Here is a 72,089-nt window from a genome sequence, read left to right as displayed (position 1 = left end):
CAGGAAAACAAGCCCAGTGCTCCCACTGATCCAGATAAACAAGCCCGATGCTCCCACTCATTCTAAACCTATGGTGAGTTGAGTCACATTCACATTATAAATGTTATAATTAAATGATAAGTATTATTATTTATTATAGCGCCATTTATTCCATGGCGCTTTACATGTGAGTATGCACTAAACTAAACTCCAACCCCCTCCATATTCCTGCCCCTATGACCAAAGCCCCGCCCTGTCCCACCCTGCCGGGCCATGGAAAAACAGGCATTAGACCTACCGGTAATTATGTTTCCAGGAGTCCATCCTGACAGCATCCTGGAGGACGTCCTCCTCCTTGCTGGGACAGGAAACACATGAGAGTTTAAAGGTCCGGTCACACCACCAATTCCTCAGTGTTGTAACAAGAACCATCTCATGGAAAATGCAAATAAAACTTTAATGAAAGGATCATATTACATCATATTACATATGACAAGGCGGGGGAGAACTACCAGTGCTGTCAGGATGGACTCCTGGAAACATAATTACCGGTAGGTCTAATGCCTATTTTCCAGGACGTCCCTCCTGACAGCACCCTGGATAGTACCAAAGCAACTCCTTAGGGTGGGATTACCGCTTGGAGGACCTTCCTCCCAAAAGCGGTCTGCTGACCGGACATGACATCAAGTTTGTAATGTTTACAGAAGGTGTCAGCACTAGCCCATGTTGCAGCCCTACAAATCTGTTCTAATGATGCTCCTGCCCGCTTAGCCCAGGAAGCAGAAACCCCGTGTGTAGAGTGGGCACGTAAACCTACTGGAAGGGAAATCCCCTCAGACTGGTAAGCATCTGAAATTACTGTCGTGATCCAACGTGCAATTGAGGCCCTTAGAGGCCTTTTTACCCTTGTTATTTCCCCAAAAAAGAATAAAGAGGTTTGGGTCTATACGCCAAGTACTTGTGGCCTCCAGATAATATATAACCACCTGTCTGACATCCAGCAAGTGGAGGGCTTTCTCCTTCGCGTTGGAAGGGTTGTTACAGAAGGAAGGAAGCACTATCTCCTTATTTCTATTTTTAGCAGAGCCTACCTTTGATATGAATGCGGGGTCTAGTTTCAGGATTAAGCTATCATCCCTGATCTGGAGATACGGTTCTCTGGTACATACGGCTTGGATTTCCCCAACCCTCTTGGCCGTGGTGATCGCCACTAGAAACGCAGTTTTTTGTGTGCGAATTGATATAGGCATATCATCACCCAGAGCGTAAGTACCCCCTACACAAGGACCTGAGGACTAAGTTAAGGTCCCAAGATAGAGACAACTGCCTAATGGTGGGACGCATTCTCTGGGTAGCCCGAATGAACCTTACTATCCATGGGTGAGATGCTAAAGGATAGTCTAAGAGAGAGCTTAATGCTGAAACCTGTACCTTTAAAGGTGCTGGGTCTAAGACCCTTGTTGAACCCTTTTTGAAGGAAGTTTAAGATACTAGGCATGTCCGGAGAGCCTGTCACAACGTCGGACCTGCCACCCTCCAGACAGAATCGTTTCCAAATTTTTAGGTAAATTGCTGATGTTACAAGTTTTCTACAAGCTTGGATTGTGGCTATGACTTTATCTGATAGGCCTGCCTTCAAGATGTCCCTTTCAGGATCCAAGCTGAAAGACGGAGCTTTCCTGGGTTCGAATGGTAAACCGGACCCTGGTGAATGACATCCCCCCGCAGAGGCAGCTCGATTGGGTTGTCGATCACTAAGGCCCCTAGTAGAGGGAACCAGCTTCTTCTTGGCCAGTACGGAACGATCAGAATGACCTTTGCTTGGTCCCCCTTGATCTTCCGCAGAACAGCTGGAATCAATGCCAGGGGTGGAAATGCATATGAGAGAGGATCCACCCACCTTTGGCTCAAGGCATCTATCTCATCTGGAAGATCCAAAAGGTTTAGAGAGAAGAATTTTGAGACCTTCGAGTTTCTTCTGATTGCAAATAAGTCTATATTGGGGGTTCCCCACTGATGACATAACTTCTGGAAGATATTCTGGTTCAGCTCCCACTCTGTTGGGCACATCCGCCGTCTGCTCAGGTAATCTGCTATCGCGTTCTAAGAACCTTCCAGGTGGATTGCCATTATGGATAGAATTGTATCTTCTGCCCAGCTGAAAATTGTTTCTGCTAGGTCCTGCAGTGGTCGATGCCTCGGGCCTCCCTGATGTTTCAAGAGTGAGACCGTTGTCACTTTGTCGGAAAATATTCTGACATGACAATTTGAGAGCGTGAGCTGATTTCATCTTAAGGCCTCCGGCACGGCATATAGTTCTTTGAACTTGGAGGGTCTGTCTCTGATGTTTGCTGGCCAACTGCCCTGGAGGACTCTGCCTTGTAGATGAGCTCCCCAGCCCCATGCGCTGGCGTCCGTAGTGACCACTACGTAGGGGGAGGTGGACCACAATACGCCCACCTTTAGGTTCTCTGTGTCCACCAGTGGAGAGACTGGTCCTGATAGCCTAAAGGAAGCGTCTAGTGAAGAGTGGCGGTGATCCCAAATAGACAGAATCTGTCTCTGCAGAGGTCTTGAGTATGACTGTGCCCATCTGACACATGGTATACATGTCGTCATTAGGCCTAGTACTTTCATAGCGATCCTTATGGAAATTTGATGTACCAGTAAGTACCTGACTCGGGGTCGAATTGTCTCCTGCTTGTCCTCTGGTAAGTGGGATATTCTGCGTCTGGAGTCTAGACCCACTCCCAGGAAGATTTTTCTGTGTTTGAGTAACAGGTCGGACTTCGGCCAGTTTATGACCCAGCCTAGGTGTTCCATTACTGATATTGTCCAGATTCTGTGATCTGTCAGGACTTCTACCGATTTTGCCACGAGAAGAAAGTCATCCAGGTATGGAATTATTATGATACCCTGGCTTCTCAGGAAGGCCAGCACCTCTGACATCAGCTTTGTGAATATACGGGGCGCCGAAGCCAGTCCGAAGGGGAGGCCCTGAAACTGGTAGTGGCAGGTCCGGGTTGGCAGCACTACTGCAAACCTTAGCAGATTCTGTGATGAAGGATGCACCGGGACCTGATAGTAGGCACTCTTCAGGTCGAGAGTGTACAGATTCCATTCGAAACCTTTGTATCTCACCCAGGCATTCAAAGGTTTTAGATTTATAATAATGCGGGTTTCGCCGGACAGCTTTGTGATGGTGAATAGGGATGAATAGTGCCCCCTTCCTATTTCTGACGGAGGAACCGGAATTATTACTGCCGCACTGAGCATGTCCTGTAAATCTATCAGTATGGCAGAATCTGCTGTGACTATGGTAGGAGCGATGTACCTATCTGGAGGAGGGGCGTAAAGCTCTATGCTGTATCCCTCTGACATGGTTCTGCGAACCCACTGATTCTGAGTGATTTGGGCCCAATTTCCTGCAAAGTGATGTAGCCTTCCCCAATGCAAGTGGAGTCATTGTGTCTTGGTTCTGAGGGTTGGGCTAAAGAAGAAACCTCTGCTCTTATTACCCTGGCTACGGGAGCCACTGTAGGACCCTCTGCTGGACCTACTCTGCCCACTGAAATCATACTGCTTTCTGGAGAAGAATCCTCTCCAAAAGGGCTGGGACCATTTAGGTTTGTCCTCAGGGAACCCCTTCTTTTTGTCAGAGGCTGACTCAAGAATACTATCTAACGCTGGTCCAAATACCCTCTGCCCTGAAAATGGGATGGAGCAGAGCTTGGTCTTAGAGGCATTATCTCCTGACCAGGACCTTAACCATACAGCCCCCCTAGCATCATTAGACAGGGAACTGTTTCTGGCTGAAAATCTAACCGACTCAGCCGTCGGTATATCAGATGAGAATGCCATGGCCGACTTCATAATAGGAAAGGAACTGACCCATCCATAGGTACATAGATCTGGCCTCCGAAGTGGCTGCTGTTTTTCCTAATTAGGGCCGCGGAAGCTTCCCAGGCCCTCCTTAGGAGAATGTCGGCTTTTCTGTCTATAGGGTCACGCAAGTTAGAAGAGTCCTCAAAAGGTATGGTAGTCTTTTTGGTGAGCTTTGCTACGGGAACGTCAATTTTAGGGATTTCCTCCCATAACTTGACTTCCTCAGGGTCAAATGGTAAGCGGCCATTAAAGTCATGAGATAGCACCAGCCGGCGCTCAGCATCCTTCCACTCCTCTAGAACCATAGCCTTAATATGTTCACTTATAGGGAAAACTGTCTGATTTTGCGACACAAGTCCCCCGAACATCAAGTCCTGTCTGGACTGTGGCTTGGAGGTCTCCTTGATCTGCATGGTACTCCTCACCACCTGGACAAGCTCGTCTGTCTCTTCTGACTGAAAAAGGTACTTTCTTGCTCGATCCTGGTTTTGTGCTGGGAGCTCACCCACTTCTTCTGAAAGAGAGATTGAAAACCTTCATCTGAAGTATACTCCGGCTCCCTTTGGTCTCTCTCCCGCCTGGCTCACTTCCAGCCTGAGATGGGGCTTGACGGACGTGGCTGTGAGAGGCTGGACATAGAGGCATGAACCTCCTCCTGAATTAGGGATCTCATCTCTGAAAGCAGCGATTCATGACCCTTGAAGTACAAGGTGCACAGAGTCTTGCAATGGGAGTCTGGAAGTTTTTCGTGGCATACAGGACATCTGTTGGACTTCACCGAGACCTTGCCGGGTCTTTTAGCGGTGGCAAGGGGAGCAGCGGGGGTTCCTTTATCCTAAACGACATAAGATAGGGAGTAATAGTTTAGAAGCCGTGCTGGAATTTTTATCTGAGGTGAGGGTGGACTGCGCAAAGCGGACTAACCCCTCCATTCTTGATCATGTCTCCTTCCATAATCTCAAAGAGAGGAAACAAACAATATCTCAGGGACCTGCAAGACTTTAAAGAGGGGAAAGTTTATCAGGTTACAGCGGATAGAATAGAGAGGGAGAGAGAAATTGATCTGTCTTCCACTGAAACAGACCTCTCAGACACTGAGGGTAGAGGGAACTATCCCAGAGGTGGTCAAAGGGGGAGAGGGGGCGGATACCATACAGGAAACAAATATCAACACTCAAACCCGAGAACTGTTTTTTTTAGATCGGCCATACCAACTTCGGAGTCAGACCGCCTTCAACAGGGAGGAGAGTCACAGGTTTTAAACCTATCCAGTAGACAGTTAACCACAGCCGAGATGGCAGTACTGTCGAAACGACTCTCATTTGTCCTCAGTACGGACCTCAAGGTCTTTGAAATGGTTAAGGACCCTAACCTCTTTGTGAGAAAATTGAGATGGCATAAATTCTTTAAATTAAAAGACAAGAGGATATACTATGATTTGAATATTTCGCAAGATATGTTACCTGAGGTACGCCTTTTGGCAGACCTAGATACTGTACCTGATAACAGTAATGGATGTGGCCCGTTCACTCAACTAAAAAATGCAAGCAAAAATATGGCCCCGGTAGGGGGTGACTTGTCTGCAATAGATGTGTTTCTTAATTTAAGTATTAGTGATATAAAAGAACATGCTAAAAATCAGTCGAGACACAACCTCACTAGAGAACAGATGACAGCACTCTATAACCTTGAAACAGATACTTCCCTGGTATTTAAACCCTCCGACAAGGGGGTGAACGTGGTTGTGATGGACGTAGATAAATACAGGGATATGTGTTTGTCAATACTGAATGACCATACTACATACACACGGGTAGCCTCAAATCCCACCAGTAACTGTCTCAAAACCCTAGGGGCAATTCTTGGAAAATCAAAGGCCGACAAGCTCATTAGTGAGGATGAGCTGTCTTTTTTGTTACCTCGTCATCCAATTATGGCCACATTTTATGCCCTGCCTAAGGTCCATAAAGGCCTGGACCCTCTGAGAGGTAGGCCTATAGTGTCGGGCATAGGGAGTATCAGACAAAACATCGGCATTTATTTGGACGATGTTCTGAGACCTTTTGTATTATCACTCCCGTCCTACATCAGAGACACGATGGACCTGGTGTGCAAATTGGAGGGTATTTTTCTCTAACCAGGCACTTTACTTGCCAGCATTGACGTTGAGGCCCTGTACTCCTCATTTCCACATGAATGTGGAATTCGGGGGGTATGACACTTTATCAGTGCTAGGGGCTGTCAATTCAATGCCCATAACGAGTTTATCGTGACTCTCCTTGAGTTTGTACTCACCAACAACTACTTCACATTTGATGGCAAGATCCTCCACCAGCTCAGGGGCACCGCTATGGGGAATCCCTGCGTGCCTACCTATGAAAAATTGTTCCTGGGCTTGTACTGTACACCAACTACCTGGCCCATATTGATTTATGGGTCAGGTATATTGATATTTTTGTAATATGGAAAGGGACAAAGGAGGAGTTTGGCCAATTCATGGTGTCCTTGAGCAAAAATCATGTCGGTCTCAAATTTACTTTTGATATCCAGGAATTCCAATTACCTTTTCGTGATGTATTAATTACCAAATCAAGGGATGGGGATCGCTTAGAGAGCACTATATATAGGAAACCCACTGCAACTAATTCTTTGTTGAGATGGGATAGTAGTCACCCCTACTCTCTAAAAAAAGGGATCCCAAAATGCCAGTATCTGAGACTAAAACGGAACTGCTCCAACCAAAGAGACTTCAAAGTCATGGCCGACGACCTTAGGTTGAGGTTTCTGGCCAGAGGCTACCCGGATCGGATTTTGCGAGAAGCATTCCGACATGCCAATAAACAAAAGAGGGAAAACCTCCTCACACCACGTAGGGAGGAGGGTCAATCCTCTACAGTAACGAGACTAATCTGTACCTATGACAATGGAGCATCATCTGTTAAAAACATCATACGAAAACACTGGGATGTGTTAAAGATGGACGAGGACTTGAGAGACACTCTGGGAAAGGAACCGGTCATTACCTACCGTAGGGCTAAGACATTAGGTGATAGACTTGTACATAGCCACTTCTCTGCACCTAGGGTAACAACATGGCTCCCACAAAGACCGGCAGGGTGCTTTAAGTGTGGTGGATGTATTGCATGTAAGCCAATATGTACCGGAAAGGAATTCTTTAACGATAACACACAAGAGACTTTTAAGTTAAAGAAATTTGTAAACTGTAAAAGTACAGGCGTTATCTACAGAGCCACTTGCCAATGTGGTATCACCTATGTCGGGAAGACAATAAGGGAGTTTAGGAGAAGGGTGGGGGAACACCTTGGCGATATATGACACCAAAGAGATACCCCAATCGCCAAACATGTTAACGGCATACATGGGGGAGACACCAGAGTTATACGGTTTATGGGGATTGACAATATTGATATGCCAAACAGAGGTGGTGACTGGGACAGATTGTTGCTGCAGAGAGAGGCTAGTTGGATTTTCACGCTGGACACTTGTCATCCTCGAGGGTTGAACGACCAGATTAACTTTGGGTGCTTCTTGTAAGAGCAACTTCCCTCTCTAGCCTCCCTCCACTTCCCTTATCTCTTTTTCCCCCCTTCCTCCCCTGTTGTGAATTCTGTAGCCAAGCTCCCTCCTGTGGTCGTGAGTGGTACTGCGGCTGGTTCTGTCTATAAGCTTCCTTTGGTGGATGAGAGTGGTACTGCGGCTTCTGAGTTTCCTTCCTCAGGTGATGAGGTTAAGTTGTTAGGTGCTGCTCTATTTAACTCCACCTGGTGTTTTGATCCTGGCCTCCAGTCAATGTTCTAGTATTGGTCTTGCTTCCTCCTGGATCGTTCCTGTGGCCTCTCTATCCTGCATAAGCTAAGTTCTGCTTGTGTTATTTTTTGTTTGCTATATTTTCTGTGCAGCTTGCTATATTGGTTTTTTCTTGCTTGATGGAAGCTCTGAGACGCAGAGGGAGCACCTCCGTACCGTTAGTCGGTGCGGAGGGTCTTTTTGCCCCTCTGCGTGGTTGTTTGTAGGTTTTTGTGTTGACTGCAAAGCTATCTTTCCTATCCTCGGTCTATTCAGTAAGTCGGGCCTCACTTTGCTAAATCTATTTCATCTCTGTGTTTGTATTTCATCTTTACTCACAGTCATTATATGTGGGGGGCTGCCTTTTCCTTTGGGGAATTTCTCTGAGGCAAGGTAAGCTTATTTTTCTATCTTCAGGGCTAGTTAGTTTCTCAGGCTGTGCCGAGTTGCATAGGGAGCGTTAGGCGCAATCCACGGCTACCTATAGTGTGGTGTGTTAGGATTAGGGATTGCGGTCAGCAGAGTTTCCACGTCTCAGAGCTTGTCCTATGTTTTTGGTAAATGTCAGATCACCTTGTGTGCTCTGAACTTCAAGGTCCACTGTGGTTCTGAATTACCTGTTCATAACAGTACTGGAGGCCCAAAGTACTAATGCTTCTCAATAGAGGGAAAAGAGAAGTTCTGAGACCTTTTTTTTTTTCTTTGCACTGTGTTCTGTCTTTCTTTTCCCCTTTACATCAGGGTGGTTCAGAACACAGGTGTGGACATGGACATTCAAGGTCTGTTCTCTTTGATGGATAATCTCGCTATAAATGTACAGAATATTCAAGATTTAGTGGTTCAGAATCCTATGTTAGAACCTAAGATTCCTATTCCTGAGTTATTTTCTGGCGATAGAGCAAAGTTTTTGAATTTTAAAAATAATTGTAAACTATTTCTGGCTCTGAAACCCCGCTCCTCTGGTGACCCATTTCAACAAGTTAAGATTATTATTTCATTATTACGTGGCGACCCTCAAGACTGGGCATTTTCCCTTGCGCCAGGGATCCTGCATTATGTAATATTGATGCGTTTTTTCTGGCGCTCGGATTGCTGTACGACGAACCTAATTCAGTGGATCAGGCAGAGAAAAATTTGCTGGCTCTGTGGCAGGGTCAGGATGAGATAGAGATTTATTGTCAGAAGTTTAGAAAGTGGTCCGTGCTCACTCAATGGAATGAATCTGCGCTGGCAGCTATTTTCAGAAAGGGTCTCTCTGAAGCCCTTAAGGATGTCATGGTGGGATTTCCTATGCCTGCTGGTCTGAATGAGTCTATGTCTTTGGCCATTCAAATCGGTCGACGCTTGCGCGAGCGTAAATCTGTGCACCATTTGGCGGTATTATCTGAGCATAAACCTGAGCCTATGCAGTGCGATAGGACTTTGACCAGAGCTGAAAGGCAAGAACACAGACGTCAGAATGAGCTGTGTTTCTACTGTGGTGATTCCACTCATGCTATCTCCGATTGTCCTAAGCGCACTAAGCGGTTCGCTAGGTCTGCCACCATTGGTACGGTACAGTCGAAATTTCTTTTGTCCGTTACTTTGATCTGCTCTTTGTCTTCCTATTCTGTCATGGCATTTGTGGATTCAGGCGCTGCCCTGAATTTGATGGACTTGGAGTATGCTAGGCACTGTGGGTTTGTCTTGGAGCCCTTGCAGTGTCCTATTCCATTAAGAGGAATTGATGCTACGCCTTTGGCCAAGAATAAGCCTCAGTATTGGACCCAGCTGACCATGTGCATGGCTCCTGTGCACCAGGAGGATATTCGCTTTCTGGTGTTGCAAAATCTGCATGATGTGGTCGTGTTGGGGTTGCCATGGCTACAAGTCCATAACCCAGTATTAGATTGGAAATCAATGTCTGTGTCCAGCTGGGGTTGTCAGGGGGTACATGGTGATGTTCCATTTCTGTCTATCTCATCATCCATCCCTTCTGAGGTCCCAGAGTTCTTGTCTGATTACCGGGATGTATTCGATGAGCCCAAGTCCAATGCCCTACCTCCGCATAGGGATTGTGATTGTGCTATCGATTTGATTCCTGGTAGTAAGTTTCCTAAGGGTCGACTGTTTAATTTATCTGTACCTGAGCACGCCGCTATGCGGAGTTACGTGAAGGAGTCTTTGGAGAAGGGTCATATTCGCCCGTCATCGTCGCCATTGGGAGCAGGGTTCTTTTTTGTGGCCAAGAAGGATGGTTCGCTGAGACCTTGTATTGATTACCGCCTTCTAAATAAAATTACGGTCAAATTTCAGTACCCTTGCCATTGCTGTCTGATTTGTTTGCTCGGATTAAGGGGGCTAGTTGGTTCACCAAGATAGATCTTCGTGGTGCGTATAATCTTGTGCGTATCAAACGGGGCGATGAATGGAAAACAGCATTTAATGCTCCCGAAGGCCATTTGAGTACCTGGTTATGCCATTCGGACTTTCTAATGCTCCATCAGTGTTTCAGTCCTTTATGCATGACATCTTCCGAGAATACCTGGATAAATTCCTGATTGTATACTTGGATGATATTTTGGTCTTCTCGGATGATTGGGAGTCTCATGTGAAGCAGGTCAGAATGGTGTTCCAGGTCCTGCGTGCTAATTCTTTGTTTGTGAAGGGGTCAAAGTGTCTCTTTGGTGTTCAGAAGATTTCATTTTTGGGGTTCATTTTTTCTCCTTCTACTATCGAGATGGACCCTGTTAAAGTTCAGGCCATTTATGATTGGACTCAGCCAACATCTCTGAAGAGTCTGCAGAAGTTCCTGGGCTTTGCTAATTTTTATCGTCGCTTCATCGCTAATTTTTCTAGCATTGCTAAACCGTTGACTGATTTGACCAAGAAGGGTGCTGATGTGGTCAATTGGTCTTCTGCTGCTGTGGAAGCTTTTCAGGAGTTGAAGCGTCGTTTTTCTTCTGCCCCTGTGTTGTGCCAACCAGATGTTTCGCTTCCGTTCCAGGTCGAGGTTGATGCTTCCGAAATTGGAGCAGGGGCTGTTTTGTCGCAGAGAAGTTCTGATTGTTCGGTGATGAAACCATGCGCCTTCTTTTCCAGGAAATTTTCGCCTGCTGAGCGAAATTATGATGTTGGCAATCGAGAGTTGCTAGCCATGAAGTGGGCATTCGAGAAGTGGCGTCATTGGCTTGAAGGAGCTAAGCATCGCGTGGTGGTTTTGACTGATCACAAGAACTTGACTTATCTCGAGTCTGCCAAACGGTTGAATCCTAGACAGGCTAGTTGGTCGCTGTTTTTCTCCCGTTTTGACTTTGTGGTTTCGTACCTTCCGGGCTCTAAAAATGTGAAGGCGGATGCCCTGTCTAGAAGTTTTGTGCCCGATTCTCCGGGTTTGTCTGAGCCGGCGGGTATTCTCAAAGAGGGGGTAATTTTGTCTGCCATCTCCCCTGATTTGCGGCGGGTGCTGCAAAAATTTAAGGCTAATAGACCTGACCGTTGCCCAGCGGAGAAACTGTTTGTCCCTGATAGGTGGATAATATCTCGCTGAGGATCTGTTTATACCAAGGAAGGTGACGGGCACAAGGGGGCATTCTTTGCGTCTGGAGGAGAGAAGGTTTTTCCACCAACATAGAAGAGGATTCTTTACTGTTAGGGCAGTGAGAATCTGGAATTGCTTGCCTGAGGAGGTGGTGATGGCGAACTCAGTCGAGGGGTTCAAGAGAGGCCTGGATGTCTTCCTGGAGCAGAACAATATTGTATCATACAATTAGGTTCTGTAGAAGGACGTAGATCTGGGGATTTATTATGATGGAAAATAGGCTGAACTGGATGGACAAATGTCTTTTTTCGGCCTTACTAACTATGTTACTATGTTACTATGAATAAAGTTATCTCTGAGGTTCATTGTTCGGTGTTGGCTGGTCATCCTGGAATCTTTGGTACCAGAGATTTGGTGGCTAGATCCTTTTGGTGGCCGTCTCTGTTGCGGGATGTGCGTTCTTTTGTGCAGTCCTGTGGGATTTGTGCTCGGGCTAAGCCCTGCTGTTCTCGTGCCAGTGGGTTGCTTTTGCCCTTGCCGGTCCCGAAGAGGCCTTGGACACATATCTCTATGGATTTTATTTCGGATCTCCCCGTCTCTCAAAGAATGTCGGTCATTTTGGTGGTTTGTGATCGCTTCTCTAAGATGGTCCATTTGGTGCCCTTGTCTAAACTGCCTTCCTCCTCTGACTTGGTGCCATTGTTTTTTCAGCATGTGGTTCGTTTGCATGGCATTCCAGAGAACATCGTTTCTGACAGAGGTTCTCAGTTTGTTTCGAGGTTTTGGCGAGCCTTTTGTGCTAGGATGGGCATTGATTTGTCTTTTTCCTCGGCTTTCCATCCTCAGACAAATGGCCAGACTGAACGAACCAATCAGACCTTGGAGACATATCTGAGATGTTTTGTTTCTGCTGATCAGGATGATTGGGTGTCCTTTTTGCCTTTGGCTGAGTTTGCCCTTAATAATCGGGCCAGCTCGGCTACTTTGGTTTCGCCGTTTTTCTGCAATTCCGGGTTCCACCCTCGTTTCTCTTCAGGGCAGGTTGAGTCTTCGGACTGTCCTGGTGTGGATACTGTGGTGGATAGGTTGCAGCAGATTTGGACTCATGTAGTGGACAATTTGACCTTGTCCCAGGAGAAGGCTCAACGTTTCGCTAACCGCAGGCGCTGTGTGGGTCCCCGACTTCGTGTTGGGGATTTGGTTTGGTTGTCATCTCGTTATATTCCTATGAAGGTTTCCTCTCCTAAATTTAAGCCTCGTTTCATTGGTCTATATAGGATTTCTGAGGTTCTTAATCCTGTGTCTTTTCGTTTGACTCTTCCGGCTTCTTTTTCCATCCATAACGTGTTCCATAGGTCATTGTTGCGGAGATACGTGGCACCTGTGGTTCCATCTATTGATCCTCCTGCTCCGGTTTTGGTTGAAGGGGAATTGGAGTATATTGTGGAGAAGATTTTGGATTCTCGTGTTTCGAGACGGAAACTCCAGTATCTGGTTAAGTGGAAAGGTTATGGTCAGGAGGATAATTCCTGGGTCTTTGCCTCTGATGTCCATGCTGCCGATCTGGTTCGTGCCTTTCATGTGGCTCATCCTGGTCGGCCTGGGGGCTCTGGTGAGGGTTCGGTGACCCCTCCTCAAGGGGGGGGTACTGTTGTGAATTCTGTGGCCAAGCTCCCTCCTGTGGTCGTGAGTGGTACTGCGGCTGGTTCTGTCTATAAGCTTCCTTTGGTGGATGAGAGTGGTACTGCGGCTTCTGAGTTTCCTTCCTCAGGTGATGAGGTTAAGTCGTTAGGTGCTGCTCTATTTAACTCCACCTGGTGCTTTGATCCTGGCCTCCAGTCAATGTTCTAGTATTGGTCTTGCTTCCTCCTGGATCGTTCCTGTGGCCTCTCTATCTTGCATAAGCTAAGTCCTGCTTGTGTTATTTTTTGTTTGCTATATTTTCTGTCCAGCTTGCTATATTGGTTTTTTCTTGCTTGCTGGAAGCTCTGAGACGCAGAGGGAGCACCTCCGTACCGTTAGTCGGTGCGGAGGGTCTTTTTGCCCCTCTGTGTGGTTGTTTGTAGGTTTTTGTGTTGACCGCAAAGCTATCTTTCCTATCCTCGGTCTATTCAGTAAGTCGGGCCTCACTTTGCTAAATCTATTTCATCTCTGTGTTTGTATTTCATCTTTACTCACAGTCATTATATGTGGGGGGCTGCCTTTTCCTTTGGGGAATTTCTCTGAGGCAAGGTAGGCTTATTTTTCTATCTTCAGGGCTAGTTAGTTTCTCAGGCTGTGCCGAGTTGCATAGGGAGCGTTAGGCGCAATCCACGGCTACCTCTAGTGTGGTGTGTTAGGATTAGGGATTGCGGTCAGCAGAGTTTCCACGTCTCAGAGCTTGTCCTATGTTTTTGGTAAATGTCAGGTCACCTTGTGTGCTCTGAACTTCAAGGTCCACTGTGGTTCTGAATTACCTGTTCATAACACTCCCCCTCCTTCCTTTTTCCAGGGTGGCCTTCCTTATCATTTATAGATCGACTATGAAGGCATCCTTGTATTTACTTTTATAGGTATGTTCCATCCAGTAACTCAGGCTTTGTTAAGGGTGTCCTAAGCCATAGAGTCGGCCAAAGAAAACAAAACAAGTCTTATCGTTTTCTATCATGTAGTATAGGAGCCACTGTTCCCTACTATAGTCACCTTCAGTGGCGATATCTAGTGGGGACCCCATTATGGGTTTCAAAACCCATTTTTTTAGCCCTGAAAGGAGTCTCTACTTTTCTTTTTTCGGACCTAACTTTTATGTCACTTAGCTTGTCCCCTAGGCTGACTCCCTCCTGACTAAGCTGAAGCTCTACAATGACATGATATGGTTTGAATACTATGTATATACTGACGTTAGTCTATGATCCTCTTTGGCCACCATTAGGTCTATGGTGATCGGTTCATCCATTTCTCATGTCCTTTTCTATATATGACATAGGTTTCCACAGGGTATTACTATATCACATAGTCTGGTTGTTTACCGGTACCTATGTACATATAGGGCACTATTTTCCATCTCCCCCTTTCCTTCCCCCTTCCCCCCGCCTGTCATTTCCGTTTATTGCTGAGCCTTATAGGTTTCCGCACTTTTTATTGTTTTGATATGTGCACTGTGTTCAGTTAAGAATAGGCTATTTTGGCGCCGGTAACATGGTGCCCAGGAATTTACTATCTGCACTTCCGAAACATGGCATCCGTTAACTACCATACATATGACACATACTATATGATGCGGATGTTTTTCCACTTGGACTCCTCAAATATGGCGTTCATAACTGGCGGCAGACACGGCACATACAAAATGGTGCTGACACCTTGTTACACCTTAAGTATGGTGTCCATGGCAAATTGCAAATATGGCACACATATTACAACCCGGACTCCTCTAATATGGCGTCCGCCATCATTGACGTTAAGAGCACACACAAAATGGGGTGACTGCCCTATACAATCCATATTGGCGTTAGATCGGGCGGGCGGTCATGGTGCATCCGAGGTGGCATATTAGGGTCGGCGCCTGTGCTTTCTCTTTGGAGTGGCTGTGGCGGTTGGGGGGCTATACGCAGCGCCTATGTTCACTCTGGTTTGCGGAGGCACCGGGCTCCGGTAACATCGTGGGCGGAAGTGATGTGCCCAAGATGGCGGCGGGACTTCCGGTATCGCACGTCCTCCGTCCCGGAACGCAATTGCGGGAGATATAGCCGGGATTTGGTATGTAGCTATTTTTTTCAACTAATTAGGGGGCGATTCACTTCAGCTGCATAGTGAGAACCTTTATAAGGGGGGCCTTTCGGTCAGTAGGTCAGGACTTACCTAAGCTGCAGACACAGCCAGCATCCTTGATATTCTTGGGATCTCCCAGCCACTGCGGGACCCATTTGATATGGACTAATACGGACCTGTATGGACTTTTTTGGATTGTCCTGTTTAGGACTATTAAGGTGACCCATAGGTACCTTTCTGATCATACAACTCCCCTGATGATGCTCCCCCATCGGAGTTGAAACGCATAGGGAGAAAAGAGACATTTAGGGCTACATTTTGGTTGGTGGATCCCCATAGCAGGGCTCACTCGGGGCCTGTCCTTGTCAGGACAGGAGATCTTCTAAGTGTTTACAGGGAAGACAGTGGCAGTGTACCTTTCCCTACTCTTGGCCCTTAGCACCTGGAACCACCACCCTCATGGATTTTGAGGGATCTTTTCCATATGTCCGTCCAAATTGGTAAGACTGATCCAATTTTTTATCTCGAGCACTGGGTCACTTGAGCACGTTTGTATTGTTCATGTATGTGTTTTGTTAGGATTCGAGCTTTTATTTATACTGATTAAAGGTTATGCTTTAATTTAGTGGATATCCTCCAGAGCTATTCCTATATTTTTCCTGAGGGTACAGACAGGGATGGTTCTTGTATAGGCCTTAGCTATTCTTATATGTTGAAGCGTTCCAGAGTCATTGCCACAAAGTGACGCTTGTCCAAATTTAAAAAATTTGGCCTGTTCAAGAAGGTGAAAACAGGCTAATGGCCGAAGGGGTTAAACTGCCAAATTGCAAGTCGATGATCGGTGGTCATTTAGTGCCGCATTTTGTGTATTGTAAATGAACATTATGAGTCCCTGTAAGGCGGCCAGGGTGGTAGTCGTGGCAACTAGCTGTAGTGTTCCCACACCCTGGCGCCCCACAGATGAAATGTTCCTTCTGCAACATGTATAATGAGCATAACAGGACACTCACATTAGTTGCTGGAGCTCCCTCGTCGTCTGTCACTCCGGCTCCCGATCCTCGGACCTCACAAATCACTTCAAATTCGTAATCAACAGGGTTTCCATCACAGATGCGGCACAATGTGTACCGAGTGACATTTCTAAGACTTTCCTTGCCTTCCCGGAAACCTCTATTTTTCCTGGCAGTATCTGCCTCACTTCCGGCAATTCCTGCTCTTCCCAGACAATCCCCATCTCTCTCCAGCAATCACTGCTCTTCCCGGACAATCTCTGTCCTATCCTAGCAATCTCTGCTCTTCCCGGACAATCTGTCCCATCCCTGCTTTTAGGCCCACCAACTTCCTGCCATTCACCTGGTCCGGCTTCGAATTATAGGGTAACAGGGTCGCTGTCTCAGCTTCACCTAATCCCTGCTGCAAGCTTCGAATTCTCTTTAGAAAGGTCCTGATTAAACTGGTGACCTCCTGCACGAAAGTCAGCCTGGGGCCCCTTCGTATTGAAGCAACCTTATCCCCATGGCTGTCAGACTGTCTCAGTCCCCTGCTGCTACTCAACTGCTTCTTGCCCTGGGTAAAGGCCCCTTCACATTAAGCGACGCTGCAGCGATACCGACAGCGATCCGGATCGCTGCAGCGTCGCTGTTTGGTCGCTGGAGAGCTGTCACACAGACAGCTCTCCAGCGACCAACGATCCCGAGGTCCCCGGTAACCAGGGTAAACATCGGGTAACTAAGCGCAGGGCCGCGCTTAGTAACCCGATGTTTACCCTGGTTACCAGCGTAAAAGTAAAAAAAAACAAACAGTACATACCTACCTACCGCTGTCTGTCCCCGGCGCTCAGCTTCTCTGCACTCCTCCTGTACTGGCTGTGAGCACAGCGGCCGGAAAGCAGAGCGGTGACGTCACAGCTCTGCTTTCCCGCTGACCGACGCTCACAGCCAGTACAGGAGGAGTGCAGAGCACAGCGCCGGGGACAGACAGCGGTAGGTAAGTATGTACTGTTTTTTTTTTTTTTTTTTAACGTTTACGCTGGTAACCAGGGTAAACATCGGGTTACTAAGCGCGGCCCTGCGCTTAGTTACCCTATGTTTACCCTGGTTACCAGTGAAGACATCGCTGGATCGGTGTCACACACGCCGATCCAGCGATGTCCACGGGAGATCCAGCGACGAAATAAAGTTCTGGACTTTTTTCAGCGACCAACGATCTCCCAGCAGGGGCCTGATCGTTGGTCGCTGTCACACATAACGATTTCCTTAACGATATCGTTGCTACGTCACAAAAAGCAACGATATCGTTAACGATATCGTTATGTGTGAAGGTACCTTAAGGCTGCCTGGGCTATGCTGTCTAACCAGGAAGTGTCTTCTCTATATCCTCACTGTTCTGCACTACATTACTCTAACTCCTCCCAGTCTGGAAAACCCCTATGCTGACTATACCTAAGCTTATACTCTTATTCCCCCAGATCTCTAGTATGCCCCCTCCATTCTAACCCCACTATTGTACTATACCACCTTAGTTCTATCACTAATTCTGTGCATAACACATCAAATACATTCATATTGCAGGAAATAAACATTATGGAATCGCATGTAATGAATGTGAACAATGTCCAGAAAGGGGGGAAGCACATGACGGTCTCCGTCACCTCCTTATATCCCAGACAGACTCCTGTAGAGGCTAAAGGTACCGTCACACTAGACGATATCGCTAGCGATCCGTGACGTTGCAGCGTCCTCGCTAGCGATATCGTCCAGTGTGACAGGCAGCAGCGATCAGGCCCCTGCTGTGCTGTCGCTGGTCGGGGAAGAAAGTCCAGAACTTTATTTCGTCGCTGGACTCCCCGCAGACATCGCTGAATCGGTGTGTGTGACACCGATTCAGCGACGTCTTCACTGGTAACCAGGGTAAACATCGGGTAACTAAGCGCAGGGCCGCGCTTAGTAACCCGATGTTTACCCTGGTTACCATCGTAAAAAAACAAACAGTACATACATACATTCAGCTGTCTGTCCCTTGCCGTCTATTTCCTGCACTGACTGCTGGCCGCAAAGTGAAAGTGAAAGCACAGCACAGCGGTGAGTCACACAGCGGTGACTCACCGCTGTGGCTGTGCTCTGCTTTCACTTTGCGGCCAGCAGTCAGTGCAGCAAACAGATGGCAAGGGACAGACAGCTGAATGTAAGTATGTACTGTTTGTTTTTTTACGATGGTAACCAGGGTAAACATCAGGTTACTAAGCGCGGCCCTGCGCTTAGTTACCCGATGTTTACCCTGGTTACCGGGGACCTCGGGATCGTTGGTCGCTGGAGAGCGGTCTGTGTGACAGCTCTCCAGCGACCAAACAGCGACGCTGCAACGATCCGGATCGTTGTCGGTATCGCTGCAGCGTCGCTAAGTGTGACGGTACCTTTACCTTCAGTAAAACAGTTGGAAACAGAACAGGCCAGATCTTTCCCTCCCCCTTGACATCTGTTGGAGAATTGGGTACTCCTGAATACACGACAGTAAGTTCACAAAACCGAACTACTGATCTTTGGCAGATTCAGACAACTTTAGTTTAATGGAGGCCTTCAGCTGCAAAATCTTTCACGCCACCATAGTTCTATATTCACTATACTGTGTGTAGGATTAAAAATAAAAAAGCAGATAGAATGCCAAAAAATGTTTAATCAGTCTATAATTAATGAAAGTCAGTAAGAGGCCGGTTTCACATGTCTGCTACTCAGACCGAGTACAGACCGCCATGTGAGGTTCAGCGATGAATCTCTTAACACAACTCCACAGCCTCATATATGCATCTTAAGCTGTTGAGTTTGGATCAGAAGACCCATGGCCGGTCTGTACATTGAGGTTCACACAAGCTGTGAATGTCAGATGTGAAACCATTCTAACTATTCTGCGTCTATATCTTAGCCAAATGTGTGAGGTGAGAGAGGAAAGGCAAACTTAGGCCCCTTTCACACATCAGTTTTTTGCTATCAGTCGCAATCCGTCGAATGTTGAAAAAACTAATCCGGTGACTGATGCCGCCGAATCGTTTTTTTCTCATAGACTTGTATTAGTGACGGATGGCCTCACGTTTCATCCGTCTTTCGCCGAATCCATCAAAAATTGTTTTTCTGATGGCTGGAGACCACGGACAAAGTAACGTTTTTGGTGTACATTGAAAAATCGGACAGTAACAGATCCGTCGCTTGCTCGAATGAAAGCCTTTGGGTGCCGGTACCATCAAATGACGGAATACGGTGACGGATTCTGTTTTTTGTTGTTTTTTTTTTTTTTTTTAACTGGGCATGCTCCAATTTATTTAGGACCCAATGAGCCAGATCCGCTTGACGGATCCATCGAAAAAAACAAATCAGTCGCATCAGTTTTTCACAATCAGCGACGGATCGAGCCAACAGATTGTGACTGATGGCAAAAAATTGATGTGTGAAAGGGGCCTTAACAAGAATGCACCACACAGACAAGTACTCACGACTGCACAAGAGCCATCAGTGAAAAATGTTGAACTATGAGAAACTACTAATGATGTTTTTTGCCCATTTTTTTCACTTTGATGTTTCTAAAGAAGCCCTCTAACTAGACATCGCAAACGGAATAATATTGGTAGGCTCAATTAGCACATGCAGCAAGAAAAAAAAAATAAAACAAACAAAACGTAAATCTCTACAGTTATTGCACCAAAATAAAAGTACCTCAAGAATTTCTAAAGATACAATTTAAGATGGCTGTCTTGGTCTAAAAAAATGTATGCCTAATTTGTTTAACTGATTCCTACCAAAAATGTTCTTCATGTACTGATATTGCATTCAAATATTTTATTAACAGCTATTATATGAAACAAATATAATGCTTTTCCTTATCCTTATTGTCTGCTTTACAAAGTATCCTTCTTTCCCTTTTTCATATATTTGTCCCTTGTTTCCCTAATTTCCCCTTTTTTTTGTACCCCTATTCCCCCATAAAATTTGAAATAACTTTCAATAAAAACATTTTGAACAAAATAAAGTGCATAATGAAATAGTAGCATTTTACCGTAAAACAAAGCAGTTTCAAATAAAGTTAAGAATTTTAAAATTATTTGGATGCCAATTAATTTAATATTTACTTTTATAAATTAACAATTTTCAGAACAGAAAAAAAACAAAATCATTCAACGAGAGAGCAATTATTGAAAACAACTTGAACATAAATATTATAAAACAATTTCAGTTTTCAAGCATTTACAAAGTCTACATTAAAACATCTGCAGGTTTTTGTGGAGAGCTATATCCAGCTCAAAGACCACAAGATAGACAGCACCATTTATAGACAATTGTGTTTGGGAACTCATGGCTTTTCTCCACGTGAAAATTATACCCAGTGTTCAGTGTATACATCATTGATTTTTTGTTTACTTCTCATAAAAAAAAAAAGATGTGTCATTTGAGCCTTCTCCATGTTAAATATATAAATCCAAGGCAAAAAGCAAGCCTTCATTCATTACAGACGTTATCGTACCTAGGAGAGGGCTCGTAACGCTTTAAACAAGAGGGTCACAATGTCCTATTGCCAACAGATAAATGAACTAAGAAAATAAATCTTTTGACATGTGTTTTCTCCCGAAACCGGCCAGGAAAACAGTTATTATAAAAATAAAGTCATATTTTTTTCAGGATTTCTCTCCTAACTTATTCCAGCCACTAAAGGATGTTGACCTTCCGAGAACAGGTTAAGTTACTATGCACAAGTTCCCACATTTGTAATAGGTCAGCAGGCAGCAGTTTGTGCACGACAATCATACTGCGATAAAAACATGGCTCCTTGTTCATTTTGCTGCTTTTATTCTTTACGATGCCAAATGTTTTAAACCCTCCATGCATGATAGGGTTGACTTTAATAACTTCTAAGCACATCCCAAGAAAGACGTCATCAATAGGATATAGATCCAAGGTTTCTGAAGCTTTGAACAGTCTCTTCACCAAAGAATCTGCCATGATAAATCCACCACCACCAGCATATGGAGGATAGAAGCTTTTATTATAGAGGGAGTTTGGGATGTAGTATTTATTTTCTTTTTTCCGGATGGGTTTTGCTTTGTAGAGTACATCTCCAACAAAAAGGTCTGGTGAGGTTTTGCCATCCAGATAGTCCAAAACATTATTTGGACTGACAAATACATCATCATCTCCTTTAAAAATGTAGGTGACATTCTGACAGTAAATAGTCATCCACTTTAGAAAGTGCACCTCCTTTAGAGTCAAGTTAAAAAAGGAATCTAAAAAATCCCATTGCAAAATATCTCTATATATCTGATTCTCAAAATCCAACAGTTTTTGGTAATTAGCTCGTTCCTCTTCCTTCATAGCAGTCCCTAGAAGAAATATGGTTTTTATTTTCTTGCCATTAATCTTTTTCTCTTTTCCCCACGTTTTGCGAATAACGTCCCGGCGGTCATGTTGAGTTATTATTGACTTGACCACAATTAAAAGATCAATGTTTCCAAAACACTTCTGAGGGTTATTAATAATCATGGGGAAATAACGGCAGTGCCGATACAAAAGAAACTGCTGGAAGTGAGGTTCCAGCATATTGAACCAGTCCAACGTGGTAAGGTTCCAATTAGCAGTGCAGTTGATGGAATTTACATCCCATTCAGGAGGATATGCATCAGTAACAGAAGCTGTGGTCACTTGTTTCTCGGTTTTGGCTGCCCAAAACCCGTCTGGGACAAGATGGGTGTCCCTTTTCATAGTACTCAAAAGCTCCTCTGAATCCATACTACTTTCAGTGAAAAGAAATCCAGGTGATGTCCCCCTCTGGAAGATGGTCAACATGATTACCAAGCAGAATGAGATGCACACACTTTTGTAGACTCTCCTTCTCCTGCAAACAGACCAGATGCCATTATTAGATTTTTTATTAGACGGTATGTGAAGAAAAATAATGACTTAATAATAACTATGCAAAATCTATATACAACAGATCTTTTTTGGCCCTAGACAGGACTGTCTTGATCTGTTTCTATTTCTAGCATTACTACTTTTAGGTTACTGTATTTGTTTGGTGTCAATATTTTCTAAAATGTAAAAATGTTTCATTATTCCTAGCGCAAATTACAGTGTCAAACAGAACTATGTAAAGGATATCATACCCAATGGCACCAGGCTACTGCATGCACAGTTTGTGATTTTTTTTTTCCAACAAAAGCTTCAATTAACACTTACATGTCGGATTTTGAGAAAAATTTTGACTTAGAACTATTTGGATATTTAATGTACAAACTGCTGATGAGTAAGACAAGATTGCATAGAAGCATGTGGTAACATAAGCACCCCTAAAAGAACACACCTAAAAACAGATTCAGGCTACTTTTAGCATTCTAAAAGTTTCACTGCACCCCATTTATTATTACAGGATGTGTACTACTGCTTCTAATGTTTACCTTGTACTTTTTTCTTCTTGAGACGATTTAGGAGTAGCTGGGGGGGGGGGGGGGGAAGTGAATTTGTAGGTTTGCATTTTCAGTCAATAGCACAATTATCAACAGGCTCTCCTGATCTTATGTGGATAGAGGCTTTAGAGGTTAACGTGATTCGGATCACCATCAGAACGCCTCTTACACACCCTACCTGGCACGTTTACATTACAGAGAAGCCTCTTCAGTTTCGTAGCAATTAAATGGGGCTTTGCAATGAAAGACGTCTTTCTACTCCATGAGCAGTAACATGCCGGTTAACGGGAAGGGAATAGAACATGGAAATCAAACTGAGCTTTGTAAGCAATCTGGCAGAGGAACACTTGTATTTGTATAAAACAGGAATACCTACGTAGAGATGTGTAAAATATATGACCAGGGTAAGGAGGGGGAATTTATTAAGAAGAAGGCGCAGCAGATACAAGACCGAATACTTTAGGACAGGTTGCCCTACTGTCTGGGTGACATTCATAGCATGGTCTCCTAACCTGAACACTTGCTCTGAAAAGCTCTAGTATCCTCATTTCTAGACTTGAGCTTGACACTTATAGCACTTATGGAAACTTATTTAAAGAGAAGTTTCACCAGTACCTTCTAATTTATTCATATAGATTAATTCCACGTAGTTTGACGTAGTTTATTCGAGCTCCTATAATATATATTATACACACACACGTACATACACACACTCAGCTGCTTCTCAAAATTAGATTATCAAAAAGTTAATTTATTTCAGTTCTTCAATATAAGGAGTTTCACTTTTTGCAGAGTCATTACAAACAGTGATCTATTTCAAGTGTTTATTTCTGTTAATGTTGATGATTATGGCTTACAGCCAATGAAAACCCAAAAGTCATTATCTCAGTAAATTAGAATAATTAATAAAAATCACCTGCAAAGGCTTCCTAAGCGTATAAAAAGGTCCCTTAGTCTGTTTAAGTAGGCTCCACAATCATGGGGAAGACTGCTGACTTGACAGATGTCCAGAAGGCAGTCATTGACACACTCCACAAGGAGGGTAAGCCACAAAAGGTCATTGCTAAAGAAGCTGGCTGTTCACAGAGTGCTGTATCTAAGCATATTAATGGAAAGTTGAGTGGAAGGAAAAAGTGTGGTAGAAAAAGGTGCACAAGCAACCGGGATAACCGCAGCCTTGAAAGGATTGTTAAGAAAAGGCCATTTAAAAATGTGGGGGAGATTCACATAGAGTGGACTGTTGCTGGAGTCATTGCTTCAAGAGCCACCACACACAGACGTATCCAGGACATGGGCTACAAGTGTTGAATTCCTTGTGTCAAGACACTTATGACCTGGGCCAAGGAGAAAAAGAACTGGCCTGTTGCTCAGTGGTCTACAGTGTGGTTTTCAGATTAAAGTAAATTTTTAATTTCATTTGGAAATCAAGGTCCCAGAGTCTGGAGGAAGAGTGGAGAGGCACACAATCCAAGCTGCTTGAGGTCTAGTGTGAAGTTTCCACAATCAGTGATTGTTTGGGGAGCCATTTCATCTGCTGGTGTAGGTCCACTGTGTTTTATCAAGACCAAAGTCAGCCCAGCCGTCTACCAGGAAATTTTAGAGCATTTCATGGTTCCCTCTGCCGACAAGCTTTTTGGAGGTGGAAATGTCATTCTCCAGCAGGACATGGCACCTATCCACACTGCCAAAAGTACCAATACCTGGTTTAAAAACAACAGTATCACTGTGCTTGACTGGCCAACAAACTCGCCTGACCTTAACCCCCATAGAGAATCTATTGTGTATTGTCAAGAGGAAGATGAGACACCAGACCTAACAATACAGACGAGCTGAAGGCTGCTTTCAAAGCAACCTGGGCTTCCATAACACCTCAGCAGTGCCACAGGCTGATCGCCTCCATGCCACACCACAATGATGCAGTAATTGATGCAAAAGGAGCCCCGAACAAGTATTGAGTGCATTTACTAAACAAACATTTCAGTAGGCCAACATTTCATATTTTAAAGTCATTTTTCAAGCTGGTGCTATAAAGTATTCTAATTTACTGAGATAATGATTTTTGGGTTTTCATTGGCTGTAAGCCATAATCCTCAACATAAACAAAAATAAACACTTGAAAAACATCACTGTTTGTAATGACTATTTATGAGTTTCACTTTTTACATTGAAGAACTGAAATAAATTAACTTTGAGGATATTCTAATTTTGTGAGAAGCACATGTACATGTATACACACACATATACATTATTCTAAGTCAGACTGCAGAATAGCTGAGCATTGAATGATGATTATTATGATGATTAGCCACAGATCCACCACAACAAAAGTAATCAGATGGAATGTTCTTTGGCATTTAGACGTTTGGTGAAGTCTCTCAAGTTCAGCATACCTTAGTAAAAGTGTGACAGCATCCAAGGGGTTCTTCAGCAATGAATCATAACTTATTAAGGCTACTTTCACACTAGCGTCGGACTTGGCCCGTCGCAGTGCGTCGGGCCAAGGTTCCGACGCTAGCAGTGAATGCGTCGCACAATGGAGGCAGCGGATGCATTTTTCCTGCGCATCCGCTGCCCCATTGTAAGGTGCGGGGAGGTGGGGGCGGAGTTCCAGCTGCGCATGCGCGGTCAGAAAAAGCGGTCCGTCGGCAGCAAAAAAACATTACATGTAACATTTTTTGCTCCCGGCGATCCGCCACAACACGGCGCAACCGTCGCACGATGGTTGTGACGTGTGTCAATGCGTCGCTAATGTTAATCTATGGGGCAAAAACGAATCCTGCAAACAACTTTGCAGGATGCGTTTTTTCCCATAAACGACGCATTGCAAAAAACGCTAGTGTGAAAGTAGACAAAACACCTAAACAACAAGGATCCCTAAAAAATAACTTTTATTAATCAATAATTAAAAATCTCTAATCATGCCGCAAATAATAATGATAAATTAAGTAAACAAAATTGTGTACCTATTTGATCCTAGGGCGTCTCTACACTGGAATCTGCCTGTCAGTGGAGGTTGGCACCCTAATTTTCTGCGGTAGGCGCCCCCACTCCGCGTCGACTCGACCCTCACAAATCCCTAGAATTCCCTAAATAAGGAACCCTAGAAAAAAACTGACAATATCCCTATGGGAAAGAGACCTGCCTAACAGTGGGGGTAGGCACCCTAATGTGAAACGGTAGGCGCCCCCACTCCACGTCGACTGACCCTAGAAACCCTACAAAATCCCTAAATCAGGATAGAAATAAAGAAGTGTACCAAAAATACTCCCAAACACCCAAAGAAAAAATAGAAAAAAATACAAAAAACAAAATCTCAAAAAAATATATATTAAAAGCAAAAGAGATACGCCCATATACTCAAAATATAGGGCGTCCCTATAGTGAAACATAAATATGTCTTCACTAAAAAAAATATATATATACACATGTGCAAATGCAGTAATCTCAGTATGAGTGAATGAGATAAAGTAGTATCATTAAATCTTGTCCATAACAAAAAAGTACAAAAATAGAGCGCTCCTGTAATATGATAACGCAGGTGCTCAGAGCATGTAGATCAAATGAAAAAACATGCTCCTCACTGCATCATGGTGTGCACTTAAGAAAAACCTCCACAGATAGCAAGCATAAATACATACTGCGTCATCTTAAATAGACTAATATGCAGAAAGCTGGAAAAAAAATGACATTTCAAAAGTCTGTCGTAATTACCATATGTTATGCTTAAGCTATTTAAAGTGCACAGTGCTATAACAGGTTATCTACAGAGCATGCAGCAGATAAATAACAGTGTAGACCCACGAGCCTGGGGCCCTCAGAGATGTAATATACTTTCTGTATGAAAGGACACAATCATCCTCATACCAAAGAGAGAGATATCAAAACATCAATACTCATCTGCAGGCTTGTGGGAACCTTTAGCACCGCTAGGACGCCAATCGCATCAAGCGCTAGATAGCCGTCTCCCCAAAACAATGCCCGACGCGTTTCTCCCCCATTCGTATACAGTGGGGGTTCCTCAGGGGTATACAGAACTCATAGATGGCTGTACAAAAATAGGAGCTGTGGACTCACCGTACATCTCTGTATAAATAGTAATGTGGAGACACGTGCAGCACGCCGGCAACAAAGCCGTCCCCAGAGATGACATCATCAGTATTTGCCATGTGAGTAAATGGAACGCATAATGCGTGTCACACAAGATGCCATATCCACGCCTGCGTAGTAGCCAATCCAAAGGTGGCTCGAGATAGAGGCGGTCCTACGATATCACATGATACCAGGCATCAGAAAAGGCCGTGTACGAAGAATACAAGTAAGTGACGTACCATCACGGCCAGCGCATGCGCAGGGCATTGTGGCATCATAATAGATGATGCTGCCACAAAGTCAGAGAAGGCCGTGTACGAAGAATACAAGTAAGTAGCGTACCGTCACGGCCAGCGCATGTGCAGGATATTGTGGCGTCATAATAGATGATGCTGCCACCTAGTGGCCAGCGCTGATAAGGTCCGTGAGACGCAAAATGCGTGCCACAGCAAGGTTAGCGCTTGCGCATAAGAACAGGACCAGAAGCCAGCGCATACAGATGTGAACCCACAATAAGCAGGTACGCTGGAGGCGGCCATAGGCGATTCATGTGCCGCAAAGGTACAGGGCACTTCTGATTAAAGTAGGCACCATAAATATACAGACCCAATGACACAATACTGTCAGAAATATCGAACTAAGTTTATGAATTATACTGTGTATAACAGGTATACAAGTGCACAGAAAAAGCTCTGTATATGATGAAAAAGATAAAAAGAGGAAATGCACACCTGTTAAATATCCCTAAGTACCTCACTGATACAGACGAAGCCTCCCAACTAGTAACTAATGAGTATCCACAGCAAAATGAACGAACGGACAACTAAACATAAAAAGAGAAATAACACAATCATATGCCAAAAAGATAAGACAAAAATTAGTTTGATACCGTATAAATATACTTAGCCAAGGTTCAAAATTATACAAGACCTTAAAGGGAACCTGTCACCTGAATTTGGCGGGACTGGTTTTGGGTCATATGGGCGGAGTTTTCAGGTATTTGATTCACCCTTTCCTTACCCGCTGGCTGCATGCTGGCTGCAATATTGGATTGAAGTTCATTCTCTGTCCTCCATAGTACACGCCTGCACAAGGCAAGATTGCTTTGCGCAGGCGTGTACTATGGAGGACAGGAATGAACTTCAATCCAATATTGCAGCCGGCATGCAGCCAGCGGGTAAGGAAAGGGTGAATCAAACACCCGAAAACTCCGCCCATATGACCCAAAACCAGTCCCGCCAAATTCAGGTGACAGAGTCCCTTTAACAGGTGGCTAAATAAAGCTAGTGAAGGTCAGCTGTTCATTGAGGCCCGAGGGTTTCGTGGATCTCAATATGTAGATCCATCTGGTTTCACGCTGTATAATCCTTCTGTCCCAATCACCATGTCTGACAGAAGGGGGAATAACCTCAATAGCACTAAATTTTAGGGAGCCAGGGTCACCATTATGCACTTGGGTCACGTGACGGGCAATTGGTGTATCCCTGCAGTGCCGAATGTCACCAAGGTGTTCACTAATGCGAACACGAAGTTCGCGCTTGGTCTTACCCACGTAGTCCTTCGGGCAAGTACACGTGCAGAGATACACCACACCCATGGTCCTACAACTGGCAAAATGTCTCATGGAGAATATCCTATTAGTAACCGAGCTTTTAAACGTATTAGAAACCCTAATGTATTTACAAAAAGAGCAACGTCCACACCTAAATGTGCCCATGGACCTCTTGTCTAACCATGTACCCTGTGCTGTTGGGGGTACAAAATGGCTTTGAACGACATTATCCCTAATTGACCTTCCCCTTCTGTATGTAATAGATGGATGTGGAGCCACAAAATCACCTATATCAGGATCAGATGTCAGAATAAGCCAATGTCTCCTGAAGACATCAAAAACCCTTTTAGACTGGTCATCAAAAGTGCCAATCAGGCGTGTGATGGAGGTCGATTCAATCTCAGTCTTGGGTAACAAGAGTGATGTCCTATTTGAATCCAGGGCAATTTCATAAGCGGAGGTAACCACATCATCCGGGTATCCCCTAGCTCTAAAGCGATGTTTTAGTTCAGTGGACCTCATTTTAAAGTCGCCCAGGGAAGAACAGTTCCTCCGTAACCGGAGGAACTGTCCTTTGGGGATACCACGTTTTAACGGGAAAGGGTGATGGCTCTCCCATCTCAAAAGACTATTCGTAGCCGATGGTTTGCGATAGATAGTTGTACCCAGAGAGCCATCACTCAGTATCTTAATGGAAACGTCAAGGAAGGCGATACTGTCACCTCCTATTTCATAGGTATAAAACAAACCTTCCACTGTGGTATTCAGATACTGTAGGAAGCTAGAGAATGAAGCAGCATCACCCTTCCAAAGGACGAGGATGTCGTCGATGTATCTGCCCCAGAAGATAATCCTGGGGCACTATGACTCATCCTCGTCCCTAAAGACAAAAATGTCCTCCCAACAGCTGGTGGAAGGGTGATGCTGCTTCATTCTCTAGCTTCCTACAGTATCTGAATACCACAGTGGAAGGTTTGTTTTTTACCTATGAAATAGGAGGTGACAGTATCACCTTCCTTGACGTTTCCATTAAGATACTGAGTGATGGCTCTCTGGGTACAACTATCTATCGCAAACCATCGGCTACGAATAGTCTTTTGAGATGGGAGAGCCATCACCCTTTCCCGTTAAAACGTGGTATCCCCAAAGGACAGTTCCTCCGGTTACGGAGGAACTGTTCTTCCCTGGGCGACTTTAAAATGAGGTCCACTGAACTAAAACATCGCTTTAGAGCTAGGGGATACCCGGATGATGTGGTTACCTCCGCTTATGAAATTGCCCTGGATTCAAATAGGACATCACTCTTGTTACCCAAGACTGAGCTTGAATCGACCTCCATCACACGCCTGATTGGCACTTTTGATGACCAGTCTAAAAGGGTTTTTGATGTCTTCAGGAGACATTGGCGTATTCTGACATCTGATCCTGATATAGGTGATTTAGTGGCTCCACATCCATCTATTACATACAGAAGGGGAAGGTCAATTAGGGATAATGTCGTTCAAAGCCATTTTGTACCCCCAACAGCACAGGGTACATGGTTAGACAAGAGGTCCATGGGCACATTTAGGTGTGGACGTTGCTCTTTTTGTAAATACATTAGGGTTTCTAATACGTTTAAAAGCTCGGTTACTAATAGGATATTCTCCATGAGACATTTTGCCAGTTGTAGGACCATGGGTGTGGTGTATCTCTGCACGTGTACTTGCCCGAAGGACTACGTGGGTAAGACCAAGCGCGAACTTCGTGTTCGCATTAGTGAACACCTTGGTGACATTCGGCACTGCAGGGATACACCAATTGCCCGTCACGTGACCCAAGTGCATAATGGTGACCCTGGCTCCCTAAAATTTAGTGCTATTGAGGTTATTCCCCCTTCTGTCAGACGTGGTGATTGGGACAGAAGGATTATACAGCGTGAAACCAGATGGATCTACATATTGAGATCCACGAATCCCTCGGGCCTCAATGAACAGCTGACCTTCACTAGCTTTATTTAGCCACCTGTTAAGGTCTTGTATAATTTTGAACCTTGGCTAAGTATATTTATACGGTATCAAACTAATTTTTGTCTTATCTTTTTGGCATATGATTGTGTTATTTCTCTTTTTATGTTTAGTTTTGTTGTCCGTTCGTTCATTTTGCTGTGGATACTCATTAGTTACTAGTTGGGAGGCTTCGTCTGTATCTGTGAGGTACTTAGGGATATTTAACAGGTGTGCATTTCCTCTTTTTATCTTTTTCATCATATACAGAGCTTTTTCTGTGCACTTGTATACCTGTTATACACAGTATAATTCATAAACTTAGTTTGATATTTCTGACAGTATTGTGTCATTGGGTCTGTATATTTATGGTGCCTACTTTAATCAGAAGTGCCCTGTACCTTTGCGGCACATGAATCGCCTATGGCCGCCTCCAGCGTACCTGCTTATTGTGGGTTCACATCTGTATGCGCTGGCTTCTGGTCCTGTTCTTATGCGCAAGCGCTAACCTTGCTGTGGCACGCATTTTGCGTCTCACGGACCTTATCAGCGCTGGCCACTAGGTGGCAGCATCATCTATTATGACGCCACAATCTCCTGCACATGCGCTGGCCGTGACGGTACGCTACCTACTTGTATTCTTCGTACACGGCCTTCTCTGACTTTGTGGCAGCATCATCTATTATGATGCCACAATGCCCTGCGCATGCGCTGGCCATGATGGTACGTCACTTACTTGTATTCTTCGTACACGGCCTTTTCTGATGCCTGGTATCATGTGATATCGTAGGACCGCCTCTATCTCGAGCCACCTTTGGATTGGCTACTACGCAGGCGTGGATACGGCATCTTGTGTGACACGCATTATGCGTTCCATTTACTCACATGGCAAATACTGATGATGTCATCTCTGGGGACGGCTTTGTTGCCGGCGTGCTGCACGTGTCTCCACATTACTATTTATACAGAGATGTACGGTGAGTCCACAGCTCCTATTTTTGTACAGCCATCTATGAGTTCTGTATACCCCTGAGGAACCCCCACTGTATACGAATGGGGGAGAAACACGTCGGGCATTGTTTTGGGGAGACGGCTATCTAGCGCTTGATGCGATTGGCGTCCTAGCGGTGCTAAAGGTTCCCACAAGCCTGCAGATGAGTATTGATGTTTTGATATCTCTCTCTTTGGTATGAGGATGATTGTGTCCTTTCATACAGAAAGTATATTACATCTCTGAGGGCCCCAGGCTCGTGGGTCTACACTGTTATTTATCTGAAGACACAAAAGAGAACAGTAAAACCAAAAACACTCAGTTTGAAAAAATGTTGCAGTAATCCGCAAGTGCTAGTAAAAGATGTAAAAAACAGGGTATTTGGTTGATACGTTTTTTGCAAAAAATGTATACTAAGCTGCTCTACCAATCTTCATGGTATACCCTTATCAGAGCAGTCCTAACTAATGTATGCAATCCCTATCTGATGTATTTAAAAACCTGATCATCTGTATATAACCTGTGTGAACAGGGTTCAGAGAGGAAAAATCCATGTGTGCATACAGGGTAGAACAGCTTTTGTGCAGATAGCCCAAGAGGAGTGGTGGAACTCCCCAGTCTTGTAGACACAAGAGAACAATTATGGAAACAGGAACACATGGGCCACTTGCACAGCGAACAAGTCTGTATGATCATGTTCACACACCACCAAGAAACCTGAAGACACAAAAGAGAACAGTAAAACCAAAAACACTCAGTTTGAAAAAATGTTGCAGTAATCCGCAACTGCTAGTAAAAGATGTAAAAAACAGGGTATTTGGTTGATACGTTTTTTGCAAAAAATATATACTAAGCTGCTCTACCAATCTTCACGGTATACCCTTATCAGAGCAGTCCTAACTAATGTATGCAATCCCTATCTGATGTATTTAAAAACCTGATCATCTGTATATAACCTGTGTGAACATGGTTCAGAGAGGAAAAATCCATGTGTGCATACAGGGTAGAACAGCTTTTATTTATCTGCTGCATGCACTGTAGATAACCTGTTATAGCACTGTGCACTTTAAATAGCTTAAGCATAACATATGGTAATTACGACAGACTTTTGAAATGTCATTTTTTCCAGCTTTCTGCATATTAGTCTATTTAAGATGACGCAGTATGTATTTATGCTTGCTATCTGTGGAGGTTTTTCTTAAGTGCACACCATGATGCAGTGAGGAGCATGTTTTTTCATTTGATCTACATGCTCTGAGCACCTGCGTTATCATATTACAGGAGCGCTCTATTTTTGTACTTTTTTGTTATGGACAAGATTTAATGATACTACTTTATCTCATTCACTCATACTGAGATTACTGCATTTGCACATGTATATATATATATATTTTTTTTTTAGTGAAGACATATTTATGTTTCACTATAGGGACGCCCTATATTTTGAGTTTATGGGCGTATCTCTTTTGCTTTTAATATATATTTTTTTGAGATTTTGTTTTTTGTATTTTTTCTATTTTTTCTTTGGGTGTTTGGGAGTATTTTTGGTACACTTCTTTATTTCTATCCTGATTTAGGGATTTTGTAGGGTTTCTAGGGTCAGTCGACGTGGAGTGGGGGCGCCTACCGTTTCACATTAGGGTGCCTACCCCCACTGTTAGGCAGGTCTCTTTCCCATAGGGATATTGTCAGTTTTTTTCTAGGGTTCCTTATTTAGGGAATTCTAGGGATTTGTGAGGGTCGAGTCGACGCGGAGTGGGGGCGCCTACCGCAGAAAATTAGAGTGCCAACCTCCACTGACAGGCAGATTCCAGTGTAGAGACGCCCTAGGATCAAATAGGTACACAATTTTGTTTACTTAATTTATCATTATTATTTGCGGCATGATTAGAAATTTTTAATTATTGATTAATAAAAGTTATTTTTTAGGGATCCTTGTTGTTTAGGTGTTTTGTTTTCTCTAGGGTTCCGAGTTACCCCTTTTTTTTGGTCTTTTTGTAGTGTGAAAGTAGCCTTAATCAGCAAACCAGAACAAAAGATACCTGTCAAAGATCAGGGTTGGAGCACTTTTCTGGTTTGCTAATGGAATAAACTGGATCTGGTTACACAAGAGAAACTTATAGAAGGGGTTGTGCTGCTGATCACTGTTCTATGAAAGTTCACACTCTAGTCCATTTCAAAATCGTCTTACACATTGTAAGGAGCCTATACATTTGAGGGAAGCGAGGGATTTTTTAAGTAAAGCTTGAGGTGGCTGATAGAAACTTCTTGATTCCACAAGTTTAAGCAATTATCCGAAAATGAAGAAAATAATCTATTGTTTAAATCAAGTAAATGTGAGTTTTGGGGGGCATTTTTTTTCCATGTTACAATCGGTGTTAAAATAAAGTTGAAATCTTGCAATTTTCACACTGCCACTGGGGCTTTTTTTTTAGATGAACTTCCTGTTTCAGGAAACACATGTACATGGCCACAGTGAACAGTCGCGGATTCCATTTTGTATTGAAGCATCTAATGCACGAGTGCAAAGGTCAATGTGAGGAAAAGAGGAGCAGGGTTAGCGGTGACATCACCTATTGTGATTGGTGGATGCGGTGTTATTTGCTGCTTATAGAGGAGTTACTGTCATTCCATTCCTGGCTCTGATGACATGGAACCTTGTTGAAACCTCAAACTCTAATAAAGGACAGGAATTTTAAATCTGAAAGAGCCAACAAAAAGACATCATCTGTGACTACAGTGAAAGCTAAGCTTTAGTGTTCAGCTAAAAACACACACAAAAAAGGGGGCTCACAGTACAGACCTTCATTATATAAAAACTATTCTTAAACATATGATCAGCTCACTTTTAGGGGGCTTCCTGAATCTTCCCACCCCACCTTGACAGATGACATAAGGGGTAAAAATAAATCGGTCATGTTGAATTTAAGCTTTTTAGTCCTGGGTGATAAGATGCTGCTTGAGGTGTTTGCAACAGTCTCCCCTCCGCCAATTGAAAGTGCACATGCATTCTCCAAAAGGTAAACCCAACCCCCACCCCTTATCTTCGCTTCAAGCTACCTGCAGGGTCCAACACCCTTCCTCCATAAATCTGGTCTGAGCTAACCCCAGGGTCCAATTTGCAATAAGGATTATAGTTCCTATCTACTATATAATTGTCTAAGGGTCACTTCCGTCTGTCCTTCTGTCAGTCTGTCTGTCACGGATATTCATTGGTCGCGGCCTCGGTCTGTCAAGGAAATCCAAGTCGCTGATTGGTCGTGGCTTTTTTTCCGCGACCAATCAGCGACGGGCACAGTCCGGAAGAAAATGGCCGCTCCTTACTCCCCGCAGTCAGTGGCCGGTGCCCTCATACTCCCCTCCAGCCACCGCTAACACAAGGTTAATGCCGGCGGTAACGGACCGCGTTATGCTGCGGGTAACGCACTCCATTACCGCCACTATTAACCCTGTGTGTCCTCAACTTTTTACTATTGATGCTGCCTATGCGGCATCAATAGTAAAAGATCTAATGTTAAAAATAATAAAAAACCTGCTATACTCACCCTCCGTTGTCCGCAGAGCCGGCCGCCATCTTCCGTTCCCGGCGATGCATTGCAAAATTACCCAGAAGACTTAGCGGCCTCGCGAGACCGCCAAGTCATCTGGGTAATTTCGCAATGCATCCTGGGAACGGAAGATGGCGCCAGCCGCGCGCTCATCGCCTGCGCCAGATCCGAAGACGAGTATGTTACAACTACAATGGGCCCACGGATCCGAAGGAGAGGATGCCTATTTTTTAACCTGTGACATACGTGGCTGGGCAATATACTACGTGGCTCTGTGCTGTATACTACGTGGCTGGGCAATATACTACGTGGCTGGGCAATATACTACGTGGCTGGGCAATATACTACGTGGCTGGGCAATATACTACGTGGCTGGGCAATATACTACGTGGCTGGGCAATATACTACGTGGCTGGGCAATATACTACGTGGCTGGGCAATATACTACGTGGCTGGGCAATATACTACGTGGCTGGGCAATATACTACGTGGCTGGGCAATATACTACGTGGCTGGGCAATATACTACGTGGCTGGGCAATATACTACATGGACATGCATATTCTAGAATACCCGATGCGTTAGAATCGGGCCACCATCTAGTGGTATATAGTTGTAAATTAACCATATAATATAGGTGGTCAGTTGTAGAAACAATGGGGTTACCTTTTCACTACTCCATCCTTAATGGGAAACACAGATCCATTCCCTTGAATACATTCAACGGCTGTTTGATGTCCGGAAAAGGATAAATGCAGGTGATTCTTAGTTCATACTCTCCTATACTGAAAATCCCACATATTAAAAGGGAGTTTTCAGCTATCAAAACTTCTGACGGGACCATATAGAAGATGAGGAGGGCAGTGTGAACATTTCTTGGGTTATGGTGTGCAGGTTACAGGTCTGAGAAATACGGTATATGTTTTAATGCCTCCGGCACCACAATCATTAATGCCCAGCAGAAGGCTTTTTACGTGCAGCTCCCGGGGCGCAGTTCATTGCAGATTCCCCAAATCCTCCATCCGTGTGAATGTTTTAAGGCTCAACCAGGAGACCACCAAGTCTGCCTCTCATAGCAGAGGAGACAGGCTGTGGAAGTTCTGCGCAAAGCCCTGGAAACTGCAAATGGATGACCGATTTCCAGGCATTTGAGAGCATAGCAATTGGACACTGAAACCCAGAATTCTTGCGTCATGCAAACGGGGTGATAATCACCCCGTGTAGGTTTACACTGCTCTCCATATCCTCTAGTGCTGTCACTTTTTAGGGATCAAAAAGCAACACATTATACACAAAAGGAAACAAAATTGCTAGTGTGAAACAGAGAAAGGAACAGTTACAGTATCTTTATTATACTTGCATTATATTACATAATTACAATCAGTACAAGTATGCTTCCTGGAACATATGGACTTTGTATTAAATCTACAGTGTAAAAATTGATTTCATGGTAATTTGGCAACTATAATTACATAACGACAGCTAGCTAGTTTACTACAATATAACGTTTAAGCATAAACGGTTGTATAAGTCTTCAAAAAGGTATAGCTGACATTTTCAGTTAAAAGAATACTTGGTTAGAAAAAAAACGCTTCATAGGTACCCATTTATCCTGTCCCATATACAAGTGCTTCTCACTAATTTAGAATATCATCAAAAAGAAAATTTATTTCAGTTCTTAAATACAAAAAGTGAGACTCATTATATAGAGTCATTACAGAGTGATTTATTTCAAGTGTTTATTTCTGTTAATGTTGATGATTATGGCTTACAGGCAATGAAAACCCAAAAGTCATTATCTCAGTAAATTAGAATACTTTATAACACCAGCTTGAAAAATGACTTTAAAATCTGAAATTTTGGCCTACTGGAATGTATGTTCAGGAAATGCACTCAATACTTGGTCGGGGCTCCTTTTGCATCAATTACTGCATCAATGTGGCGTGGCATGGAGGCGATCAGCCTGTGGCATTGCTGAGGTGTTATGGAAGCCCAGGTTGCTTTGATAGCAGCCTTCAGCTCGTCTGCACTGTTCTCTCTGGTGTCATCTTCCTCTTGACAATACCCCATAGATACTCTATGGGGTTAAGGTTAGGCGAGTTTTCTGGCCATTCAAGCACAGTGATACTGTTGTTTTTAAACCAGGTATTGGTACTTTTGGCAGTGTGGACAGGTGCCAAGTCCTGCTGGAGAATGAAATTTCCATCTCCAAAAAGCTTGTTGGCAGAGGGAAGCATGAAGTGCTCTAAAATTTCCTGGTAGATGGCTGTGCTGACTTTGGTCTTGATAAAACACAGTGGACCTAAATCAGCAGATAACATGGCTCCCCAAACCATCACTGATTGTGGAAACTTCACACTGGACCTCAAGCAGCTTGGATTGTGGCCTCTCCACTCTTCCTCCAGACTTTGGGACCTTGATTTCCAAATGAAATGCAAAATTTACTTTCATCTGAAAACAACACCTTGGACCACTGAGCAATACTCCAGTTCTTTTTCTCCTTGGCCCAGGTAAGATGCTTCTGGCGTTGTCTATTGGTCATGAGTGGCTTGACACAAGGAATTGCTTGTACACCTTTTTCTACCACATTTTTTCCTTCCACTCAACTTTCCATTAATATGCTTGGTTACAGCACTCTGAACAGCCAACTTCTTTAGCAATGACCTTTTGTGGCTTACCCTCCTTGCGGAGTGTGTCAGTGACTGCCTTCTGGACATCTGTCAAGTCAGCAGTTTTCCCCATGATTGTGGAGCCTACTGAAACAGACTAAGGGACCTTTTTATACGCTTAGGAAGCCTTTGCAGGTGTTTTTTGTTAATTATTCTAATTTACTGAGATAATGACTTGAGTTTTCATTGGCTGTAAGCCATAATTATCAACATAAACAGAAATAAAGACTTGAAATAGATCGCGGTATAACGTAGTCCGTTAACGCCGCCATAGACTGCAATGTCGGATGCATCTCTAGCGCACGCCCACACTGGGCGTGCGCTAGCGATGTGCCGTAATTTGAGTGACTGACCCGAGACGCAGGCTGCAGCGTTTCCGGGTCCGTCACTGCTAGCGCAGATTGAGCTAGCAGAAGCTCCATCTGCGCTAGCGCTGTGCAAGCGCCAGCACTTGCGTTAGTGCTGTCAGTTTAACAGATATGTTGAACGGACTGCAGTAACGTAGTGTGAACCTAGCCTAATAGAAAGGAGACGGTACCAAACTCAGATGTCCAGGTTTGAGTGCAGACTTGCAATGCACAGGCTGACTAAGTCTCGGGACTGTAATGCCTCAGCCTCATCATACATGACTATAAGACTATTAAGTTCAGATCATGGGCTTAAGGACAGCCCATGCATCGCAGAGTGTACTCTGACCAGGATACACGGGTGTCTGAATTTGGTCTTAAGATGTTAACACAACTTTTTAATATAAAAAAAAAAAAAAAATGTTATAGGGCCAGATTACTTCAAAGGCCGCAATATCCAGTGATTCTAGAGTGAGGCTATGTGCACACGTTGCAGATTTGCAGCGTTTTTTTCCACGCAGAAACGCTGCATATCTGCAAGTGATTTACAGTACAATGTGAATCAATGGCAAAAAAAATGCTGTGCTGATGGGGCGGAAAAATCTGCAAGGAAAACGCAGCAGATTCAAAAAAGGACCATGTCAGTACTTTTGTGCAGATCGGCAGCATTTCTGCACCCATTCCATTATAGAAATCTGCAGGAGTAAAAACGCAGTAAATCCGCACAGAATCCATAGTAAATCTGCAGAAAAAACGCACAAAATCTGCAAGAAAAACGCATCAAATCTGCACCTGCGTTTTGTACCAAGAGATGCAGAATCTGCACAGAAAATACCAGAGGCAAATCGGCGACGTGTGCACATACACCAAGAGTTACTGTGTGTACACATTTACATTTAGGTAGCATTTAAAAAATATGTGCAAAGTGAAGCAACTTTCTAAATTGCCGTTATTAATTTTCTACTATATTGCTGCTTCAGAGGGTCGGTTATTGTTTTGCAGAAGAACAATCACAGGGTCAAAAGTGGGCAATTTTCGCTCTTATTTTATTCCTGCTGTGATTTTCCAATATTTTTTTTTGCTTTTTTTTCATTCCTTTCTTCCAAGAGTCATAACTTTTTTTCATTTTTCCGTTAAATATGTATGAAGCCTTTTTTTTTTTTTTTTTGGAAGGACGAGTTGTAAAGTTGTACTTTTGAATGACACAATGCATTTATTATGTGATGTCCTGGTGAGTGAGAAAAAAAAATTTGTGGAGGGAAAAATTGTTTTGCTTTAACACCATCCATTATACAGTTATATGAAAAAGTTTGGGCACCCCTATTAATCTTAAGCTTAATGTTTTATAAAAATTGCTTTTTTTGCAACAGCTATTTCAGTTTCATATATCTAATAACTGTTGGACACAGTAATGTTTCTGCCTTGAAATGAGTTTTATTGTACTAACAGAAAATGTGCAATCTGCATTCAAACAAAATTTGACAGGTGCATAAGTATGGGCACCCTTATCTTTTTCTTGTTTTAAATACTCCTACCTACTTTTTACTGACTTACTAAAGCACTTTTTTTGGTTTTCTAACCTCATTGAGCTTTGAACTTTATAGCCAGGTGTATGCAATCATGAGAAAAGCTACTTAAAGTGGCCACTTGCAAGTTGTTCTCCTGTTTGAATCTCCTCTGAAGAGTGGCATCATGGGCTCCTCAAAACAACTGTCTAATGATCTGAAAACAAAGATTATTCAACATAGTTGTTCAGGGGAAGGATACAAAAAGCTGTCTCAGAGATTTAACCTGTCAATTTCCACTGTGAGGAACATAGTAAGGAAATGGAAGAACACATGTACAGTTCTTGTTAAGGCCAGAAGTGGCAGGCCAAGAAAAACATCAGAAAGGCAGAGAAAAAGAATGGTGAGATCAGTCAAGGACAATCCTCAGACCAGCTCCAGAGAGCTGCAGCATCAACTTGCTGCAGATGGTGTCACTGTGCATTGGTCAACTATACAACGCACTTTGCACAAGGAGAAGCTGTATGGGAGAGTGATGCGAAAGAAGCCGTTTCTGCAAGCACGCCACAAACAGAGTCGGCTGAGGAATGCAAAAGCACATTTGGAGAAGCCAATTTCTTTTTGGAAAAAGGTCCTGTGGACTGATGAAACCAAGATGGAGTTGTTTGGTCATACAAAAAACATAGCATTCCAAGAAAAACACTTGCTACCCACAGTAAAATTTGGTGGAGGTTCCATAATGCTTTGGGGCTGTGTGGCCAATGCCGGCACCGGGAATCTTGTTAAAGTTGAGGGACTCATGGATTCCTCTCAGTATCAGCAGATTCTTGACAATAATGTTCATGAATCAGTGACAAAGTTGAAGTTACGCAGGGGATGGATCTTTCAGCAAGACAATGATCCAAAACACCGCTCCAAATCTACTCAGGCATTCATGCAGAGGCACAATTACACTATTCTGGAATGGCCATCCCAGTCCCCAGACCTGAATATCATTGAACATCTGTGGGATCATTTGAAGAGGGCTGTCCATGCTCGGCAACCATCAAACTTAACTGAACTGGAATTGTTTTGTAAAGAGGAATGGTCAAAAATACCTTCATCCAAAATCCAGGAACTCAAAAGCTACAGGAAGCGACTAGAGGCTCTTATTTTTGCAAAAGGAGGATCTACTAAATATTAATGTCACTTTTCTGGTGGGGTGCCCATACTTATGCACCTGTCAAATTTTGTTTGAATGCAGATTGCACATTTTCTGTTAGTACAATAAACCTCATTTCAAGACAGAACATTACTGTGTCTAACAGTTATTAGATATATGAAACTGAAATAGCCGTTGCAAAAAAAAACAATTTTTATAAAACATTAAACTTAAGATTAATAGGGGTGCCCAAAGTTTTTCATATAACTGTATAGTGAAAGATAGGACTAGGGAGATACCAAATATGCCTAGTTTTGTTTTGTCTTGGAGTGGTGAAAAAAAAAAATCAGAAATACGTAAAAAAAAAAAAAAAGTTAAATATTCAATTCTCCTGTCATTTTCTGACACTTGTAATGCTAACGATTTTCTGTCAATGAAGATGTGTGAGGGCTTGTATTTTGCTCCTTGAGCGGATATTCTTATTGATACTATTTGGGATAGATACAATGCTTTGATCGCTTCAAATTATGGAGTTTGGGCAGCTGAAAGATTGCAATTCTGGTGTTTAGATTTTTTTCCTTATCCGATTAATCCGACAAAATTAAATTTATCCTATTTTGATATGTAGTATCTCCATGTCCATAAAAAGGTTAATCTATGTGTATTTATTTTTAATGGGAGAAAATGTGGGCGATTTGAACTTTTATTTTTTCAGATTCTCCTACGAACGCCAGCAACAGGATGACTTTTATAGGAATACCATTATGACCGGCATGGAGGTCTTCAGCAGACCTTCAGTAATCACTTAGTGATAGTGATGTGGGGACCCCAGTGGGTAGTTAGAACAGAGCATTCCCTGTGCACTGAAAATGGCAAGGTCACAGACTGACAGTAGCATTCAGCACTTTAACAGCCTCGGGCAGAGCACCACTCCAAGCATGGCTTTTATACTACGTTCACAAAATGAGTATTTTGTGAGGTTTGGATGTTGCCGATTTTCTTTATCTATTTAGTAAATTACCGTAAGTTACCTGTATTTTCTTCATTGCACTTTTGATTGCATTTTTGTTACATAAGTAACCATATATAAAACTCAGCGTACTCGCAAGAGAAATTCACGCTGATGATTTCAAACATGTACCACAGGTCAGTCTACAGAGCATTAAAAAAATAACAGAAGTTGCAGGATGAGACGGGGGGCTGCGGCACAAACGTTACAGGACGAGATGGGGGGCTGCGGCACAGATGACAAGACGGGGGCTGCGGTACATAAGTCACAGGAGCCGTTGTGGCATATACGTCACAGAAGATGCTGCGGCAGCGGTATATACATCAAAGGAGACGCTACTGTCCTCCTGTGTGGGACGTGAGAGCATCGAGCGCTAACTTGCCCTCGAAGTACGCCCTGAAGCTGGGACTGATCATTGTGAAGATGTAATCTTTCATTGCCCGTGTTCTCGCATAGCAACCAGAAATAAAAGGGCTGGCAGCTGTCACGAGCACTGCAGTCCCCGGGAATCTGCCCTGGGGCCAGAGAAAAGGTAATTTACGGCTGCAGGCCTGAGGTTCCCCACCCGATTTAGGCTGTTGAACATGCATAAAACAGTATTTACCTGCAGATTATCACTATGTCTGCAGGTAAAAATGGTTTTGTTTTTTTGGGGGGGGGTCGAGAGGTTCACTTTAAAATTAGTAGCACATCCTCTAACAATACTTTCCAATATGCAGTAATATAACTAGCAATTACGGTATTTAATAGTCTGCTCTGGTATATACTCTTGCATGACTTTTCATGAACATATTGTGCTAGTTTTTTTACAATAAACGCGACATTTGATATGTCCATTGTAAATAGAAATAGTTGATAATCATATACGTGAATGTATGTGAGCAAGTGCACCTGTGTGATCCAACAATGAATCTTTATGAGTCAAGTTCCAGAGATCAAATTTCTCTTTACTAAGGAATGTTATTACTGCATAGTTCCTATTCTTCTGTCTCAAGTGCTCATTTTCTATATACCGTAAAATGTGCCTACGGTTACTTGTAATAGATCACACACAAAATCTCAATATGTAGCACATAGTCCTGATGTGAATTGGGGATCTTTATCTTGTCTGTGGTCATTATAAATGGACAGGTTTTATATTTTTCATCAGGACTACAAGATCCCAGATACGTTCAGCTGCATCACATCTAATGTGGTGTACTTAAGTCTATGCACCAAATGTCCATCTGGGGGTCTGTATGTGGAGGAGTCAGGGCAAAAACTTAGAACAAGAATGAATTCTCATTGCCACACAAGAAAAAAATATACCTGTGGCCAAACATTATTGTATCCCCGATCACAGCACCATGGACATGAAATTACTGGTATTAAAAGGTAACTTCAAATCTCAGAGACAGAAAAATTTGGGAGTACAAAAAAAAGTGACAACCATTGACACACTCAGTGCATCAATGAAAGTGTCGCATGGATTTAGGATGCTTTACATCAACTAAGAATGTGCTCCTCAGACCTATTGGGGTCATCACAACCGTGGACCAGACCTAAATCACAGGACAATAAAACTTTCACACTCCTCATCTAGTGATAGTTCTGCTTTATGTCTCGTCTTATTTACTGCACTATTCCGGTGTTCTGTTGTGTACAAATGTGACTCTTCAGATTTTGTGTTATACTATGCCTGATGAAGAGATTGGAGTAGCCTTGAAAGCTTGCTATTTGTTACCAGCACTCTCGAATTGTAATATTTCTCCACCATACAGATGGCATTCGAGGGCAATTGGATTTGTTATGCAGACCCATAAACTTGCATTGGCAAGTTTAAACCTACATATGGATCAATAATGGCCAAGTCTCGGTGCTTTTATGCGGACCACTCGGTTTGAGGGGAAAAAATAACGTAAACAGCCATGTAAACTGCCCCATAGACCATCACAGGTACGAGTGCTAGCAGTGGAAAACTGTTGCTTCAAAGAACCAAAAAAACAGTCTCCAAGATTTTTTCCGTTTGTCTTCGTTGCTCTTTGCTACCAAAAATGATCAAGCTCACTACCTTTGAAACCTTCAATATTACCACAAAACACTTCTTCAGGAAAGTCTACAACAACCCTGCAGCCATATGTATAAGCAGCTTTCCTAGTAGCGGGGGCAGAAGAAAAAGAGCGGTGTTCATAGTGGGCTCAGAGCCCAGTACAGATACCTTGTAGAGGTGCAACACCATCGTCATTGATCGGCACAGCACCTAGCAAGCAGGTGATGGCACTTTTTGTGTGGTGCTACAAAATGGGAATTTTTATTGTGAGGGGACACGATTGCTGTGAAGTGGGCACTGAAGGGACATTATTACTATTTTGGGATACCATTACTATGTGTGCACACAAGGGGGGCACTATCAACATGTGAAGACACAAAGGGTGGTACTACTACTGTGTTGGGGAAACAAAATACCACAATACTACTGTGAGGGGAACAAAGGGGAGGGCACCATTACCATGTGTAGAATAGGATGATGCTGTTAAAGGGGCAGCAGAATGTGCAGTGAGTTTAGATTGTGCTAAGTTTTTAGGGACTGCGATGGGAAAGCAAGGGACCAATGATGCCTCGGTCTCTTCAAAATCAAGATCACCAGAATTACGGTAGTTATGGCGGTTTGGTTTAAAAGAAATAAAGGGAAAACGAAGATATCAACTCTAAGGCTACTTTCACACATCAGTTTTTTTGCCATGAGGCTCAATCCAGTGAATTTGTAAAAAAAAAAAAAAAAAAAAAAGATCAGTAGGAAATTGTGAAAAACTGATGCGACGGATCTGTTTTTTTTCGCGAGAGAGAGATCCGGCGAAAAATGGATGAAACGGGAGGCTATCCGTCGCAATCTGTCGCTAATACAGGTCTATGAGAAAAAACCAATCCGGCGGCAACTTTTGCCCGATCCGTTTTTTTTTCAAAATTCGCTGGATTGTGCCTGATGGCAAAAAACTGATGTGTGAAAGTAGCCTAAGTTACAGGATTTAAATAGGTGGTCTCAAGTTCATAAGTGGGTAAAATTGCAAAGTATAAAAACAAGGAACTTTAAAAACATTTACCCCATACTAAAATTCCTCTCTAAATGACCAGTTTACACCCTGCAAACTCAGTTTGGCTGCTTATCTAGACAAGAAATGCACGGCACTATCAGACTTTAAGCCAGTTTGTACCACTCTGAAGTTGGCTGGAAAGCTGTCTGTGATAGCAGCCTGGGAATGAACAGTTCAGAACTAGTGATGAGCGAGTATACTCGTTACTCGGCTTTCCCAGAGCACGCTTGGGTGGTCTCCGAGAATTTTGTAGTGCTCGGACATTTAAGGTACCGTCACATTAAGCGACGCTGCAGCGATATAGACAATGATGCCGATCGCTGCAGCGTCGCTGTGTGGTCGCTAGAGAGATGTCACACAGACAGCTCTCCAGCGACCAACGATGCCGAAGTCCCCGGTAACCAGGGTAAACATCGGGTTACTAGCGCAGGGCCGTGCTTAGTAACCCGATGTTTACCCTGGTTACCATTGTAAATGTAAAAAAAAAAAAACAAAAAAAACACATACCGTACTCACATTCCGGTGCCTGTCACGTCCCTGGCGTCCGCTTCCCTGCACTCCTCCTGCATCCTGTGTAAGCGCCGGCCGTAAAGCAGAGCGGTGACATCACCGCTGTGCTCTGCTTTACAGCCGGCCGGCGCTGACAGTGCAGGGAAGCGGACGCCGGGGGACGCGACAGACACCGGAATGCAAGTATGTAGTGTTTTGTTTTTTTTACATTTACAATGGTAACCAGGGTAAACATCAGGTTACTTAGCGCGGCCCTGCGCTTAGTAACCCAATGTTTACCCTGGTTACAAGTGAAGACATCGCTGGATCGGCGTCACACACGCCGATAAAGTTCTGGCCTTCTAGCTCCGACCAGCGATCTCACAGCAGGATCCTGATCGCTGCTGCATGTCAAACACAACGATATCGCTATCCAGAACGCTGTAACGTCACGGATCGCTATCGTTATCGTTCTAAAGTCGCTCAGTGTGAAGGTACCTTTAGTTTTCGTTGCCTTAGCTGCATGGTTTGCGGCTGCTAGACAGGCTGAATACATGTGGGAATTCCCTAACAAACAGGCAACCACACATGTATTCAGGCTGTCCAGCAGCCACAAATCATGCAGCTGAAGCAACGAAAACTAAATGTCCGAGCACTACAAAATACTTAAGAGACCACCTGAGCGAGCTCTGGGAAACCCGAGTAACAGATATACTCACTCATCATTATTCAGAACAGTTTCATGACTATGCAGGTGGTCGGAACAGTTAATCTTCAGGAGTGCACAACCAACAAAGCTGGGCAATCCGTGAGCGACATGCGCTCCTGAAGATTTATCTTAGACAACCCCTTTCCTATATTTTCGTAGGTCAGAGTGACCGTGCTGAAATTATAGCCATTACAATATGGTGGCAATGTTGGTCTTTGCATAATGAGATTTGACTAGTAAGGCTTTGTGCTGTACAGAAGTTTCTGCTGAACACTGGCAGCCACATTCTATAGTGACAGACTCCCCTGCCTGTCAAGTCAATTGCAAACTTGCTTAATTGCATGCAGTCATTACTAATTAAAGCAATGTAATAACATGAGAATAGCCTGTGAAGTATTCAGACACAGAGGGAGAATTACCTACTTCATCACAGCATGGAGAATTACAAGAACTGTCGCAAACTAGAAATGTCAGCCTAACAGACCACTGCGCTCTGCAAATGACTTTCGGCTAACCTCTGCACTAATCCGTACCTCCCACTCCCGACTCCAAGACTTCTCCCGTGCTGCGCCAATCCTCTGGAATGCTCTACCCCAAGATATTAGGACCATCCATAATTTGCATAGTTTTAGGCGCTCGCTCAAAACACATTTGTTCAGAGCGGCCTATCACGTTCCCTAATCAAAGTTATGTTTGTGTGTGTGTGTAGCCCATTCACTATCCCCATCTATTCCCCAACCCCTGAAGATGGCTGGACCATGATTGTAAATACATCATTGTAAATACACACCTGTACTTTGTATCTCCCCCACCTCATTGTAGATTGTAAGCTCTCACGAGCAGGGTCGTCTTATTTTGCTTTAATTATTGTATTGTTAACGTTGTTACTTATGACTTTTGTGTTTGAAACTGTTAAACTGTAAAGCGCTGCGGAATATGTTGGCGCTATATAAATAAAGATTATTATTATTATTATTATTATGTCACATACAATACAATATGAAAATAAGAACTAACAACGGCATATGATTTTATTCTCAGGTTTGGTTATCTCTTATCTATTGAATATGTGATAAATTCCCAATCGCTGGAAGTCCAACTGCTGGGAATCCCACTGATCCCAAGAACTGGGTCTGTGAAGAGACAAACGTGAATGGAGCAGTGGTTGAACATGCGCACTGCTGCGCCATTCATTCTTATTGGGATCACTGGAGACAGCAGATCGCTGTACTCGGCTCAGCTAACTATGAATACAGCTGCAGTGCACATGGCCCTCTTCAGAGTCCAGGTTCTCAGGAAGGGTGGGGATCCCGTCAGATCATCAGGGGATAACTTCCAAACTTGAGAATACCTCTAATATTTTCCAAACTTGAGAATACCTCTAATATTTTCTTCCCCGGAATATGCCTGCGGTTGTCTACGTCAACATACTGTACTGCACATTTTGTTCAGAATTTCCGTGCCGATTCCACAACCAATATTTCATGCAAATTTTTGTAACCTAGCAGATAACCTCATACTTATAAACTTACATTTATTAACTTGTGCCTCAATGATTACATATCAATATTCCTATCTTACCTTGCTGATTTCATTTTTTATGGAAGTGCATAGTTTAGTATAAAAAGCAATAAAGCAAAATGTTACATTTTAATAGGAACAGATGTAGTATTTAATCTTTTATATGGACCCTTCTAAATATATTGGACAAAAGGGGCTAACATTATGTTATATTACTTTAAGGGAACTTGTGGGCAGTTTCATGCAGAATTATAATCAGGCATCCTTATGAAAGGAAGCTGTGGCATTTAAGAGAAAGGATATCCTTTCAAAGAAAAAAAAAGGATGGGTAAAGAAAGAATTGTTTCCCTGCCATGCTGCTCAACATGATTAACAGGTATCTCTCTATACACAAAGGAAAATACACCTGTCAATCATGAAGAAAGGAGTCGGGGAGAAGCCAGAGGGAGCTGCACTAACGCTTTAAGGCTATTGTATCTTTAAGATACTAGAACTTCCCTTACCTACCCCCAAGGTTTATTTAGTAAAACACAGCCAATTATAAAGAGGGAGGCAGTAATTGGGCTGCTCATGTTTTGGTCATTGTGAAATGCCCAACAGGTTCCTTTAAGTATGCTGGGAGCCATCTTTCATCAGCAATGCTGGCGGCTTCATTGGTGGTGGCTTATGCCCTGCCCTGACCGGTATTTCTGTCTGTAACCACAACAGTGAGGTCTATTAGAAGACTATACTCCACTTGATTGAGAGATGAAGAAAAATGACTGCAATCATGTTAATGGCGCCCTGGGCCAGATAGATGATTCATGTGCTGCCACTGGACTGTACATGTGGTCTGGTCGTGACTCCAACTGGTTTGGACTTACGGAAGGGATATGGTGATGTGTGGACCCAGCATAAAAGTTTATGTCACAGGTTGCCTCAGTGCCTGTACACCCTTCCTCTGATAAGCAGCTCACTGACAATAAGACATATAAAGAGAGCGGTCCTGGGGCACAATTAACTCTAAGGCTCTGTGCACACGCTGCGGTTTTCCATGAGTTTACAGTACCACGTTAACCTACGGGAAACAAAATCCACAGTGCACATGCTGCGGAAAAAAAAAAAAAAAAAGGACGAAAACGCAGCGGTTTACATTACGCAGCACGTCAATTCTTTGTGCGGATTCCGCTGAGGTTTTACACCTGCTCCAATAGAAAACTGCAGGTGTAAAGCCGCAGCAGAATCCGCAGTAGAAACCGCGATAAATCCGCAGGAAAAACCGCAGTGGTTTTGCACTGCGGTTTTTCCAAATCCGCTGCGGAAAAATCCGCAGTCCTCCAGAATACGTGTGCACATACCCTCAGACTTCTGCAACATGCTAGACCTAAAAATTCTGATTGGCTCACAACTACTGAACCCAGTAAACTAAGTGATACATCTTTGGATTCAGCTTCTGTTTGCCTACATTACGCTGCTCTCAGATGAGGTAGAAAAACCAGCTGACAGATTCCCTTTAAAAAAAAAAAAAAAGACTCCTAGCTTAGTCTGTGTCATGGAAATTTGGATGAGACAGGATGAATATTCCATGTAATATCTTAAAGGGAATCTGTAACCCCAAAAATCGTTTATGAGCTAAGGCCACCGGCATCAGGGGCTTATTTACAGCATTCTGTAATGCTGTAGATAAGCCCCCGATGTAACCTGAAAGGTAAGAAAACGAGGTTACATTATACTCGCCCTGATGCGCTTCGGATCCGATAGGCGTCGCGGTCCGGTCCCTCCTATCTTCATACGATGACGTCCTCTTCTTGTTGTTGAAGGCAGAGCAAAGTACTGCAGTGCGCAGGCGCCGGGAAAGGTCAGAGAGGCCCCCTGGGCGAGTATAATATAACCTGTTTTTCCTACCTTTCAGGTTACATTGGGGGCTTATTTACAGCATTACAGAATAAGATAAGCCCCCAATGCTGGTGCCCTTAGCTCATATATGATTTTTGGGTGACAGATTCCCTTTAACCCGTTAAGCCCCAAAGGTGGTTTGCACGTTAATGACCGGGCCAATTTTTACAATTCTGACCACTGTCCCTTTATGAGGTTATAACTCTGGAAAACTTCAACGGATCCCGAGGATTCTGACATTGTTTTCTCTTGACATATTGTACTTCATGATAGTGGTAAAATTTCATTGATATTACCTGCGTTTATTTGTGAAAAAAATGGAAATTTGGCGAAAATTTCACAATTTTCCAACTTTGAATTTTTATGCCCTTAAGTCACAGAGATATATCACACAAAATACTTAATAAGTAACATTTCCCACATGTCTAATTTACATCAGCACAATTTTGGAAACAAAATTTTTTTTTGTTAGGGAGTTATAAGGGTTAAAAGTTCACCAGCAATTTCTCATGTTTACAACACCATTTTTTATTTAGGGACCAAGTCACATTTGAAGTCATTTTGGGGGGGTCTATATGATAGAAAATACCCAAGTGTGACATCATTCTAAAAACTGCACCCCTCAAGGTGCTCAAAACCACATTCAAGAAGTTTATTAACCCTTCAGGTGTTTCACAGGAATTTTTGGAATGTTTAAAAAAAAAAATTGAACATTTAATTTTTATTTATTTTTTTTTTCACAAAATTTACTTCAGCTCCAATTTGTTTTATTTTACCAAGGTTACCAGAAGAAATTGTACCGCAAACGTTGTTGTGCAATTTGTCCTGAGTACTCGGATACCCCATATGTGGAGGTAAACCATTGTTTGGGTGCATGGCAGAGCTCGGAAGAGGAGCGCCGTTTGACTTTTCAATGCAAAATTGGCTGGAATTGAGATGGGACGCCATGTTGCCCCTGATGTGCCTAAACATTAAAACCCCCCACAAGTGACACCATTTTGGAAAGTAGACCCCCTAACGATCTTATCTAGATGTGTTGTGAGAGCTTTGAACCCCCAAGTGTTTCACTACAGTTTATAACACAGAGCCATGAAAATAAAAAACAAAAATGTTACACAAAAAATATTTTTTAGCCCCCAGTTTTGTATTTTCCAAAGGGTAACAGGAGAAATTGGACCCCAAAAGTTGTTATGCAACTTGTCCTGAGTACGCCGATACCCCATATGTGGGGGGGGGGGGGGGGGGAGGGGAAGGAGCGCCATTTGGAATGCAGACTTAGATGGATTGGTCTGCAGGCGTCACGTTGCATTTGCAGAGCCCCTGATGTACCTAAACACTAGAAACACCCCACAAGTGACCCCATATTAGAAACTAGACCCCAAAGGAACTTATCTAGATGTGTTGTGAGAACTTTGAACCCCCAAGTATTTCACTACAGTTTATAAACACAGAGCCGTGAAAATAAAAAAAAATCATTTGTCCCATAAAAATGTTTTTTTAGCCCCCCAAATTTTTATTTTCCCAAGGGTAACAAGAGAAAATGGAACCCAGAAGTTGTTGTCCAATTTGTCCTGAGTACGCTGATACCCCATATGCTGGAGTAAACCCCTGTTTGGGCGCACGAGAGAGCTCGGAAGGGAAGGAGCACTTTTACTTTTTCAACGCAGAATTGGCTGGAATTGAGCTCTGACGCCATGTCGCGTTTGGAGAGCCCTGATGTGCCTAAACAGTGGAAACCCCCCAATTATAACTGAAACCCTAATCCAAACACACCCCTAACCCTAATCCCAACCATAACCCTAACCACACCCCTAACCCCGACACACCCCTAACTAATACTCCAGTAGATAAGGCGATGTGTAGACCTTTTAGTCTCCCTGCTCTGCTCCACCTATGACAAGCCGAGGTCCCAGTGGAGGTTAAGGATAACCCATTTCTATGGTCAGTGATCTCAGGATGGCATCATGCTAGACGAATTAGTGGACTAGATCCCCATATCTCAGTGTTTCTTCCCTTGCGAGGCAATCCCTCCTTTCTACAGGGCAGGCCACCTCCAATCTATCGTGTGCTTGAGAATAATGGTTGTTGATTGGTTGGGGACATGTTAACAGACAATCAGTGTCCTCTTACTTTGGAAGACACGGTCTTTAAATATCCAATCCTGTTGTGAGATAATTTTACTATTACCCAAATTAGACACTATATAAGCTCCGTACTGCGAGATAACACGGACGACGTTATTATACACCCTCTAAACTTAATCTCCATTAAAGCCCACGCAAGGAATAACTGAGTTTTATATACAAATCAATAAAACCTTCCATACAGTGGTCAGACTCTTCACCGGGCCCAGGGAGGTGGGTATCTGAACTAACCCACTTTCAGGTAAAAGACCTCTTGAAAGCCACATTATGTATTAACTCTGTTACCGTATGATAGTTACACAAACATGACTCATTCTATAGAACACATATCTCCCCAGAGATTAAATCTAAAATATCCCCTTGATTTTCCCTGCCCTAAATGCTTTCATTCTCCAGCTGATATTTTTCATTGTCTCTAGAACTGTCCAAAAATACGGGAGGTCTGAGATACACTCTTGTAACATCTCACTAATACCTTTGGTGTATCTCTCTTTCTCCGGAGTGGGCCATATTCAACATTCTCCCACAAGATCGGTAAGTCTTTCTGTTCAGCAGCGCCGTATTCTATTTGCCTGGGCGGCAGCCACCTGTAAAAGTATTCTACATTTATGGGCACAGGGTACTACTCCCTCTTTGAGTTTAGTTAATACGAAGGTAGCCTATCTCTTCAAGATGGACTGGATAGAGTCCATACTGAATAAAGAAAACTACACTGAACGGCTTTTAATTACATGGTCTTTTATTAATACCCAGACATTATCTATACGTCAGATGATTCATGGTTGCTTCCAATTCCAACAAGTACATGAGAGCAAACTGACGGCAGAATTCCTGTCTGGCTTGATTAATATTTTATGAATATACAGGTGTGTGCCCAGAGGGGGGGATGGGGAGGAAAAGTTGGTTATAGTTATAGTTATACTATACTGTCTAATGTTTCAAAAGTACTGTGTGCAAATTGCCTCTTCAGAAAAAAAGAGGACTTGAACTCTATAGCGCCACCTGTTGGAAGTAGCGATCCTACAAGTCACAATCAACCCTTTAACGAGTCTTGCAATATGACTTCGGATAAAAGCCAAATCAGTATCTCAATTCGCAGACACGGTGTTTCGGGCTGTTGGCCCTCGTCAGTGCAAAGCATGAGAACTGATTTGGCTAGGTGAGAGGCTCTGGACTGGGGTCTAAGGGGTAAGGTTTCTCCTTGTGGAGAGTGACATACCAGCTTTTTCTCTGAAGAGGCAATTTGCATATTAAATTTCCCAGAGGAGCATTTCATGGCGAATAAGCCTCCTTACCTTGACAAGCCAGAGCTGGTATGTCACTCTCCACAAGGAGAAACCTTACTCAAAAGTACTGTAAAATGTTATTTGTCTGATCTTTTTTCATGCCTTTGAACAATTTTTGCACTCTCTATTGTTCAATAAAGACAGTTTAAAAAAAAAAGAAAAAGAAAAAAGATTAAATGTTATAAAACCCTAAAAAGAAACACTGCAAAATGCGTGTTCTGAGACAGGCTGATAATTGAGAAAGAGAATACCTGGAATATTTACTTGCAATAGGGTTGATCGGTAGGTAAATAAAATTAAAAGCTTGTATATCTGGCTGACTTGAAATGCTGCCACACAGTGAAAAATAGATTAAAAAATTATCAAAATACAGTGTGTCCGTAAAGTCATGGTGCACTTTTGACCAGTCACTGGAAAGTTACAAAAAAAAACGATAGAAATGTGAAATCTGCTCCAAATAAAAGAAACTCTCCCAGTTTCATACCTATTCAGTGCAGTTCAATGTGGGCTCCATTTGTTGCCCTACACACATCCAAATAATAATCTTTATTTATATAGCGCCAACATATTCTGCAGCGCTTTACAGTTTAACAGCTTCAAACACAACAGTCATAAGTAACAATGTTAACAATACAATAATTAAAGCAACACAAGACGACCCTGCTCGTGAGAGCTTACAATCTACAATGAGGTGGGGAAATACAAAGTACAGGTGTGTATTTCCAATGATGTATTTCCAATGATGGTCCAGCCATCTTCAGGGAGTGGAGGATAGATGGAAGTAGTGAATGGGTTACACAAACAAAATAACTGATTAGGGAACATGATAGGCCGCTCTTAACAAATGTGTTTTGAGGGAGCGCCTAAAACTATGCAAATTGTGGATGGTCCTAATTTCTTGGGGTAGAGCATTCCAGAGGATTGGCGCAGCACGGGAAAAGTCTTGTAGTTGGGAGTGGGAGATATGGATTAGTGCAGAGGTTAGGCTACTTTCACACTGGCGTTTTTTTTAATACGTCGCAATGCGTCGTTTAGGGGAAAAAAACGCCGTGTTGTGGCAGACCGCCGGGAGCAAAAAGCGTTAAATGTAACTTTTTTGCAGCCGACGGACCGCCCCCACCTCCCCGCACCTTACAATGGGGCAGCGGATGCGCCGGAGAAATGCATCCGCTGCCTCCATTGTGCGGCACAACAAACGCTAGCGTGAGAATCTAAGGCTACTTTCACACTAGCGTCAGATTCGGCCCGTCGCATTGCGTCGGGCCGATTCTGACGCTAGTGTGAAAGTAGCCTTAGTCGAAAGTCATTTGCAGAGCGCAGAGGTCGGTTAGGTCGATAGACAGAAATGAGGGAGGAGAAGTAAGGGGGTGCTGCACTGTGAAGAGCTTTGTGGGTGAGAACAAGTACTCTGAATTGTATCCTGTAATAAATGGGCAGCCAGTGTAATGACTGGCGAAGAGCGGACGCGTTTGAGTAACGATTAGCTAGACAGACTACCCTGGCTGCTGCATTAAGGATAGACTGGAGAGGGGAAAGTCGAGTGAGGGGGAGGCCAATTAATAGAGCGTTGCAGTAGTCCAGGCGGGAGTGGATCAGGGCGACAGTGAGTGTTTTTGTTGTTTCTATGGTGAGAAAAGGGCGGATTCTAGAGATGTTCTTTAGGTGTAAGCGGCATGAGCGGGCAAGAGATTGTATATGGGATGTGAAGGAGAGATCTGAGTCAAACATAACACCCAGACAGCGCGCCTGCTGCCGGGGTGTGATTATGGTGCCATCCACGGAGAGGGAAACGTCAGGTTTAGGGAGGTTAGTAGATGGTGGGAGCAGAAGTAGTTCAGTTTTGGAGAGGTTGAGTTTCAGATAGAGAGCGGACATGATGTCAGAGATTGCGGACAGTCAGTGGTGTTCTGTAGTACAGCAGGAGTAAGGCCAGGGGATGGCGTATATAGTTGTGTGTCATCGGCATAAAGATTAAAGATGGTACTGAAAACCAAATCTGCTGATGGTCTGTCCAATTGGGGCCGTGTAGAGGTAGAAGGGGGCCAAGGACTGAGATCTGGGGTACCCCGACTGTGAGAGGAAGAGGAGATGAAGTGAAGCCAGAGAACAGAACACTGAAGGAGCGGTCAGAAAGATAGGAGGAGAACCAGGAGAGAGCAGTGTCCTTAATGCCAAGTGACTGGAGCCTAGAGAGTAAGAGAGGGTGGTCAACAGTGTCGAAAGCTGCAGAAAGATCGAGAAGAATAAGCAGAGAGTGGTCACTGTTACATTTTGCTGTCAGAAGGTCGTTGGTCACTTTGATGAGTGCAGTTTCTGTTGAGTGTAGGAGGCGGATGCCGGACTGTGAAGGGTCTAGGAGGGAGTGAATGGAGAGGTAACAGGTAAGGCGAGAGGAGACCGGTCTATAGTTGTTTGTGCAGGATGGGTCGAGCGTGGGTTTCTTTAGTAACGGAGTAATGAGAGTGTTTGAAGGAGGACGGGAAAATGCCTGAGGAGAGTGAGAGATTAAAGATTGTAGTTAGGCGAGTAGTGACGACTGGAGAGAGAGACTGGAGGAAATGAGAGGGAATGGGGTCGGTAGAGCATGTAGTCGGACGAGAAGAAGAGAGGAGCCTGGAGACGACTTCTGTGATGGGATCAAATGCGGAGAGTGAGCCAGGGGAGATGCAGGGAGGGATGGGAGTCACTGAACTTGGTGTCTGGGAGCGGATTTCCTGATGGATATTGTCTATTTTCTCTATAAAGTGGGAGACCAGGTCATCAGCACAAATGTCTGTGATAGGGGCTTGAGCTTTTGGCCTGAGGAGGGAGTGAAAGGTGTCAAAAAGTTTCTTGGGGTTGTTGGATGGTGAGGAGATCAGAGTGGTGAAGTAGGTCTGTTTGGCAATGTGAAGGGCAGAGTTATAGGTTAACATAAATTTGAAGTGTATGAAGTCTTCTGGTGTGCGAGTTTTCCTCCATAAGCGTTCAGCACTTCTAGAGCATCGCTGGAGAAATCGGGTTTGTGATGTGAGCCAGGGCTGTTTCACTCTGTGTTTGGAGGTTCTGAGGGTGAGGGGAGTTACTTGGTCTAGGGTGCTTCTAAGAGTGTCATTGTAGTGATGTACCGCCAGATCAGGACAGGAAAAAGAGGAGATTGGAGACAGCGATGAGTGTAAGGAGTCTGAAAGTGTATAAGGGTTAATGGCTTGTAGATTTCTGACTGAATGGTAGGTAGGAGAGTGCTGGGGTGAGCGAGGATTTGTGAGCATGAAGGAGAGAATGTTGTGGTCAGAGAGGGGAAGCGGTGAGTTATTTAGGTAGGAGATTGAACACAGCCGGACAAAGACCAGGTCAAGGGTGTTAACGTCCTTGTGTGTCTCAGAGGTTGAGAGCTGTGAGAGGCCGAGCGAAGTGGTTAGTGATAGAAGCTGGGATGCAGATGTAGAAGTGGGGTTGTTTATAGGGATGTTGAAGTCTCCCAGGATAAGGGTTGAGAGTTCTGAGAACATGAAGTGCAGCAGCCAGGCAGAGAAATGGTCCAGGAAGTGGGTGGGTGAGCCTGGGGGCCAGTATATGACCGCTATTCTGAGGGAGAGGGGACGGAAGAGCCTGATGGTGTGGACCTCAAAAGAAGGGAATGAGAGTGATGGAGTTGGTGGAATGACCTGGAAGGTGCATTGTGGGGAGAGGAGTATGCCAACTCCACCACCAGGTCTGTTTGTGGGTCTCGGGGAATGGGAGAATTGAAGGCCACCATGGGAAATGGCAGCAGGGGAGAAGGTGTCAGAATCCTGGATCCAGGTTTCAGTGAGGGCCAATAGATTTAGAGAGTTGTTCAGAAAGTAGTTGTGCAGGAAAGGAAGCTTGTTACATACAGACCGTGGATTCCAAAGGGCATCCAAACGATGGTGAAGATCTTTGCCACACACGAGTAAGGACGTCTGGTGTAACGGAGTGAATAATGTCTGTGATTCTCTGTTTTATGGAAGGTCGCTTCATCGCTAAACACAATCTTCTACAAAAATCTTGCATCATTGTCGATCTCATGAAGAATATCTGTAGCAAATGCGCATTGTTTGGGTATATCTGCTGGTTTGATAGCGTGCAACAGAAGCAATTTGTACTCCGTAAAACAGAGACGTTTCTTTAACACCTTATGAACTTTAGTCTTGATTAGATGTAATTGTTGAACAGGCACAGATTTTTTTTTTTTAGGGCTCCTTAGGTAGCTCTCCTGTATAGCCTCTACAGACTCGTCATTGACTGATGGCCTACCAGAACGGGGTTTCTCCACCATACTGCCGGTTTCCTTCAACTGCTTATCCCACCGAGTAATGTTATTCCTATGTGGTGGTGCTTTGTTATAAACGCGCCGATATTCATGTAGCACTTTGGTCACGGATTCAAATTAAGTGAGCCACAGAACACACTGAACTGTACCTCCTCTGTACCATCCACATCTCCACTAGCATGGAAAACCACACAGCTGGCATAAGCTTGTGGTTGCATGATGTCACAGACCTGGCAGTGTATTAATCAGAGTTCAGTTTATCAGGGTTTAATCTGACTGGAGAACAGCAACAGCTTAAATGAGTTTGTGTTCTTTGATTGGTTCTTGTTATCTCTCCTCATGAACAGATCTGATATGATTTGGCCAGAGAAAGGGCGCCAAAATGTAAACTAAAATGTGACTGGTGAAAAGTGCACCATGACTTTACAGACACACTGTATAATTTATGCTACAATGGTATAAAAAAATAAAAATAAAATAAAAAAATAGATGTCAGCTCCGGGTTTAAAAAAAAAAAACCCTCATACAGCTCCATCTATGGTTAAAAAAAAAAAAAAGTCTCAGGAAATGATTTTCTTCAATTTTTTTTTAACCAATAAATTAAGTTTAAAGACAAAAGAAAATTGGTACTGGCCCGGAAAACCATTTTGCCAAGTCATTTTTACTATATAATGAATGCTGTAGAAAAAAAAAAAACAACACAAAATGGCAGAATTGAGATTTTTTTTTTTCAATTACTCTGCGCTTCGCTTTTTTTCCCTATTTCCAATAAAGTGCATGGTAAAATGAATGGCGTCAATCAAAACAAACTTTTCCCCCAAACGAAAGCCCTCATGTGCTAGGTCAACAGAAAAATAAAAATGTTATGGCTCTCGGAATAAGGAAAAGAAAAATATAAAAGCACAACATTGTGGTCATTAAAGGGTTAAAACTTAAAGCCAATCATGTTTATTCTATCAACTGATGTCTTACAAATATCTAAATTTGTATAACGAGTTAGGTATAAAGAGAAATGTCCAAGAATAGTCAGGTAAAAAAAAAATAAAACTAGATATGTAGATTTACATGACAAAATCTATAGATGCAAATGGTTTTACACTACTTGCAGAAACTGAAGAATCAAACAGCACTATCAATGGACTGACCAACTACATTAACTAAGGCCAAGATCGCACATCTCAAATGTGTGGAGTACTTGATTACCCCAAATCCAATTGAGGCCGAGGTCACACTTGCCAGTGCAATGCGAGAAACTCGCGCATCAATACCCGGCACTGCCGCTGGCACTCGGGACAGGTGCGGCTGTATGTATTTTTATGTAGCTGAACGATCTGGTCCCGGGTGCCCGGGTATTGATGCGAAAGTTTCTCGCATTGCACTGGCAAGTGTGACCCCGGCCTTAAAATGCAAATAAGTACCGTAGGTTTTGCAACATCCGATTCACACGTTGCGGAAAAAAGAATCCACAGCCTACTCATTCTTACTGTTATTGTGGAGCTGGCAATGACCGTACATATTCCATGCATTGGAATCGGATGTGTATATACCATATCCTCAATATGAGTTTCCCAATTACTGGCCTAGTGGGGAAAACAGCTGCGACCTCATCCATCACTCGTAAGTCAATTGCATAATTGTCCTGATGATAGGAGGCAGCGGAGTTGCATCCCCTGACTGTTCCTAAAAGGGAAAAATAAAATACTTGTATAGAAATCCTCACGTTGCTCTTTTATGTTAGGTGAAAATAACTTAAAATTAACATGTTCTAGTTGTCCTGGTCATCGAGATACTAGAGGATTGTTGACTTGCATGGAAAGTTTTAGGTGCAACTTACTTGGCTTCATACACTCGACCTATATTGTGCTAAACCTGTCATTTTTAAAGTATGGGATAATATTGCAAGTGAGAACTGATTGTCATATTGTATTTCAAGGCCATGGGAATAGTTATATAGTCACTTAAGCTGACACTTATGATCATATTACCGCACTTCTATAACTTTACAGTGTGGTTGATCCTTTGTCATCCCTCATACAGTAAAGATAGCTTTGACATGAATTCCATTAAGCTCATACCAAGATGGAGCCCAAAGAAGAAAGGTATAAAGAAAAGCATAGCAATCATTACTGGACTTGATACATCAGGTCTAGGGTAAGAGAATATCTGGTTTAACAAGCTTTGCCACATACCTGGTAATGAAAAAACGCTGATATGCATAATACCGTAATTAAAAAAAAGAGAAGCGTTTCAATACAATTTTGGGAAAGTCCCAGGTGGAAACTCTAGAGATCGTATTCCATATGGTATTCAAATGTAGAAGAGGTGCAATTCTATTTGATGGTAGGTCAAAATAAAAATCATATAAGTCAGTTTCATTAATAAACCCTGGACAACTTTTTGCTTTCATCCGTTTGCAATTTGTTTTTGGTTTTTACAGCAGCAGCTATCATTTATAGTATCCTAATGTTAGAGAATTGCAATGTATCCACAAAAATCAGATGTTTTACTGTGGTTCCCTATGGCATCCAATTTATGGAACAATTTTTAACACCAGATTCAGTCACTGAAGAAGAAATGCTCATCTTCGCTGTCCCATTTACCGTAATAACATTGGTCTGAGAGCAATGCGTCTTTATTTCACGGACAGCACTCACATGAAAAATGCGGTTGTATGAACGAGCCTAAAGGCTGATCCTTGAACTGCATGGCTACTTGGATACAGTTGGTTGCACAACTATTCTCACCTTGCTAAAACTGTAATTAACACTTCATGCACTGTTGCCTTATTGAATTTATGCTTTTGCTTTAATTATACAGCAAGTCTCAAAAGTAAGGAAAAGCCTATATAAAATGAAAATGATGTGGCAAATGGTTTGAAGAGGTAATCTTATTAAAGGGGTTGCGCGGTCTAAAATGACAAGTCTACAGTCAGTATGTGACTGCAGACTTGTGAATCCTACCAGCGCGCACACTGCACTGTGAGGATTTTCCGATGTCGGCGCAGGGAACGACAGTCCAATGACCGCCAGTCTGTGATCTGCATACACAAAGACAGTCTAGTCGGATTTCGGATGGGAGTATGCATGTCAGACTTGCGGTCACGTGACTGTCGATCCCGGCGTAGACACCAGAAAATCCTCACAGTGCGTGTGTTGAGCATTATAGTGACTACAGACTTGTCACTTTATAACCTTTAAGCCATATCACCGACATAGCCATCTAGAATGCAGTCATATTAAATTCAAATACACTTTTTCAGATAGACAGACACACAAATTCAGTAGAAAGCATTGCTAAATAACAACCCTGTAGTGTGATTTAGGTTAACACATGTATAGTAGTTATATTAAAACATTAAGGCTATGTTCACACTTTGCGGATTTTGCTGCGGATCCGCAGCGGATTTGACCGCTGCAGATCTGCAGCAGTTTCCCATGAGTTTACAGTACAATGTAAACCTATGGGAAACAAAACGCTGTGCCCATGCTGCGGAAAAAAAACGCGCGGAAACGCAGCGATTACATTCCGCAGCATGTCACTTCTTTTCTGCGGATTTTCACCTGCTCCAATAGGAAACTGCAGATGAAAATCCGCAGAAGAAACCGCAGTAAAAACCGCAACGGGTTTTCACTGTGGATTTTGGAATTCTGCTGCGGAAAAATCCGCAGTGGAATCTGCAAAGTGTGAACATAGCCTAATACTTCTTCTGTACAGGTGATGAGAAGGATGGCATTATCCCAAGCAGAACGGGTCTAGATCGTCCCTATAAGAAAAGTCCACATGACATGGCAACTAGCTTTGACACCCAAAAAGCCCTCCAATTATCCACAGTGCAGTTGTCAGACCTCGTCACCACTGAGCAGCACCTGATTGGGAAACAAAGGTTTATCTGAGGTTTACCTGGAGTTCCTGCATCACCTATGCAGAAAATTCTATCTGGCAGTCAGGATCGCCCACACTCTACATAGACATCAGCCACTGCATTGCGGGCTCTGGCTGAATGTAGCAGAACAGGTTGCTGTTACTCCATCAATAATGGTTTTTGGCAGTCAAGATTTCAGTCTATTTGCAACAGAATATTTTTCTCAGAATTAGTCTTGTAACCGTACTGTAGATACCTGATTGTCATCACAGAAGATTTCAATCAAGACCCACTGCTTCATGTTGAGGTCGCGAGGATGATCTAAATAAGTTCTGCTTTGGATACTGAAGATGAATTCCAGGTGGTTGGAAAACACAAGAAAGAATTGGCATTTTTTTCTTTTATCACCATTGGGAAAAAAAACAAAAACTTTCAGCATCCACCATATAATGAAGTCCAACAACTAACTCTGATTACAGTCTCCTGAAATTATTTTGTGCGAACCAAATAATTTATTGTTGTAGGGAAAATGAAAAGTCTTTGGTCCTGAATACCATTCTGTTGCCATGGCCAGGTGAATCCATGATCACGTGACAGATGGTCTCTATTGGCATTGATTAAGTAACTCAAACAGAAACTTGGATCACCATGAAAATGACACGCTGTATCCAAGTGACAAAATTTACACAAGATTTATCAGTCCCGGAAACCTGACACACAAGTTGCCAAACTAGAACACCACAACTATCCCTCCATTAGTGAGCAAACAATACCCAGGGCAAGAATGAATCACTATGCAGAACCTGGTTGTGTCCATGGAAAAAGGAATTAAATTACGGTAGTCTGTACATCGGTCAGCTCATTAGTAAACCTCATATTACCGGTATGTACGAATGAAATGGAATGTCTGAAGAAGGGCACACACAGAGCAATCTACCACCAACCCAATCAGTATGCTGATCCGATTTACTATATGGACGTGGTTCTTTAGAGGGGAATGTATTGGAATATATCGGTGTTCTAAGTTAATACGAGCTTCAGCAAATTTCCTACTTGCAGTCAGATCCTGGGTGTGGGTGATCCATGTTCAGACATGCACTTCCATAGATTGAGCAGGAGAACAGACACGGACCGACAATAAGGGTATGTTTCCACCGTCAGTATTTGCTGCGGACTGCACGCTGCGAACAGCCGTAGCGGCCAGATGTTACAGCATAGTGGATGGGATTTTATGAAATCCCATCTCCACTATGTGTGCAGGGACGCCTCCGGCATCCCTGCGTAAACGGACATGCGGCGTGTCTTTATAGACCGCAGCATGTCAATGTATGTAGCGGAGACAGTCTCCGCAAGATAGATATCACAGTCCAATGTATAGCATGCGGTGATTCCGCCCTGGCTCAATGGACACATGCGGAATCACCGCGCCCACAAAAGCCACCAGTGCTTTGGATGGAGATGCGTCCAAAGCGCTGCCGATACGGACCGTGGAAACATACCCTAAGGGAAACACACCTACGGACCTCACTCTTTCTCCATCCTCTTGAGAAACATTGTTGCAGGTGTGCTTCTTCATCATCGGTCAGTGTCTCTGCTCTCCTGCTCAATCTATTCGAATAGCAGTGGCTATTATAGGTGCGGGAATATAGTATTAAATAAGCCACTTTTTCAATTTTTGGATTTCTTATTGTTTCACAACTTAATTTATGGGCATCTACGATTTGATTTCTTTCCCTGTGTGGATTGGATTGGTTGTTACCGACATCTGCTGAGAATTTCATGGCAATAGCACCTTTTGAAATATATTTACTTAGAAAATTGTTGACGGGTTCAATACTTATTTAACCCGCTGTATATTTTCTGACAATATTATTCAGCGAACAGGTCAATTTCATTGGAATCAGATGACAATCTTATGCTTGCCATTGGATCATTCGGCCGATCATCATCTCAGCTGGCTCTCCTGTACACCATAACACTTGTTCCTGCTAGTGCTCCCGTGTTCCCTACAACAGATAAATCTTGCCACAGCCATCAAAGTGATCGGCAGTCCCAAATCGGTCATGCCCTATTGACATCTCCCCCAGCAATCAGTCATCTGGGAACCTCACGCACATTAAATTGTGAGACAAACCTGTCAATACCGGCAGGATCGACCGACATCAATCTAAAGTTCGTGGTTGTTTATAGCCTCTTGACCGTTCCTCAAAAGGTAGTGAGGAAGAGACAGGTCTGTTTGATTTTAACATGCTCAATCAGTAGTTCACAGAGGAAAAAAGCCCCCACCAAAAAGGTGTCAGTTAGCATCTTATTCCATTCCCAAAACAAAATAACCTTAACCCATTTACATATATAGTGCAGAAAATTCTGCACCACATTTCCTACGTGTGCACATAAGACTATAAGAACTTGTTTTACATTTTCCTCAGTCAGTCTAGTAAACGCAATCTCACAAGTAAGCGAATAGTAATCAATTTTCTTACAGTTTCTTTATTCCCAATCATGTAAGCAGGTACATAAAAGTGGACAAAGAGGGTTAATTACCTCGCATCACTAACACGTATATATATATATTTCTAACGTGACTAAAGACATCACTGTATAAAAATGCAGAGTTTGCTGTATATTTCTGCCATGGTAAAGTAAGGCAACCAACTAATTAAGAAACAATGCAATTGTATATGGTGATTGCTGAGGTTTGATAATGTAATACATGACTGTGGGCTTTTTAATCAATTTGTGATGTGAGCAGTCACTGACAGCACAAGGGCAGGTGCAGACAAGCAGATTTTTTTCTCGTGCGAGAAAATCAGATTAATTCTGCTGATCCCACTCTCTTTAGATGTGGAGAAAAAAAAACCATTTCTCCACCTTCTCCATTCTTTCATTCCATGGAAATCGGATTGCACTCAGAAGATATTCGATATGTGGTTTTCAAGGATAGAACACGCACCCATTATGGTCTATGGAGCTGCTCACATGTCCATGCTTTTTTGCAGACCTTGTATATAACGTCAGGATTCTGATCCAAGTAAAGGATTAAAATTACCCTAGGCTCACGTCACACGCGTATATTCACTCATCTAAGGAAATTGGGTCAAATATGCAAATCACACTCTGATCAGCGTGAGCACAGTGTGATCTGATTCTTTCGGATAAGGGGAAGATAGAGGAAAAAAAAAAGTTTTTCCAACTTCACAAGTCTGTCAGTCCGTGTGATCTGAATATCGGCTCCAACTTGGACACATTCTGCCATATGCCCAGCCTCATTGAATAACATGGACACGAGTGCGATCCATCAAAACAATGGATAGCACTCGCCTGATTAGGGTCTACATGAAAGAGCACCAACCATTAACGATCAATGAGTGCGCATTTTAATCAGTTGCGATGATGTGATGACTTTCATTTACACACAAATTCATTCTCGTAATTGATTTTTCATGGGAAAGTAGAGGGCGTCAAATACACTTTTGGCATGTGATTAAAACAGTTACTGTATAATAATGCATAGTTTCAATTAATCGCCATACTTTACCATGGCTTTTACATAATTATTTTTTTCGGAAATATTTATGCAATGGAAAGTAGACAAATTAGGAAACAGGGTTTAATCAGATTAGAAATGTATTGGGCGCCCAGTAATTCCCTGATCAATCACAAGAATTTGTGTGTAAGAACGATAATCTCCAGATCCCGCAGAAGTCACTCCCTGAGCAGTACAGCGATCTGTAAAACCTAGCCACAGGTCGGGTGTACTACAGAGCAATCGCAGTAATGCCTGTAATGGCCTGACAGTGCCACCAGCCCACCCGCATCAGTGCCACCAGCACCAGTGCCACCAGCTCACCCGCTCCACAGTGCCACCTGCTCCACAGTGCCACCCGCTCCACAGTGCCACCCGCTCCACAGTGCCACCCGCTCCACAGTGCCACCAGTATCACAGAGCCACCAGCTCACCCGGACCACGGTGCCACCAGCTCCACGGTGCCACCAGCACCAGTGCCACCAGCTCCACAGTGCCACCCGCTCCACAGTGCCACCCGCTCCACAGTGCCACCCGCTCCACAGTGCCACCCGCTCCACAGTGCCACCAGTATCACAGAGCCACCAGCTCACCCGGACCACGGTGCCACCAGCTCCACGGTGCCACCAGCATCAGTGCCACCAGCCCACCCGCTCCACAGTGCCACTAGCACCACCATCCACCCCTTCCCCAGACCACAGTACCACCAGCCTCCCTGTACCACAGTGCCGCCAGCCCACCAAAGGCACCACAGTTTTTGAGAGACTGCGATGACTAGGACTCCATCACCAACCGTTGCTACTGCCTGTGCCTGCAGATCAAACACCAAAGGAGGTGCTGCTCCCGAAAGTCTCCGGTAAAGTGACCGCTCTCCCGGGCAGTCCACATGTCTCTGTCCAACTCAAATGGGATCAAAACACAGAAAAATGACTCGGTATTAAACATGACGCCTGAGATAAACGAGCCACCAACTACTCTCATCTAAGGACCAAGGACGTAACCTGGAGAAGGAGTCGGGGTGCCGCTGGCGAGCAGCCATTACAGAGCACTCACCACTGCAACATCTTGTCTGGACTGCAAGGAGCCTGCTGATGAGAGTCCGCTGTGTGAGGAGGGAGGCATGGAGTGAGGGGAGTACAGTGGGACTGCTGAGAGGAGGCCGGCAGGAGGAGGAGAGTGCGGCCACATTCTTACAGAGGTGGAGCCCATGTTCTCTCAGGTACGGACGTCACCTGCTAATTGTCCCACACAAGCCTGGCAAGTACATGACGGGCTGCAATCTGTGCACACACTCTGCACTTATTGAGTATGTATGTGTATTGAATGCTAACTTCACCCAGCATTCACATGTATGTAATCTGTTATATGTACCTCACACAGCCCTCACATGTGTGTAATCTGTTATATGTACCTCACACAGCCCTCACATGTGTGTAATCTGTTATATGTACCTTCACACAGCCCTCACATGTGTGTAATCTGTTATATGTACCTCACACAGCCCTCACATGTGTGTAATCTGTCATATGTACCTCACACAGCCCTCACATGTGTGTAATCTGTTATATGTACCTCACACAGCCCTCACATGTATGTAATCTGTTATATGTACCTCACACTGTCCTCACATGTGTGTAATCTGTTATATGTACCTCACACAGCCCTCACATGTGTGTAATATGTTATATGTACCTCACACAGCCCTCACATGTATGTAATCTGTTATATGTACCTCACACAGCCCTCACATGTATGTAATCTGTTATATGTACCTTCACACAGCCCTCACATGTGTGTAATCTGTTATATGTACCTCACACAGCCCTCACATGTGTGTAATCTGTTATATGTACCTCACACAGCCCTCACATGTATGTAATCTGTTATATGTACCTTCACACAGCCCTCACATGTGTGTAATCTGTTATATGTACCTCACACAGCCCTCACATGTGTGTAATCTGTTATATGTACCTCACACAGCCCTCACATGTGTGTAATCTGTTATATGTACCTCACACTGTCCTCACATGTGTGTAATCTGTTATATGTACCTCACACAGCCCTCACATGTGTGTAATCTGTTATATGTACCTCACACTGTCCTCACATGTGTGTAATCTGTTATATGTACCTCACACAGCCCTCACATGTGTGTAATCTGTTATATGTACCTCACACAGCCCTCACATGTATATAATCTTTTATATGCACCTCACACAGCCCTCACATGTGTGTAATCTGTTATATGTACCTCACACAGCCCTCACATGTATATAATCTTTTATATGCACCTTACACAGCCCTCACATGTATGTAATCTGTTATATGTACCTCACACAGCCCTCCCATGCATGTAATCTGTTATATGTAACTCACACAGCCCTCACATGCATGTAATCTGTTATATCTTACCTCACACAGCCATCACATGTGTGTAATCTGTTATATGTACCTCACACAGCTCTCACATGTGTGTAATCTGTTATATGTACCTCACACAGCTCTCACATGAGTGTAATCTGTTATATGTACCTCACACAGCCCTCACATGTGTGTAATCTGTTATATGTACCTCACACAGCCCTCACACGTGTGTAATCTGTTATATGTACCTCACACAGCTCTCACATGTATGTAATCTGTTATATGTACATCACACTGTCCTCACGTGTGTAATCTGTTATATGTAACTCACACAGCTCTCACATGTGTGTAATCTGTTATATGTACCTCACACAGCCCTCACATGTGTGTAATATGTTATATGTACCTCACACAGCCCTCACATGTATGTAATCTGTTATATGTACCTCACACTGTCCTCACATGTGTGTAATCTGTTATATGTAACTCACACAGCCCTCACATGTGTGTAATCTGTTACATGTACCTCACACAGCCCTCACATGTATATAATCTTTTATATGTACCTCACACTGTCCTCACATGTGTGTAATCTGTTATATGTACCTCACACAGCCCTCACATGTGTGTAATCTGTTATATGTACCTCACACAGCCCTCACATGCATGTAATCTGTTATATGTACCTCACACAGCCCTCACATGTGTGTAATATGTTATATGTACCTCACACAGCCCTCACATGTATGTAATCTGTTATATGTACCTCACACAGTTCTCACATGTATGTAATCTGTTATATGCACCTTACACAGCTCTCACATGTGTGTAATCTGTTATATGTACCTCACACAGCCCTCCCATGCATGTAATCTGCTATATGTAACTCACACAGCCCTCACATGCATGTAATCTGTTATATCTTACCTCACACAGCCCTCACATGTGTGTAATATGTTATATGTACATCACACTGTCCTCACGTGTGTAATCTGTTATATGTAACTCACACAGCTCTCACATGTGTGTAATCTGTTATATGTACCTCACACAGCCCTCACATGTGTGTAATATGTTATATGTACCTCACACAGCCCTCACATGTATGTAATCTGTTATATGTACCTCACACAGCTCTCACATGTGTGTAATCTGTTATATGTACCTCACACAGCCCTCACATGTGTGTAATCTGTTATATGTACCTCACACAGCCCTCACATGTGTGTAATCTGCTATATGTAACTCACACAGCCCTCACATGCATGTAATCTGTTATATCTTACCTCACACAGCCCTCACATGTGTGTAATATGTTATATGTACATCACACTGTCCTCACGTGTGTAATCTGTTATATGTAACTCACACAGCTCTCACATGTGTGTAATCTGTTATATGTACCTCACACAGCCCTCACATGTGTGTAATATGTTATATGTACCTCACACAGCCCTCACATGTATGTAATCTGTTATATGTACCTCACACAGCTCTCACGTGTGTAATCTGTTATATGTACCTCACACAGCCCTCACATGTGTGTAATCTGTTATATGTACCTCACACAGCCCTCACATGTGTGTAATCTGTTATATGTACCTCACACAGCCCTCACATGTGTGTAATCTGTTATATGTACCTCACACAGCCCTCACATGTGTGTAATCTGTTATATGTACCTCACACAGCCCTCACATGTATATAATCTTTTATATGCACCTTACACAGCCCTCACATGTGTGTAATCTTTTATATGCACCTTACACAGCCCTCACATGTGTGTAATCTGTTATATGTACCTCACACAGCCCTCACATGTATATAATCTTTTATATGCACCTTACACAGCCCTCACATGTATATAATCTTTTATATGCACCTTACACAGCCCTCACATGTGTGTAATCTGTTATATGTACCTCACACAGCCCTCACACGTGTGTAATCTGTTATATGTACCTCACACAGCTCTCACATGTGTGTAATCTGTTATATGTACCTCACACAGCCCTCACATGTGTGTAATCTGTTATATGTACCTCACACTGTCCTCACGTGTGTCATCTGGTATATGTAACTCACACAGCTCTCACATGTGTGTAATCTGTTATATGTACCTCACACAGCCCTGGAGTGTGTGATCTGTTATATGTACCTCACACAGCCCTCACATGTGTGTAATCTGTTATATGTACCTCACACAGCCCTCACATGTATGTAATCTGTTATATGTACCTCACACAGCCCTCACATGTGTGTAATCTGCTATATGTACCTCACACTGTCCTCACATGTGTGTAATCTGTTATATGTAACTCACACAGCCCTCACATGTATATAATCCTTTATATGTACCTCACACTGTCCTCACATGTGTGTAATCTGTTATATGTAACTCACACAGCCCTCACATGTGTGTAATCTGTTATATGTACCTTACATACATTTGAGGGCTGTGTAAGATGCATATAAAAGATTATATACATGTGAGGGCTGTGTGAGGTACATAACAGATTACACACATGTGAGGGCTGTGTGAGTTACATATAACAGATTACTCACGTGAGGACAGTGTGAGGTACGTATAACAGATTACATACATGTGAGAGCTGTGTGAAGTACATATAACAGATTACACACATGTGAGGGCTGTGTGAGTTACATATAACAGATTACACACATGTGAGGACAGTGTGAGGTACATATAACAGATTACCGTACATACATGTGAGGGCTGTGTGATCTGTTATATGTACCTCACACTGTCCTCACATGTGTGTAATGTTATATGTAACTCACACAGCCCTCACGTGTGTAATCTGTTATATGTACCTCACACAGCCCTCACATGTATGTAATCTGTTATATGTACCTCACACTGTCCTCACATGTGTGTAATCTGTTATATGTAACTCACACAGCCCTCACATGTATGTAATCTGTTATATGTACCTCACACAGCCCTCACATGTGTGTAATCTGTTATATGTACCTCACACAGCCCTCACATGTATATAATCTTTTATATGCACCTTACACAGCCCTCACATGTATGTAATCTGTTATATGTACCTCACACAGCCCTCCCATGCATGTAATCTGTTATATGTAACTCACACAGCCCTCACATGCATGTAATCTGGTATATCTTACCTCACACAGCTCCCACGTGTGTAATCTGTTATATGTAACTCACACAGCCCTCACATGTGTGTAATCTGTTATATGTTACTCACACAGCCCTCACATGCATGTAATCTGTATACAACCTGTTATGTACCTTACACAGCCCTCCCATGTATATAATCTTTTATATGTACCTCACACAGCTCTCACATGTGTGTAATCTGTTATATGTACATCACACACCCCTCACATGTACGAATCTGTTATATGTAACTCACAGAGCCCTCATCTAATATATAATTGCCTAGAATACTACTTCCTGCAATTTGTGCCAACTTCCTGTCCGGAGCTAATGTCCGGAGATAAGTGACGTCAACAGTGTCCAGTGTCTGATTGGTTGCCGCCTGCTGCGAGCGACCAATCAGAAACGTGCCGTACTGTGACACACTCCGCCCGCCATTTTGGTGTGATTTTTGAATTTTTACCTCACAGCAAGTTTCTACTGCGTGGAGGCGGGCCCAGTGATGTTGCTCTTCAAGCTCCTGCCGAATTTCGTCAAAAAAATGATAATACCATTTACCAAAACTATATATATTTAGTTGTGAAGTGGTTCAGTGACATTTTCACACCAATTTTGAACTTTTGTTTGGTGTTTTCTCCATATACTGCCTATTATTCACTGACTGTTATACTGAGAGGCTGCCGTTTATTAACCTCTTCTTTGCCACATTGGGTATATTGCTCTATTATTTGCCACATAAGGACATTGTCCATTATTGCCCAGCAATTTCTTAAATAACAAGAATTGTCAAGAGCTGGTAAGTGCAGCCATTTTTTGTTCTTTCTTACTATTATTTATTAATTGTATTATTCTTACATTTGAATAAATAAAGTATATATGGATTCTAGACTCCCGATTCTTTAGAATCGGGCTGCCATCTAGTTTACTATATAATTGTCTAAGGGTCACTTCCGTCTGTCCTTCTTTTTGTTGCGGATATTCATTGGTCTCGTGAGACTGCTACGTCATCATCTCGCTAGACAATGTACTCAATGTACTCTTGACACCAGAGCGCGCGAGGAGCATCGGTAAACGCTTCCTGGATCCAGGGGCCAACGGAAGGTGAGTATATAACTATTTTTTTATTTTAATTCTTTTCTTTAACAGGGATATGATGCCCACATTGCTATATACTACGTGGGCTGTGCAATATACTACGCGGGCTGAGCAATGTACTACGCGGGCTGTGCAATATACTACGCGGGCTGTGCAATGTACTACGCGGGCTGTGCAATATACTACGCGCGCTGGGCAATATACTACGCGGGCTGGGCAATATACTACGTGGCTGGGCAATATACTACATGGCTGGGCAATATACTACGTGGCTGGGCAATATACTACGTAGCTGGGCAATATACTACGTAGCTGGGCAATATACTACATGGGCTGTGCAATATACTACGTGGACATGCATATTCTAGAATACCCGATGCGTTAGAATCGGGCCACCATCTAGCATGTATATAATCTTTTATATGTACCTCACTCAGCCCTCACATGTATGTAATCTGTTATATGTTCTCACACAGCCCTCACATGCATGTAATCTGTATACAATCTGTTATGTACCTTACATAGCCCTCCCATGTATATAATCTTTTATATGTACCTCACACAGCCCTCACATGTATATACTGTAATCTTTTATATGTACCTCACACAGCCCTCACATGTATATAATCTTTTACATGTACATCACACAGCCCTAACATGCATGCAGTTTGTACCACACATGTATGTAATGTATTATATGTAACTCACACTGTCCTCACATGCATGTAATCTGTTATGTGTACCTCACACAGCCCTCACATGTATGTAATCTGTTATGTGTATCTCACACAGCCCTCACATGTATGTAGTGTGTTATATGTACACAGTCCTCACATGTACAGTGGGTACGGAATGTATTCAGACCCCTTTAAATTCTTCACTCTATGTTTTATTGCAGCCATTTGGTAAATTCAAAAAAGTTCATTTTCTTTACATTAATGTACACTCTGCACCCCATCATGACAGAAAAAAACGGAAATGTAGTAATTTTTGCAAATTTAATAAAAAAGGAAAACTGAAATATCACATGGTCATAAATATTCAGACCCTTTGCTCAGACACTTGTATTTAAGTCACATGCTGTCCATTTCCTTGTGATCTTCCTTGAGATGGTTCTGGAACGCCCGCCAGGGCCTGTGGCACTCGGTACCGGGTCCGGTCGCATTTAAAGGGGATGTCACGGTGGCTGCGTCCCGGTCCATGGCCCTGGGTGCCCAATAAAAGGGGAAATGTCTTTTAAAGGGATTTGTATTAAAGTTTGTGTTTGTGACACCACCTGTGGTTCTCGGTCAGTAGGGACCGACGCTGCTTAAAGGGGTCCTCTGGGGTGATGTTACTGCAGCATAGATGGTGATGCTTCCCACAGGTGAAGCGGGGTCCCCAGGGCTCCCGGTGTGCTGGGCAGAGATGGTGTATGCCGCCAAATAAATGGAGGACACAGAGTTGTAACGTCTTTACCTGGTTTACTGATGTAGCATTCCACAGTCCAGGGTACCAGGAACA

At 43.3% G+C, this 72,089-nt stretch overlaps 1 protein-coding gene across 1 annotated transcript; it reads right to left on the bottom strand.

Moving 5' to 3' along the window:
* Positions 1–19,859: 19,859 nt before the first annotated feature.
* B3GNT7 (UDP-GlcNAc:betaGal beta-1,3-N-acetylglucosaminyltransferase 7) lies at positions 19,860–65,165 on the bottom strand. The gene is made up of 2 exons (XM_069727007.1): positions 65,027–65,165; positions 19,860–21,814 (listed from the first exon to the last, which is right to left on the bottom strand). Exons 1-2 carry the CDS (start codon positions 65,035–65,037, stop codon positions 20,632–20,634), a joined length of 1,194 nt encoding a protein of 397 aa, XP_069583108.1. The 5' UTR covers positions 65,038–65,165; the 3' UTR covers positions 19,860–20,631.
* Positions 65,166–72,089: the final 6,924 nt, after the last annotated feature.

Source organism: Ranitomeya imitator, chromosome 5 (genome assembly GCF_032444005.1).
Source record: "Ranitomeya imitator isolate aRanImi1 chromosome 5, aRanImi1.pri, whole genome shotgun sequence".
Taxonomy (NCBI): Eukaryota; Metazoa; Chordata; class Amphibia; order Anura; family Dendrobatidae; genus Ranitomeya; species Ranitomeya imitator.
The sequence above is the reverse complement of the archived record's forward strand: the minus strand, read 5'-3'. Positions and strand labels throughout refer to the sequence as shown.